Source organism: Pholis gunnellus, assembly GCF_910591455.1.
Source record: "Pholis gunnellus genome assembly, chromosome: 19".
Lineage (NCBI taxonomy): Eukaryota > Metazoa > Chordata > Actinopteri > Perciformes > Pholidae > Pholis > Pholis gunnellus.
The window spans coordinates 258,913-331,001 of NC_136546.1; the positions used below are offsets into that span (position 1 = coordinate 258,913).

The 72,089-nt window shown below is 40.3% G+C and overlaps 3 protein-coding genes across 4 annotated transcripts; all 3 read right to left on the bottom strand.

The window, feature by feature from the left end:
• Positions 1–9,755: 9,755 nt before the first annotated feature.
• On the bottom strand, positions 9,756–19,578 carry tbx18 (T-box transcription factor 18). The gene is made up of 8 exons (XM_079180464.1): positions 19,196–19,578; positions 17,591–17,753; positions 17,232–17,333; positions 15,607–15,778; positions 14,813–14,980; positions 13,965–14,029; positions 12,291–12,385; positions 9,756–11,369 (listed from the first exon to the last, which is right to left on the bottom strand). The coding sequence occupies exons 1-8, from the start codon at positions 19,428–19,430 to the stop codon at positions 10,828–10,830; spliced, it is 1,542 nt and encodes a 513-aa protein (XP_079036590.1). The 5' UTR covers positions 19,431–19,578; the 3' UTR covers positions 9,756–10,827.
• Positions 19,579–23,570: 3,992 nt separating this feature from the next.
• On the bottom strand, positions 23,571–26,384 carry LOC306711071 (uncharacterized protein). Of its 2 annotated transcripts, XM_079179848.1 has the most exons (9): positions 26,273–26,384; positions 25,276–25,317; positions 25,138–25,192; positions 24,799–24,888; positions 24,593–24,628; positions 24,344–24,516; positions 24,159–24,223; positions 23,904–24,004; positions 23,571–23,794 (listed from the first exon to the last, which is right to left on the bottom strand). In XM_079179848.1, exons 3-9 carry the CDS (start codon positions 25,142–25,144, stop codon positions 23,688–23,690), a joined length of 579 nt encoding a protein of 192 aa, XP_079035974.1. In that variant the 5' UTR covers positions 25,145–25,192; positions 25,276–25,317; positions 26,273–26,384; the 3' UTR covers positions 23,571–23,687. The 2 variants fall into 2 exon arrangements, with proteins under 2 accessions (XP_079035974.1, XP_079035973.1); XM_079179847.1 differs by having other exon boundaries at positions 24,799–25,192.
• A 32,687-nt stretch (positions 26,385–59,071) lies between these two features.
• LOC306711216 (uncharacterized protein) lies at positions 59,072–63,216 on the bottom strand. The gene is made up of 6 exons (XM_079180037.1): positions 63,138–63,216; positions 62,910–63,035; positions 61,829–62,494; positions 61,513–61,680; positions 61,190–61,285; positions 59,072–60,757 (listed from the first exon to the last, which is right to left on the bottom strand). Exons 3-6 carry the CDS (start codon positions 62,120–62,122, stop codon positions 60,431–60,433), a joined length of 885 nt encoding a protein of 294 aa, XP_079036163.1. The 5' UTR covers positions 62,123–62,494; positions 62,910–63,035; positions 63,138–63,216; the 3' UTR covers positions 59,072–60,430.
• Positions 63,217–72,089: the final 8,873 nt, after the last annotated feature.

Below are 72,089 nucleotides of genomic sequence, written 5' to 3' on the forward strand. Positions count from 1 at the left end.
CAATCAACAATATCGTCCCCATATACCTGAATCTGCAAAGGGTATCCAGCAGGCCTCGGGCCTCTCTTCTTACCTAGAGACACAGAGGTGAAATCTGATTGGATAAAAGCTCTACTTAAAACAAGCTGCGCTGGAAGCAGAGCACCTGAGGAAGACCGTAGCTGTGCAATGAGAAAATAAGATAATGGGGAAAAAAATTATAATACATATACAGGACTGTCTCAGAAAATTAGAATATTGTGATAATCCCCATACGTGTGATTTAGTTTACTGAACCAAGCTGAGTGTTTTTCAAGGCTCAGGAAACCCTTGCAGGTGTTTCGAGTTAATTAGACGATTCAAGTGATTAGTTGAATACCCTACTAGTATACTTTTTCATGATATTCTAATATTTAGAGATAGGATATTTGAGTTTTCTTAAGCTGTAAGCCATAATCAGCAATATTAAAAGAATAAAAGGCTTGCAATATTTCAGTTGATTTGTAATGAATCCAGAATGCATGACATTTTTGTTTTTTTAATTGCATTACACAAAATAAAGAACTGTATCACAATATTCAAATTTTCTGAGACAGTCCTGTAGTGTATTTATGAAAAATTATTAAATTATAAAATAGCTATAACTTTGTGATTCTGTTTAGGCCAGCAGAGAAGGCTTTGGTGGCCCGTATTGATGACGTGCTAGAATATGATAAAGTTAAAAGGGCTATTCTTCAAAAATACGACATAAATCCAGAAATCTACAGACAGACGTTTCGCAACTTTGAGGTTGAACCAGATGAGAATCCAAAAGAACTCTATGTCAGGTTAAAAGAGCTTTATGGGAAGTGGGGTCAGCCAAAAGCAAAGAATGTGAATTAAATTGGAGAAACTATCGTCCTGGAACAATATCTGAGAAAGCCTTCCCCTGAGCTATAGGTTTGGATTAGGGAGCACAACCCCAACAATGGCCACAGATGCAGCTGACCTAGCTGATGTGTTTGTCGCTGCCAGGCAGAAGAAGCAGCCATGGAGTTTCGCTGCCTGGAAGTCAACTAAAGACAACAAAGGGCTATGTTACTCTCGTTCAACACAAAGGGTGGACTCAACCGGGGGTAAGGCTCCTGTAAAGGAGGAACCTACAGAGGTGAAGAAATTCTCTAAATCTTCCAAGAGACTTATTTGTTATTTGTGGGGTGAAGAGAGACACACAAAACCGTTTTGTCCTGTATGTGCCCAGACATGACCGGAAGCCAAAAAGGGAGCTACAATAACTGCAGAGAGAGACCATGGTGGAAATGAACGACTGTGGGTTAAAGGCCCTCAGTGACACTGGCAGCGACCAGACCCTTGTTCAAAGACGGTTTATTCCTCCCTACAGTATGTGTATGACTGACATTGTGCCAGTTTGTTGTGTACATGGAGATGAAAGATCGTATCCCAGCAGATGTCTATATTAAAGTGTAAGGCCAGAGTTACCTCCTGACTGTTGGTGTTGTTGATCATCTACCCTTTCCGGTGGTACTAGGTCACGACCTGCCTGTTCTTCTTGATCTCTTGTATCCAAGTAATGTCTGTAATGCCGCACTCACACAGGCAAGCGCTAAAGAGACCAAACAGCCTAACCAACCTCTCAGTGTACTTTCCTTTCAACATGCTGAAATTGAAACTAAGCCTGGAAGAGATCATATCACAGGTAGCCAGAAAAGACTGGAAAAGTTCCAAAATACTAAAGTAAATCAGTCTTTTGAACCAAATCCACCACAGCCTTTGGGGTAGCGAATACAAACGTAAATACAGCCAATGCAACAAATTGACGGTAGTCTAAGTGCTCATCTACAGCGGGCTAGGCCATTGGAGGAAGGGAAGGACTTGAACTGATTAATTGAGATTGATATTTCACAGAAAATGGGATACTGTACCACAAGCAGTGGTCAGCAAAGTAGCTAATGGTACCTAAATCTGCTAGAAAAATTGTACTCAAGCTTGGTCACTCTAAAGCAGTGGCGGCTGGTGGAAAATGTTCTAGGTAGGGCCATCCAATCAATTTCAGCAAACATCCCAGTATGATTTATGCAAAAAAATTAAGGTGTCAAACACGCATTATTACTTTGCAGTCAAATATTTAACATTTATTCCAACATGAAAAAAAGCAGTAAATAACACTTTCATAAACACGTCAGCACATCTTATTTTAGTCACCCTCACAGGGAATTCAGTATAATATAATAATATATATATATATATATCATATAATAATATAATGATATATATATATATATATATCATGTAATAATATTCATTATAATATAAAACACACACACATACACATAATTATTTATGTATAACTATATATCCATTTCTCAGACAGGTGCTTCATGTCCCTCACTCCCTAACTGTCCGTGCTGGATCTGTCCCCGTTGTTTTAAAAAGCTAAATAAGTTATTAGCATGACTGCATCCAGCTAGCCAAACCTGTCTGGTGCAGCTACTAGAGAAGCTTCATGTACTGCTTCCTTTTCCCGCTAGTCTGCTGTCTGATTGTGAGGTCAGGTTGATCAGGGATCAGCTCTTTGGTCTGCAGAATCTCCGCCAAAGTTCTCCTCTCAAACGGGTCTTGGATAGCAGTGCTGGCGCTAGCGCCGGCGCTCGCGCTCGCCTGTAGAGACTTGTCCGGACGGGAACGCGCAGCTGAATCTATTTGAGAACGTTGATTGGCTAAATTGTGTGTCCTACATTTATAATTCTAATCAGCAATTGGCTAAAGTGCTTCATAGACCCGCCTCTTTTGGGCAGTTTCGCCAGCGCCCCAGCCAGCAGAGACATGCACACGCGGAGAGGACGTGCAGGAAAAGCATATATTTACCGCAGATATCATATTTTACACATATTACTGGGTGATTCCTTATTTCAAAAACACAACTATTGACAATTTGTATAGTTCATTATCTATTTTATTTTATTTGTTGCGGCTCAAGGTGGGGCGGTGCCCCCAGCCGCCACTGCTGTACATAATGTATATGCAGAGCTCTTCGGCTCTAGAAAAAATGTGGATTTGCTGGTATTTTGGTTGCATATACTCAACGATTTCCAGGAGACTGTGTTGCAGCAACTGTCAGCTCTTCTCCAGTAGACAGGAGGCAACTGCAGCAGTGCCTCCTCAACAGAAGTCCACCTAAAAACTAGCTGGAGAATATTACTTAAGCAGGTGACTATAGGCTAGTGAGTGCAGAGAGATGGCAACTGGCTCTTCAACCAACTGAGCCTGCTACTTTTCATTCAATATTAAACAGTAATGTTGCTTTGCAGTAGTTTAAAATACAGTTTAATACAGTCATTTAATGGTGTGTTAATTACATAACACACCATACTCACTAAAATAAGTGAGTACAACTTATGCCATCTTAAACAACATAATCATTTGGCAATAATCTTAAAACAGCATAAAACCTTTATGTTTATATTCTGCAACAACAATGTAACTTGTAACATTACACATTTCGTACCAAAGTGAGCATGGTGGCTAATTAGCAATTAGCATGCTAATAAACATTAATTTGATTGTCAAACATTACCATTAGGTAGCCAATGCATTGGCATAAAAACAATGTTACACATAATGTATTAAATATATGTTTGTATCCAAATAATATAATTACAGTACTATTACTTACCCAGTCTGTCTCCTCTCCTCCAACTTGTCTGTTTATCTTCTACCTCTGTAACTCTCTTGGTTGTCACGGTATATGGTGTGTTGTCCACATTTTCGGACTAGCCAAACTCTTTTCTTCCTCAGCACCCAATCACTTTTTTGACTTTTACATTTTGACAGACCTACAGTCAAAACAAGCCACTCTGGCATTCTGTACTGCCATCACCATTGTTTCCTGTGGTTGCATGTGTGCCTTTGTGTGATGAAGCAGCAGGACAATCTATACATTTTTAATGATATATTATATATTTTTATATTTAAGACTAGTACATCTAGTTTAAGCAATTAGGTTGTTTCTGTTGCAGGCCTGCTAGCACTAGCATGAGCGTAGCGGTAGTGAGGACATCAACTTCCATGAATATGTACAAATGCAATAAATTGCCATTCAAAACATAATATTAAGGTAATATTAAATTATTACATTTATGCAGTCCTCTCTCCTCCATAAATGTTTGGCTCCTTAATTTGAGAAACACAGAAATGTATTAAGCCTGATATTAATCCTATATTGTCCTCCGACATCTTTCAGTGAAAACAAACTGACTCATTGTGTTGTGTGTATGTGTATATATATATATATATATATATGTATATATATATATATGTGTATATAAACTAGAAAAGCACTTTACAGTACATGTCATCATTTACCAGTAAAGTCCATTTACCTTTTTTCTTCAAGAAACTTGCGGCATTTCTTATATTTTAAGATAAGTTGGTCTCAACCACCATTTGTAAATACTTTTTTTGCCACTGATGGTTGAGTTTCTGTGCCAAACCTTATTTTGTGCTCCAGGGAACTTTCTTGTCACGGCCCAACATGACCTCACCTGTGGACTCTACAGTTCATATGCATGGTCACGTACAGTAGGCCACAACTCGCCTCTGAGCACGCTCAACCACGTGTTTACCACATCGGCCTGAGTGTTATTGCTTCAATCGCACAGGATACTAAAACCACACAACTGGCCTCTATGCAAATGCTAACTTCTGTGTTGAGTGCTCGGGGTAGCCAATTCCCTGAGGGAAGAAAGGCAGCGAGTGTAGGGGAGAGATATGGTAATTAGGCTTATTCCACTTTCGCCAAGCACCACTGTTTGTGGATGCCAGAGAACATAATTCTCTACATGGGACACATTTTAAGGCAATGCCTTTCCTGTTTTGCCAACACTTTCTGTCCTTTCTGTCCAGCAGCAACTTCTTTCTTATGCCTTTTTGCCCATTGCTCATATTTAATGCAATAATATGCATGACATATCATACTCTTTTAACGCTCCATAAGGAAGGGTTGCGCTTGTCACATGCTAGCGGGGCTGAATTCGTTCTGTTCATCTGGTGTGCGTGGAGTAATTGAATGCCATTTTCCTGCATTGTTAAAGTTTCTACCTGTTCATACATGTTAAGCTCTACTGGACAGGTAGCCTGGATTTTTTTTTTCTTTACCGTAACAATGACATCTATGTAATGCCAGTTTGGATAAGTAACACTACTTCATGATCATCTTGTCCCTTTGCTGTAAATCAGGCAGATTTTATTTCTGAAGGTTGGATAACTTCCTGTTGGGATTTCCAAAAAAGTTACTGATAAGTAGACATGTTCTGCATTTATTGTTTTTGCAACCTTTAGTTTTAGATGAAACCCCAAAAAATACTTTCTGTATGATGAGAGCCTTGATGGCGGCATTCCCATGGAAACCACGCTTCTCTATTATGTCCATGTAAATTGAATATTATAAATATATACAGCTGTATCGCTATATTTTCCAAGCTACTGTAGCTGTCATAATTTGCAGGACCTCCTTTAGTGTGGTCGTGGTTTGTTTTTTTTATACTGTAATGAATTGCTGTAAATTCACGGTGGATTTACAACAGTATCTTACAGTATTTCATAATAACTGTAACATACAGTTAAATATTCATCCTTCCCATGTAAATTAACTGTTAATGCCGTCGGTTAACCATAGCGGCAGATGACTGTAATTTATCAGCATAATACAGTATTTTCTTTGAAGTGGTGGAAATGCCCCTATCTTTATAAGTTTAGTGAGTCACTATCTATCAACATCGTACTGATGATTATAGGGTAATGTTTCTGCTATATGCAGTAGCGGGCCGTACATTTTATACCTGGGCCTTCAGTGCTGTCCTACTACAGTTGAACCACCTCCTAATAATCTCATTATGACGCCACAGCTACGGTTATTAGGGGTGTAACAATACACGTATTCGTATTAAACCGTTCGATACGCTTTACGAACCGGACAATACGTATGAATAATACTATTGCATTTGGAAAATGCAGAAGCTTAAATTGTGGGGAAATATAATGTTCTCTCGGTGGAGCCACTGCGCTCAACCTGGCAACCCCCCTACGTAACAGACAACGTGCTGTCTGACACGCCCACCACGGAAGAACAACATTGCACTCTGGTGAGGCTCGTGTGTTCTGGGAGGTGCGCTACGCTAAACTAGCTTAGCAGGAAAACAACAGCAGCACACACGCTACAAACTCTAATGATTCAAACAGGGCTAAAGCAAAGCCACACAATCCCCATTTCTCCAGACCATAATTCTTGCTTTGTTAAAGAAAACAAAAGCCCAAACAGAGAACCAAATGTCCACGCACCCGCTAGTGCTCTGACAACAGACGGCCGAACCGTGTATTGTATTGAAGCGAACCAAGAATTTTGTGAACCGTTACACCCCTATTTGTTTTGTGTAAAAATAAAGCTCAACACCTACACATACACTAACTGCAGAGTGCAGATCCATGAATACATGCATGACGGGATGGTGCGTCATTAATTAACGGACAATGCATATAGTCAAAGTCAATCCAGCAAAACTGCAGTGCTAAAACACGTATTCCACCACCCACTGAAGAGCACGGGCCATTCAAATATTAATCACATCAGGGGGAACAATATGAACCATATCATAAAAACGTCATGATAGAATAATTAACACAGAAGTAAAGCTACTGCAGATATAAAACAAACACTTACCAGAGCTGCTGTTCACTTAAAGACAAAGTCCATCCTCCTTTCTTTGTTATTAAAGAGTTTAATCTCACGGTTGTTCAGTACATCCGAGCGTTTTAGTTCCAGTAAGAAGTCCTTCTCAATTCATGGATGCCAGTGACGACAGTCGAGCCTCCCCAGTTGTATTTCTTGAGTAGTTTTAATACGTTTGAGGGCTGAAAATGTCCGCTTGACAGAGGCAGCAGATATTGGGATTGTCACCACCCAACATGTCACGCTATCCCACTGACCAATCACGTACTTGTAGGCCAGCTAGCAGGCTCTGACATGTCAAAGAATACGCCCAACATGTCAAACTAAAAATCTGATTGGTTGAACACTATGACAATCAACAATATCGTCCCCATTCACTTAAACTGCACATGGATTCACTTGTGAGTCTGCAGGCCTGGGGCCTCTCTTCTTACCTAGAGACACAGAGGTGAAATCTGATTGGATAAAAGCTCTACTAAAAACAAGCTGCACTGGAAGCAGAGCAACTGAGGAAGACAGTAGCTGTGCAATGAGATAATAAGATAATGGGAAAAAATATTTCGAATACATATAGTGTATTTAAGAAAGATTATTAAATTATAAAATAGCTATAACTTTGTGATTGTGTCTAGGCCAGCAGAGAAGGCCTTGCTGGCCCTGATGGCCCACCACTGGCTATATGATAGATTTGTATCAATCAAACAGCTCATAGCCCACTAATCAATTTTGAGTGACAAGATGTTATCGGTTGTTTCTGAACTTGACTTTAGACAGCACAGCTTCAGTTCATCCATCTGAGCACAGCCATGTGGAGATCAAACGAGGAGCCGAGGTCAAGTGACGCTTATCAACGGAAACTGACAGTGTCCATCTCAGTGAACATCTCAGAACATTTTTCATTTGGTTTGCTTCATTACAAACATGCATTACCTCTTAAGTTTTGGAATACAAATGTTCATAATATGTTTTGTCTTACAAAGTCAGCTAATGATTGAGGACAAATATTAAACTTTGGCAATATTGTATTGTATATGAATTCTTGTATTTTCTACTTTGTTTGTTGTTGGAATTAAGTAAAGCAAAAGTAGCAGATGTTATTACCCTTTGTAACTTTACGTAACTTGCTGGCATACACTGTAAAATCACCGTAAAACCCAGTTATTCTCATATCCTATACTGTAATTCAATATACGGTAAGATACTATTAACATAAATTAATAGGTTGGAAAAACCATTGACATCAACAGGCTTGCTTTAACTTCATGCAAATCTTAGAAACACACTGCTCCTTCTCTCTGCTGAATCCCTTCTCTTCTCCCCTTCCCCTCCGGTCCTCCCCCTTCAGGCGGATAGAGTGACAGATCTGTCACGTCGGCACCTGGTCGTACACAAGTGTTAATGTCCCCACCTAAGCTGAGAATAAGTCTGTGTTTTATTTATTTATTCTGTTTGCATAGGGATAGAGAAAGAAAGTGTGCCTCAGAAATTCTGCAGATTTGTACAGATTTTATATATCGTCTTCAAATGATAACTCCTAGAAAAGCTAGGTTTTTAAAGGAATTGAAAGGGTGAAGGAGATTCAGCGAACATTGTGTGTATTCCTGTGTATGTGTGTGTGTGGTATGGATGTACCCTGTCCCCTGTCACTCAGAAACAACAAGCCAATCATTCCTTGGTTCTAAAATAAGCTCTCCTCCCCCCTTCCGTCCTCTCTCCCCCCTCACATGTGCTCCTCTCGTCAGCACCTCTCACCTTCAGAGTGACAGGAGATGACTGAGGTAGGGGCAGAAGAGCGGGGAATGGAAATGGTCTGCAACTTTTGGGATGAATACAGTGAAAAATCAGTTAAGACCTTTAAAACAGATCAACATTCAACAGAATGATACCTGAAGGGCAGATTTACGAACAGCTCTACAATGTTGGACTGCACACCAGGATGCATGTCGTACACTTGTCACCTTTCAGATGATAAAAAAAATCACCTGCATCTTAGAAACCCAAAATAAATGGGGACACACTTCATGATGGTCTCATATAATTGGATTCAGCAGACTACATTCTGGTATTCAAGATTGCATATCGTATACCATTGTTTTGAGCTCCTTTGTATCGAGATAACGGGATTTGTAGGCTGACACACAAAGTAAATGCTTGTATTCTGGATAGAGTCCCCTAACTACAGTACCTTGAGAGTGTTTTCAGGAGTTCTTAGACATCCTTAGAATTCCAGTTGTAGTTTTTCATCATCTTTCTATTGCACAGTCATGATATAAAGATACAACACTATAGTTTTGGGTAGCTGATAAAGTTTATTTCCTGTATTACATTATTATTTTACTGCTAAAGGCTCTTTAGTATGAGCTATTACAAGAGATGAGGTGCAGCTCTTGTTTTCTTTTCAGAATGTATTTAGGGTATGAGGTACAGAATAAATATGTCTCTGTTTTGTGTTGTGTTCTTAGAGTTTTTAGTTTGTGTGTAAAGCCTCAGTGACAGCAAACAGCTTTCCAAAAAAATGATCTGCATATTCTTTCCGCAGCATAGTATGACTTTGTTGTTGGGGTGGTGGTGGGGGTTCACACAGCTCAACCACCTGTTGTTACACAAATGTGCACACTCACACATGTCCGCACCATCGCAACCATAGCCATATTCACTCCACACCCTGCATTTTGAGGCTAGTCAATTCAGCAGAGTTTTAGGTATTAGTTTGCATGGCCATTTGCAACCCCAGTCTTTCACTGCTTTATCACACACAGACACATACACATTCTCAATACCACAAGCACATACGTGACTGTGAACACTTCAAAATACTGTCCTTCATTCTTTGTTTTACGAGGAAATATTAAGCATTGTACACTCACACACACCTTGATTAAAAAACAACTAATGAAATCGTTTAAATTAGTAAGATATTGATGACATATGAACATTTAACATGAATAGATATATTTTATTTGGCTCAAAAAGGTCACAGAACATGTTAATGTCCTCAGGCAAAGAGCGTGCTGATATAGCGCGTGCTTGCAAAGAAAAGCTTTTAGGTCAAGTTTAGGGTTGGCTGTTGCGTACCTGACCCAGTCAAAAGAGCAGAAGCAGGTGCTTTAGGGTTTTTAAGTGCGAAGGGTCACACAGCCCTGTATGTACACATGTCTCCTCCCGCCTGCCTTCCCCTCGTTATATACAGAGTCACCATGTACAGTTACGTCTGTGTCACACAAGGGAAGATGTACTTCAGCCTGACATCCAAACAGCTGCATCAAAAAAACGTCTGTCAAGCCTGACGTAGAAGATGTAGATTAGTCCATCATACATCATTCTCCCACAGCTTTAACCTTGCCGGTCCATAACTGTTACTGGGACGTCTCCCATGGTCTCTTATGGCCATGGTGTCACCATGTCAATATGTGACAGGCTCCTGGTGTTGTGTGTAATAATTTTTTTTTAAGCCTGAGTGGTGAAAGGGCCCTGTCTGTAGTGCAATTTACTAGATGGCTCACACGTTTGCTATTCCAATGACTGGATCGAGAACACCACCAGGCATGTAATGATAACAAATTTAACTGACAAAAGGAATTTAGTCAATCAAAATGTGTTCTATAAAATAAGTTCAAAAGTAGTGCTCAGTAACTCCATCCAAAGTAGGCAAGATCAAGGAGGCAACAAAGAATTCTGTGTGATAATAATAGTAACTGCTTCAGGGCGTCCTGCCAGGTGTTGAAGTGCTTGCTTGGGGTGCCTGGGCCAGCCCAGTTTCTTCCCAATCCATATTCAGTTCCAGTTCAGTCACTGGGTTACATCGTTTGAACCCCTTATCCAAAACTGCAGCAAGTCTCTCCTTTTAGTGGCCACTGCAGCTGCACATGCACATCGTAGAGAAGATACTTGAGAGATAAGAACTTGGTAAAAATATTCCCTTCAGTTAAAGGAGAAAACTATTTTGTCCACAGAGGCAATTGCATGATCTGTCTCTCCTCTTTGTTTGTCCACAATTCAGCCTGATGCTTGTTCAGCACATGGATGATTAATTCGTAGAACTTTCTGACCCAAAGGAAACTTACACCCATTCCAGGGTGTCATTTGGTTTTTCTTTTGACAACCCTAGATGTCTGGAGTCAAATTCAGCCCATGTGGGCAGTGACTTGTGAGGCACCACCTCCCAGCTGGCTACCTGCCAGTCCTAAAGTCCGGGAGTTAAACAAGAAGCCCTGCTGTCCTCCACTGAGCACACCCAGACTGTCCGTTAGAGTCCCACTGGGAGACGAGCCAAGGAAGGAACTCTGATGATTGGCAGCGGCAGCGGCGGCCAGTTTATCAGGGCTGGCTGCGAGGCGTGGTGAGGGAGGGAATGTGTAACCGCACAGGCTGTAAGGTGGTGTGTGAAGACGAAGCCCAGCGTAACCCTGCGGGGTGGGGTTGGATAGATAGCCAAGTTGAGAAGCAGGGAGAGGCAGAGCGCAGAACCCTTCTCCTTCGTAAGCTGATGGACCTCTGGGAGGGGGGAATGACTCCTGGGGGTTGCTATAGCGATGGAGAGGGTGTGTGGGTCGGCTGCAGGTGTAGTCAGGCGGGCTGAGAGGGCAAACCTGGAAAGATGAGGAGCACGGGGACGTGGAGAGCAGGTGAGAAGACGTTCCGATTGCACCATGAGCTCCAGGGATCCCTATAAAAACAGATTCAGAAAGATTGAAAAATGAAACCTATCTGCTTAAATTGTATTGTATGTTGGGATGTAAGGTAACATTACATCAAATGATTCTAATGAGTTTTACACAGTGAGGTGTGCGGGTATAAGATTTGTGCGACTGTCAGAAGTACATAAGAAACGTTTTAGCAAAACCTCTTTGGTAGGAGGTTGAGGGGGGAGGTAGGAAGACGTTGGCCCACCTAAAGCCTCAAACCCTGAACCCTCAAGGACTTACTGACGTCACCTGGTAAGTGGTTGAGTGTGAGAGACTGTGTGAGGGCCTTAAATATTGTAAATAGGAATGGGACAGCACTTTATCACGTTACCATGAAAACTACAAAAGATATGATGTATAATTGTGTGTTTTATTTTATACTTTACACTCCCTGATTTGAATGTCTTCCTGGCTCTTTCCTTACAAGATGAGAGGTAACTTCAGATAATATATTTACTTGTTTTTGTCTAATATTTGATGAATAAATAAATAAATATCCTCTGATTTCATGTTTTTTTATTTGTTCCATCTTTAACCCTTAATGTTTCTGTGTGCATTTAATATTCCAGGCTGAACACATGTGAGCCGTCCTCTTTGTTTACGTCTCCATGCGTCCACTGGTTACCCCGTGTTTAACGTACCATTGCAATGATTTGTGGGTAATTCCCTTCGGCAAAGTCAGCATCCTATGCTGATTTACGGTAAGGGTTCATAAAGGGCTCAAAATGTCTGCCAGAGAGCCTCAAACACTGGATGATTTGACAGTGGGACAGCCCTAAACCCTCACAGACTTCGCGGGAGCGCGCCTCAGAGATTGGGATTGGGCCAAAGACTGTGCCATTTAGGCTGGATGACTTGATTTATTCTCAAAATCCAGAAAACTCCTATTTAGTTAACTCTACCTTGCTTGGTAATGCCTGGGATGTCCTCAAATGTGAGTGTTCGCAGAGATGGACGCCAGAATGCATAAGACTCAACCAAAGCCTCCAGACCCATCCTGTAAAACACACATAACTGCACAAGTTAACACACATACATCAACATCACTGAACATCCTTGTCTTTCAATTTCTTTAAGACTGACCCACACTAAAAGATGTTTCAAATCCTAACAGATGTGAGGGACCCCACACATAGCAACATGTAATGAGAAGCTTAACTTGTTCCTATAGGGTGTGGAAAGCAATGATTTGATCTCTTTTGAAAATTGTGCGACCAGGATGTACTTTAGAGCAAATACTCTAAAAATACTCTATTCATACTTCACACCACAGAAAATCTGGCAAGATCATCTTTAGAGCCATCGAAATATGGTGGCTATGCTGACCGTTGTTGGATGGGGAGAATCTGGCCCTGAATCGGCTTGATTCTCTGCCAGCATGCCTCACATTACACCAACCACCTGGCGGCTATCTTAGTCGCCCGTGGGGCCTCTTTTGCCGTCTCCATGGAGACCGCAGGTAATGAGGGGCATAAACGCCACGTTGCGATTGGCTGCTGCAAGCCGGGTGCTCGGAGGTAATTGCTTTCACACGGCTTTTACGGGCGAATCAGGACGAAGGAGCAGGAAGCCGCAGCAAGGATTTACGAGGTGGGACTCCCCTTCCCCCCGATCTGCGTCTCCCTCCTCCTCTAGGTGGGGCAGAGGGTTTGCTGTGGCGGGGTAATGTGAATGCTCTGTTACCCCTTGTTAGCGTGAGGATAAAAGTCCGCCCCCCCGCGGGGTTGTAGCCACGGTGATAATTTAGACAAGCTGCCCTTAGTGGTTGCTCCAAAGCAGCCTATCAGAGCAGAAGTTTACTTAGCAAACTGCTTAACTCTGCCTGTAATATTTAAGGGGAGGTTATTTTTTGGCCTTCCTGAGTTTAACTTTTATAGGGTCAGCTGTCAAGGTTATCCAGTTTGTTGTTCTCTACCTTCATCCCTCTCAAATTTTCGGTCTCACACGTTCCTTTTCCTCCTCTTTTCCTTGCTCTCCCCCTTTCTCTCCCCTCTCTCTAATGATTTCTGTGAGGCCTCAGGGGAGTGGCTGTTTGCAGACCGTTGGTGTTTTACTGCTGTGTTGTTTTAATGCTGTGTTTATATATGTTTAGAAATGTGTTTATACAGATTTTCTTCAGGACACCCTTGACTTTTATTATTTTGCTGTTGATGTTTATGTTCTCGAGGCCGACTGGAATCTGACGCTCCATTTAGTTTGCAGCCGAGGTTAGATTTTTCCCTCTCAAAGCATGTGCCTAGAACTATGCAGTTGCTGGGATTAATTTGCCTTTAAAGTTAGCAAATTTAAATGAAAATGCATTGTTTAATAATCTGGAATCTAAATAATATCTGCCACATCTGTTGACTTTAGTCAATTTCTTTTCTGCCATTTAGGACAGATTTAATTGGAGGCTGTTACACATTTCCCATTAGAAAAAAATAAAAATAAATACAAAGCTTTGCTCCCCATAAAATCAGACTGAAATAGCTGTGACAAAAACCACAACCTAGCCAGAATATAACACAGTCATGCATCCCACATTACCCATAATGCACTAGATACTGTGAAGATCTCTGTGGTTGAATTGAACTCACCGGTTTCGGCCAGAGTCTCTGAAGCCTTTGGCAAAAGGGTTTCTGTCAATTTTCAGCCTTGTAATCTGAAAAGTAAATAAATAAGAATTTATAAATTGTTATTACAAAGTCTATGATAACATATACTGTGTAATGGAAGATTGTCTATGTCTATAATATTTTAATCAGATCTATTAATAAATGCATTAATGAGCATAGTTTGCTGCCAACTGTGCTGTTTGTATATGTTTAATATATGTGGGAATACATGGATGTACTTGTTTGTTTCCTTCTACATTTATGTGATGTTATATGTGTGCGCATGTTACTTAATGTCTGTGGGGCTGCCATGGGGCTGTGGGTGGTGTTTAAGGCCAAGCTCTGTGACTCACATCCAAGGTGACTTTTATAGGCATCACCACCTTGTTCTGACTTTAGCCATCATGGGTTGTGGGCCAGCTAACCCCAGCTAACAGTCCACTTTAATGCACACACTGACTGGTCCAGTATAAAAATCAAGAAAAGAACTGTTGCTTTTCTTCATTGAAGATGCACTGAAGCACAGATAGCACTGAAATTTGCTCTGCAACATTTAAAAAAAAATGAAATGCTCAAGCAATGTTGAAAAGCACATAAAAGATCAACTTAAGTGAGCAATGTCATTTTTTAACAATCGGCCCAATAAGTGTTTCCATGGTTGATCTAGTTAAACACCAGGGAAAACCACGGGACCTTTCTCTCCCCCTCTGTTTTGCAAAACACACACACACGCACGCACACTCATAGAATAAGTTGCCTTTAAAATGCACACCAGACCAAGGCGGCTTTGGTTTTAAGAGGAAATGCGGTTGTGTGGAGGTCAGCTGTACCTGTTGATTCTGATATGCTGTGACAGTGGTGAACACGGTCTCAGGGAAGGCAAAGGTACGGGTTCCATCCCCAGCAGGGATGGTTCTCACTGGGGATAACTCCTCTCCACACTCCTTGCGGATTACATGGACTCGCGGCTGGTACTTGTGCATTGAGTGCAGAATGATCTGAATAGGGAAGGAAAGATGACTCTTTCAGGCTTAAATTACATGACATGGCATGTTATTCACAGCTATAAAACATGATTGTTGGGTAATGAACATGCACACCTGGACACAGAAATAAATTGTGTGAGCGTGTGTGTCTTGTATGGTTGTCTGAAAGGTTATTTGAAATTACTCCACATTTGATATACTGTATATGTCTTTGATCAGGTATCTCACACACAGGTAAACTCAATGTTTACCTGTGTGTGAGATGCAATGAACAAGTACAAATCGATTGATTGATTGATTGATACGTGCACCTGCACACACCAATATTTTCAGAATTGTAATTTTATTTTTTTTTTGTCATATTTCTTGTAAATATTACAAAAGCCAACATAAATTTCAGTTGCAGGCCTTTATTGTATTCTAATGTTGGACTTTTAATGATATAATTTACAGTTTGAAAGGATTCTCAAAGAGTAGTAAATTATCACAACAAAAGTTTTAAATCTAAATATTAGATTATGGGGATAAAATACAATTTATTTAAAGAGGCCACAATGAGTATAGGTACTCATGACTATCACAGACATATAATAGTATCACAGAAATATTCGACTGGCAGTCTTCGGTATGGCACTTACATGTCCCTGGTCGTCCAGTTCATTGTTGGTCAGTTTAAGTTTGTCGAAGCTGACCACCTGACGCATCCACGTCTCTCCTGAGGCAGGGGAGTCCGGGTGGATGTACACTCTGGGTGGCACAGGAGAGTCCGCATTCCCCGCTACCATCCACTTGGAGCTGTGGTACACGTACCTTAAAATGTACGCACAGGGGGACGTGAATGAACAGAATGTCCCAACAGTTTGCAATGTTTAATCCTGCTATGCCCCATTTCACATGCATAACGGAAGAAAAGCCAGAAAAAAAGAGCAACGATCAGCAATAATCATATCGAGAACTTTTTTAAAGTCGAGAGAGAGGATTCAATGTCATGGGAATGTAACATAATAACTTTCAAAGTTGTAATTTTCATTGAACTCATAATTGTAATCTGATTGGACTGCTTTCAACTCACTGCATAATTCATATTTAGGCTACTTATATCCAAAAAGAAATATATACAGTATATATATATATATATATATATATATATATATATATATATATATATATATATAAACACTGTATACTGTATATACTGTATATATAGATATAATTTTTTTAGAAACAAACACCTCTGATCAAGCATATTTTTCTTGTGTGCTACATTTTATAGCTTATAAAGATGTTAAACGCCTGTCAAGTGAAATGTCCGCTTACATGTTGAAGCAGGCCTAAAGTTATTTTGTATACTATTTTCGGTATATGCAATTCAATCGATGTGCAACGATGTGAATACATAACGATGTGAATACATATCATAGGCTGTAAGTCAAACGGCCTTCAGCTAGAACCAAACCTAATTAGTTCCTCATCTGGTTGAAAGTGTGTTCATCACCTGCTGTTAAGCGTTTGGTGGGCAAAAAAAGCTGCAGACTCTCCTTCCTCATGGCGCGTTGTCGCCTGCAGCTCTGTTGCGCGTGCACGTGAGCACCACATTTCGGTAACGCACTGTAGCCTAGCTACTATATGTGGAATCTTGTTGGACTGACCGAAGAACATGTCCAGGATGTCTCTCATCACTCCAACACGCCGCTAAAATGTGTTTACATATAAACGGTTTTGAAAGTTTGATTAGACCTAAAGTGTGGCGTGCAAAGACTACAGTGTTGATGCCGCTGCAATAACGAGCTATTTGATTCTGCATTACAGCGGCTTTTGGTGGTTTAACCTTGTAGGGTGGAGAGGTTAGGCCTCCAAAAGGCCAGTTCCAAAAGGGACGGCAAAACCTCCGTGACAACCGTCCAATGCCAAGCGCCATTTGCGGAGACGGAACTCGCTTTGGACAATTTAGAAACGTAGGTTGTCCCAGGAACAATCTATATTAAGAATACATGCTAACGACAATGCTGTCACATTCCGGTTCTATAGGACAAACACTTGCCCAGTATATTTTTAGCTTTGTTTAATATAATTGTAATATAATTATACGATACTATATTTACAGTTACTGTATCACTTTGATATCCCTATCACATTTTGTAATTTAATTTTGACTTTTGTCAAATACCATTTTAATAAGCATTTCATGATCACAAGGTTTCTTGTATCACTGGCATGGAGTGTGCGTGTGCGTGTGTATGTGCGCGTGCTTTGTGCGTTTTACCTATAGCGCTTGTTGTCCACGGGGATTATATCCATGGCAATGTAATACTGCTGATGTGGGTCCAAGCCCGTAATCTTCACACGCATAGCGGGGAACATCCGCCTGACAGGAAAACCAAATAAATCATCTGCATTGGAGATTTCAGATCAGCTTTAGATCAGGATTTACAACACAGTAACTACTGCTTCCTAATAATAATAATAATAATAGCTAGTTTTCCATTATCATGACTATTATCTCATTAATAAATATGTTATCATAAATATTTGTATCATAGACACACTTGTTTTTTCCCAATGTAGTGTAATTCCTTACTTCAACAATCTCTGAGCACATCATGTTTCCCCTCCTGCTCTTACCGTCCAGCCTTGGTAATGATCATTTCCGTGCCAATCTCGTGGAACCGCTTCCACAGGTCTGATCCTTGCAGGTCCACGCGGGTGTCCTCCCCGCTGCCGGTTACCGGTGCCGTGCATAGTGCTGCGGGATGCGGGCTCTCCAGCAGTACGTCCTCGCTCTCTGCTGCACAGGAAAGAGACGAGATGAACACGTTGTTAAGAGTAATAAAGCTATCCAGGCCAAGCATTATCGCTTGCAGAGCTATTTATCTTGTGACTCATAGAAATGGTTTCATGCCGAATACAAGATATTTTAAAATCACACAAACATTACAGCACTAGCCTACTCCCGAATACACAGTCCTAATAATCGAGACAAAATGCACAATGCACGTTTTGCATTTGACATATAGCCCAAATATGACTTAAACTATTATATTATTAAGTAGCCTACATTATTATATCATTATATTACAAATAGACTACATCTTATACATTGCCCCATTAAAGTAAATAGCAATTATGAAAAACAATTCAGAAGCCCACGAAAGAGTCTTAGACACTACAAGTGATTAATTGCAGGGAGATAAAATGCTTATTCCGTTCATTAAACTCCCGCTTCAGTACTACACTGACAACTCATAATTGTATGTGCGTCTTTAATCACCCTACAGTTATTTCTATATAACATTATGATATAGAAGAAAATGTGTAAGTTAACTATAAACTCACAACTGAACTCAAATTGAAGTCCCGATAGGATCTTTATGGTGATTTTTATCGTGGAGTACTTGAGTTTAAATATGTTTTAAATCGAGGACATGTTTACAGGACACACATAGTAGTGTTTATGTGTCTCGCCGCAGTTGTTATTTGCGCTATTCAACACAGACCTCGTCCGTTAGAGATGTATGGACATTAGACATGGGCCTAACGAGCCGAGCTGACACAAAGACAAATCCCCAGCAAAGTGCATTTTAAAGGTGCAGCACATTTAAACCGTCATTTGTCAGATTGAATTTGTCCTTTCCGTGTAGCCTATACGGTGCTAATTAGCGTGTTTACGATTGCAACACAACCCATAAAGCGCCTCACATTAGTCACGCTCGCACCACTCACATTTTGCATTTACTAGACCGGGGCCACAATATGATATCATTTCTACTGTGAGGCACTGACCAGAGTATATCATTGTTTTGGTTTATAATCTGGATCTTTTGCGATGTATTACTGAATTATCAGCAATAAGCAGAAGAGAGCATCATGATCCTGATGAAAAACAAAATGCTGCTTCTTATCAAAAATGTCAGCGAGTATGTAAGAGCATAAATCAGTAATTTATTTTAAAAATAGTAGAGTAGGCTATCGAATGCGCAGGGCTTATTCAATACGGAGCTGTTTACCAGTAAAACAACAACAACAATGACAAAGTGTACGGCTCAATGCAACATGCAGGAACTTTAGTTTATTTTAGCCTTTAGTTTTGGATGCTAATAAGCTACTAATTTGGTAGACTGCTGTTGCCATTTCCAGGGCCTATTTTATGAACTTTGTTATTTATTATGTATTTTAGTAACTTATTATTATCATTATTATGACGGGCTTTTGTTGTTGTTATCTACTTACGGGATCCTTCACTTGTACAATCTGCCTCGCTGCCCCGGTCACTGGTGCACATTCTGTCGGCTCGCGGCCCCGGGCTCCCTGTTAGATCAGCGACATCAGTTCCGTCCTCGTAGCCGGGGGATTCGGCATCCTCTCCGGCTGTCCGGCGTCTCTTTTCTGCTCCGATCAGTGCCTCTACCGAGAATGCGTGTGCCTTGACACTCAGTGTGCACGGAGTTCGCCGCTTCTCTGCCATTTATCTCGGTCTCGGGAAAGAGGAACGAGAGGAAGGAGACGGTGTCACGAGTACGCAGGGAGCAAGAACAGTTCAAAAGACAAAACAAAGATTCCACGATGACGGTCCAGGGCTTCTGGTGCGACGATTTGTCCGTCCTCGAGCCGGACACCGGAGGAAACACACGGGGGCGGGACGAGTTGTAATAATGTCTCCGTTATCCTTGAGAGCTGTGCAGACTTTTGGAGAGTGTCAACAACCGGAGAAGGGGACCTGTCAATCACAACACTGAGCAACCAATCACGAGTAATCACAGCCCCCCGGAACTTTGTTCCTGGTCCCGCCCGCTGCTGAGGGGGCCGCTCATGCCGCCTTATGGGGTAAAAGTAGAGCTGGTGAATGAATCATGTCTTCTGGTGACGGAGAGCGAGGAGCGTCTCTTTCGGGCATTGAGCGCATTTTCACACACCGGCCCAACATGCTTTGCATGTCAGCTACACAAGTGGCACAAGGGCCATCCTGGAAATGAGCATTCCTTAAAGCATGCCACGGTTTCACATGTCTCACTACAGTTTGTGCATTCTATAATCATTACAAAATACGTTTGGTTAGCCCCATATGGTCACCGACCCATGGTATGTGTTCAAATATTGTTTATTGTTTTCCTTTTTGTGCCCTTCAAAAGACGCAAACAAATCTGAATTCTGAACTCGGTCTATGAAATGAGTGTGAGCCATTGAGCGACCCTGTTTCAAACAGAAACAGCCCCACACAACAAAAGCTCTGCTTTATGAAAATTGTATAACAAGCTTTATTAAATAAAAACACAAAACACAATATATGGGTTGGCAAAAGTGTAATGAAATATTGCAACATATACTTGACTTCAAAGTGCAAACAAATTCCAGTCCACTGAGCCACTTATGAAAATGTAAAGTAGGTTACCATCGCTGGAGAAGCTGCATGCACTAAAATACAACTATCAGAACTGTGTGACAATTAGTGAGACTATCATAGGTTTATAGTGCATGTTGTTTTATATTTTTTATTTTGAAAATGTAAATAAAAAATATTCCAACGTCCACTTGAATCAGTAAATGAAGTGAATGTATTATAGGCCGGATGATTAAGATATCATTACAGGATCAGAGAGGCGTAGACCTAAACAGCCAGCTGACGGGAGTGGAGAGATGAGTTGGAATCTCTCCGTATATGTTTGGATTTAATCTTCCACACTTTAAAAGCGGCGTAAATAAGCGCATGGTCACGCGGGGAATGCGAGCTCGTGCGGGTGCGTGCAGGCTGTAACATATGGAGGGGGAGAACCTGGCTATAAATAACCAAGGCAGTGAGGCTGTGCGCACGTGCGGGTTTCTATACTGATTTCTTGATTTCTTAAGAACCCGTATTCAAATAAAACAATAATATGTAACATGAATATGCCGGATTTAGCATAATAATGGACCAACCGATGCCTTAATTCATCTGCTAATTTCTTACTTAGCAACGTTTATGTAGATCCTTATTTAAATGTTGACAGAACAATTTCATTTGATTTGCGTGCTATTGGTGACATCAGGGTTTCACTATTATTCGAAGTTTCCTATTTACTTCAGCGCGTTTCTTCCGCTAAGATCACTGCAAAGCTCAAGGCCTCTCGTGGCTTGATGGTTAAATAAACAACACGTCGCCATCGTTTGTTGGCATAAATTCAATGAAAATGATTGGACGTCGTGGGGAAAGTCCCTACAAATATCCGCGTGGGTTATCAGATCAAAATCCTCGTGTTTCACTTCCCGTGGGCATTTAAGAATGTCAAATTCAATTGTTTAAACTCTGTTTGAAATTTCGATGAAACACAAGCTGTGTGACTTATCTTGCTATTGGTATAAATAGCCTCTAAACTTTCACAACTAAATGTTTGCTTTTTAACGTGCTATGACAATAAAAAAAGATTATTAAAAGGAGAACTTTTTATCGTACAAAGTGAATTATTATCAATTTCCTCTTCATTACATTTAAGTGAATCACGTTTTACAATTAGCCTATAAAGCAAAATCTTAACCCACTTTCAATCATATTTTAGCTAAATAACTTGTATTTCTTATAATGAAATATGACTAAATTGAGGTGTACGCAGGATTGTTAGCTTTATAACGGTCGTTAACAAAATGGAGATAAAATGAAGGGCATTCGTCATGTTCAAATTGTATCATAAGTATAACATTCTAATTTGGTGGAGCGGGAAAAGAATAAAGTTTTATCTGATATGTGTTGACATCTTGGAAATTACAGTAAAAAATAAGAAATAACAATAATAAAAAAAACAATAATTATTGCAATTATATTTCACAATGTATCATATATTTTGAATGAGATGCAATAATTAATCATATTTCATAGGCATTTACCTCTCGTGGCCTTTACCACTTTGGATAAATTGTTCGTTCAATACCAGAACTCTGGGTCTCATTAGGCCGACCACTTTAATCGTGTTGCTGTTTCATTATAATATGAACTGTTGCTTCCAATCAGTCCTCACTAAGAAACACATTTTGGTTGTAACGATGTCTGTAGCTTAGTTACACGCGTTTTGTAATAAAACCACATTGTTTTTGTAGCTAATTATTTTTTATGTTGATTCTTATTTTCTTTCGTTAGCAGGTGCACCGGTTCTTGCATCTTAGAGAACACTATGCCATCTGCTGTTGGCGTGATGTTTATTAGGCTTACGTTTATAATATTATAATAATGTCCAAGATTGATTATCGAAGGATCAGCCTGTGAAGTAACACACAACCGTTTAGGAATAAAGCAATAAAGAAACGTTGACTCACTAAAGCGTCCAAAACTTGTATTGTTTACAGGTATGACTCCACATAAAGTCATTTTTGACATCGTATACTCTAACATCTAAAACAATGTAAGGCTTAAAAATGGCGAAGATGACCGGATGGCAATGGATTGAGGAATAAGTTTATATCGGCCTATTGATATACACCAAGTCTCCTTCTCTGTGTCGCAGTGTTCCTCATTGGATCTAAAAGGCCACGGGACGCGCTCTCTAGGCTCAACGCAGTCTGGCCGCTCTGTGCATCGTCTGTGATGACCGTTACATCAGTAGCTGGAAAACAGCACCATGGGCCTTTATAGGTGGTATCTCTCAGGCTGTGTGTAAGACCCTATTATACTGCTGTGTCAGTATTCCGATTCTCAATACGTCAGCACCTGCACTTGATTGGATGAACTATTTGAAAAACGTAAATTAAGTATTAGCGCAGCTTTTAATCCGTATATGGACAATTTTAAATAGGTTCTTTTTTGTTAAAAAAATGTAAATGTACAGGAAACTGGGCGTAACGGGCTCGAGCTCCAATGTTGCTTTGATTTACAGCCTCAACACAGCGTTGTGTGCGCTATTAAACAATCAAGTCTGGACCACTAAGACATTGAATTCAATTAATATATAACGAATTCATTTTTAACAGATAACACTCCCCAGTGAGCATTTTTCCGTTGAAAAGACGTTCAAAAGACGTCTACGCCCACCGTTGAAAAGACGTTCAGAATTGGTTCAAAAGTGAAAGTTTTTTCGCCGACTATTCATAGACGGTGATTCAACGTTCACGCGTAGACCAGATTTCAACGGGATTTGCAATACTACAATTTTTCGTCCTCTACATTGTGCTAATAATAGTATATCCTCATTTTAGATGCTTACTAAGAAACCACATCCACATTTATCAGTTGAAAGCCAGTATCGCAAATCCCGTTGAAATCTGGTCTAAACCTGAACGTTTAAACAACGACTATATATAGTCGTCTAAAAAACGTTCACTTTTAACCGTGTTTTAAATGCCAAAATGCATACAGTAGGCTACTTCTGGGTATAGGATGACAACTAGACAACCCACAGCACATTAAAAGTTACATACTTATTCATAATACATTAACATTTTTCACTTAAAAGGACAACACAATGCTTTTGATGCATTTAGATTTATTAACAAACAATGCATGAACAATATAACACGAAGTATTTTTAAGCAAAATGAAATGGAACAATATAAAAATAACATGAATTACATTTATTAAATAAAAGCACAATAAAATGGAACAATAATATAACAAAAATAAAGCTAAATAATCATAATATATTAACATTTGGATCTATTAATGAACCATATAAAAATAACAAGAAAAGCACAATAACATATTAAAGCTGAACAACTATGGAAATAAAACTAGTGTGGGGTAAACATAACGTTTTTTTCCGCTTCAAAAGCCACCCCCACCGGACCTCCCAGGAGCCTGTTTGAGATGGTCTGCCATGGCTCTGTCAACTGCTGACTCTGTGGCACTTTGGTCGGACCGTATGACAGCCTCTATAAAATTAGGAGAATAGCATTATTGAATATAGTAGACCATGAAATGAGAGACTTTGACTGTACAACCATTCATTAAATGTATTTTGCATATTAGAACATATATTACCTTTAACAACGGCGTAGACTTCAGTTTCCCTGAAGGCCCTCTTTTTCTTATGACCACCTCCTTTCATATTGAAAGTGGCCATTAATCTGTTTGTGAAGAGTCTGTGAATAAGAAAACGCATAGTGTCACTTAAGCTGTTTCAACTGTTCAGTAATGCTCACCTGTTTAGAATGGCTCCATGATGTCCATGCCATATACATTTTATTTCCACTTCTTTAGTTGTCAGATATTACCGTGTTGGTATGACGTTCATACCTGTCCATGATTTTATTTGTGGCATCTTTGATATTCTTCCCCCCCACTTTGGCCAGCAGATGAACCTGTTTAAAAATAAAGGCGCACAATCTATTGCTCTGTGCTCTTAGAGACCGACTTCAGTTTTTTCATAAATGTTTAAAGCTTAAAAAGAAATTATCTTTAAAAATCTTTTCTTTTTTTACCAACAATGCCCGCTGCTCAGCATTTTGCAGCTTGCCCTCCAGCTCATCCAGCTCCTTGTTGTTTCTTAATGTTGGCACCTGTCTCTCAAGTCCTTCGTTCTCTACCCCTCTCCCAATTCTTTTCACTTCCTCAATGAGGTCCACCAATTTTCCCAGCACCACCCTCTGGAATTCTTTAAAAAAAAACATTAAATGGTCATTGATGTAGGTTTTATAGACAAATCCCTCAGTCTAAAAGCTATTACTTACTTGCTGTGGACATCGGAAACAGACTTTTCTTGTTGCCTGGCGAAATTGATGGACAGATGGAAAAGGAATGTTATGATACTGTGTTGAACATGTCAGTCAAGTATTTTGTTGAGTCATACGAAGTTGAAAGTCAAAGAAATTAGGAGATACTTTCAGGTCTTTATTACAGGGCAGAATGTAGTACTTTGTTAGTGGATAAGCCTCACCTCTTTGTGTTTGTGTCTGCGGACTTCTGTGCCCATGGTCTGACAGTTCTGGGCTGATGGTGCTGGCCTCTAGGTGAGTGCGTACAGAACCTAACAAGAGTAAAATCATGATACATTAGCATGAACAGTGTGGAATGTCAATGAAAAATGTTATTAACTTCAGAAAAAGACAGAGTGTGTAGAACACCCCTCGAGTGCAGACATGGACAAGTCCTCTCGTAGAGACGTGTTGGAACCCTCATTAACAGATGTGTCGGATTCCACGTGTGCAAAAGATCCCTCCTGTCCACCATCAGTTGTGTTGGAAGTAGCTAAAGCATCAATTTTGGCTTTTCGTACCCTCCATTCTTTCAAATAATTGTAATCCATTATTGTTTGAGCAGACGTTTAATTACTGTAATGTAAAATGTAGTTGTGTTAGATTCAGCTTGTGCGGAGAATTGACAAATTCAAGTACATTTCATGTAGACAACTTACGTTGTCCATGTTGTCCATGTGGGTGTTTGACAGGGAAGATGCCTGTAAATAAACATATTGTTACAATTAGTACATTGTTAGGTAGAATTGCATTATTATATTACCAAATAAATATAATTGGAATCAGTTACAGTTACCGAGAAAAATACATGCAATTAACTAACAGTTTCTTATCAAAATGTTGGTGATTACAAAGGGGTTACACCCAAATTGACTTTTGCTAAAAGGCTTAGGCTAGAATATATGTAGAAAAGATCAATCATTATAGTAGCCCTTTATAATTTTAAATCAAGTTATATTGAAGAACTTTAATACAAGTTGGATAGTATTAAATGTTGATCAGTATTGTGAGGTTTACACTGCCTATTTATGGTGAATAAAACTTTTCAGCATTATTGTCCAGTTAAAAAAAGTTGTACAAAAAATAATGAAAATGTACTCACATGTAATAAGTAACGTGTCATTAATAAAGTAAATACAGCTTACTTATTACACTATTAACAAGATAAATATTACTAGCTATTACATTTATAGAGTAACATTCTCAACATTGTGCATTACACTGTATTATACTGTACATTTTTTGCTGTTTAGCATGCAGCAACATACAATGTTTTGGCCGTATTGGTTGCAAAACAGGCCTTGTTTACTTCCTCCCCCATCCAATCTGTAATTAGCCCCTCTCGCGTTCTGCAGTGTATTTCCGATGCGAAATGGGTTTTAAAAGTACTTTATAGGTAACGACAGTCCACGAAGCCAAATGCATTAGTAACACCAAACATACACATACTGTACATTAAAGTCTGGGAGACTATTTAAGTTTACTTTTTACGTTTAATTTGTATCGTCGCAGCAGCACGTGCTAAGTTGGCATGCTAACGTTACAAGCTAGCACAAGCTAGCATGCCAGAACGAGCAGCCCATCCAGTATCGTGTGGGCAGCATAAAGTGAAAAAAATGGTTATAATTTAAGGTTTAAAATAGTCAATGTACTTACAAAGTATGTGGAGCGTTAAGCCTTGGGTTTAGTAGCCCGTTTCTCGATGCTCTGGAGCCGCAACGTGTCTGCTGCTGTTCGTCTCTGGCGGTGCAGTCGAAGCTCCAGACTGTGGCGTAGAGGACTTGCGCATGCGCGTTACAGCTGTAAGCAAACTGTCTGATTTAAAAGTAATGTATTTAACGGACCAGATGATGATGTCCTGGGAGGTTCTTGTTGACAGCACAGAGTCTATAGTTCCATATTTATGACGTTTTATATGAAACATTAAATGCGTTGAAATCGCGTCTTCCTATAGACCACATATCAACGGCCAGCGTAATATCATTTTGGAGAAATAAGTTTAAAGTAACCAAAATCGCGTCTCTTTCAACCTACAACTGAACACACCATCAATATTTTAAAAGAAATTGGTGTTTTGTGACACGTTGATATTGTAACCGTAATTTAGCCGGTTGAAATGAGGGTGAAAATAGGTCTAAGACGTTCAGACCCGATTTCACCGCGATTTAAACCAAATATCAACGTTGAAATCCGGGTTAGTGCTCACTGGGTCCAGTTGAATAACAGGCCTATGAATATTTATTGAGTCCTATGATTATATACAAGGCCCTACATTTTTATAATGCGATTTATACAGCCGAAATGAAACGATCACGTGCAGGTGCGCGTGTACCATTGCGTTGTTTTAACGACTTTGGACGTCTCAGATCAGAGCCCGGCCCATTTTTTCAAGTGTCATTTAAAAAATCCAATTTGTCACTCTGACGGGAGGCATGGCCCACCACGCACTGAATAGGCTGTTTATTAAAAATCGTTGACATAATTACCTGTGAGCTTTGAAGGGTAGGGTAAAAATACCATAGCAGGGGAGTCTGGGTAATACATTTTTAACAGTTATTTAGCGCGTGCTAATGGGCACGTGGATCACTGCCAGGGCTTTTATGGCGGAAGTGGCATGAGCGGCGGGGAAATGCGTGTGTGCGTGTGTGTGCGCGCGCGCGCGATAGAGAGAGAGGCAGAGAGAGACACCCACACAGTGGTAATGTAGGCTATACCGTTTTGTAATGTGTCATTTTGATCTTGCCCGAGGACAGGGTAGCGCTATTGATCTGTGGAGAGATGTAGTCAAACAACAGGAGTACGTAGTAAGATATACAGAGAGAAATGCAGCACCCAGCTTCAGCCATCTGCCTTCCTCCTCATTCAGGGGTCCCCCATCAACCTTGCAGCCAGTCCTGGGGGGCCGAATCCCAGACATGAACGGCCGGATCCCCGTATGGCTCCGCTGGGAAAGTCATAACTTGAACTCCATGTCTACGGCGGTTGTGCCAACACTGCAAAGCTCACAGCCGCCAGGGCCCCTAGGAGCATATCCTGCTTATGCTGGCCCAGAGTCACTCGTCATCCAAGTGAAGTGACCCATGCTCTCTTTCATAAAGTTAACCTTCCATTGAAAACGTGGTATTTACTGATGCGCTTGATAGGGATTGATGGATATATGACATTTATTGAATTTTTTTACGAGCCGGTTCTGGTCGTGACGCCGTTTATTCAGGCCTCTGTGCGCCTCGGATGTTATTCAAGTTGAACTCCTGCCCTGGCTGAAAATGCTTCTCTCTCTCACACACTCACACACACACGCACACAGAGAGAGAAAGAGAGAGACACAGAGATAGAAAGAGAGGGAAAGACTCCAGTTACAGCCTGAAGCTGCTGGACTTGTGTTGGATTCATTCAACGATCAAGAAATGCATTGCTGATCTAAGGCAGGTCTGTCACTATAAGCCTATCACATCGTTATTGTATGAGATCAAACTGAAATGCATTTAGGACAATTATTTCATGTCCATGTTTTATCAACATCTAAACTGAGGGTTTAACCAAATATCTGATTTCCAAATTCCAGCTAGCAAAAATGAATGTTTAGAACTTACAGGAAGCGGTAAGTAAAAACTGGAGCAATCGTGGGAAATAAAGAAATTACATTTTTGTGTAATTTGTCTGTATGCAGCATTTGTAATATTATTACCCATCACATGTTAAAGAATTTACACTCAAAATGTGTTTGGCATTTATCCTTCAAAACACCCATGTGCTAATGCAAACTCCTTATACAGCAGAAACAGACTATATGGTTTGAAAGACCGTAAGATACAGTCTGTCCAATATTGTCATTGTTTTGTCATTTTCGGAGACAATTTAAATATAATGAACTGTTTTATGGGGTGAGGCTTATCATGTGATCCATCTGATAGCCTATTTGTTGGCTCATATACCTGCAGTCTAGTGCTTGTTTAAAAGTTCCACATTTTACATTTTCTGGTACCCCAAAACACTGTGTTATGGAGTTATTAAGACAGACTGTGAAGCCCAATGTGATTTTTTTTCAGGGCAGTGCTAAGAAGAAGCAGCTTGAGGATACTTGGGTGTTGTTATAAATATATAGATTAGTTTGGTATTCTGGTAAAAACACAGGACTACTCAATAAAAAGATAATGGTGCTTCTGTTGGTGCTATATCAATCATATTCGTTGTTTCAAGCAAACTAATGTCTGGTTCCAAAGTGGGGTTGCCTGATGAACTACCCAGCTGCACTGCAATATTTCTGAATGTAAAACAACAACACTATCCAAGGATGTAGTTAAATGAAGGAAGTTAATGATGCAAGTTGTCCTTAACTGTAATTTGTAGACGGGTTTTGGAGCTGTGTATGTAATTGACTTTAAACTTCAATCAGGTCAAAAGAGTCAGTGGCTCTACAGGAGTGGCTCCAGTCTTATTTACCCAAACACATACATATTTATCTGGCTAATAATTACAAAGCTGAGTCATAATTTGCAGAAGTACACTATTTATTTGCTGGCATTGTACACTGTACACACTGTGAACTTGGCAGGTTTGACCCAAACTTGTATCCTCGAGCAACGTTCCAAACCCTGCCTGTTCATTTTAAGATCCTTTGAATGAGAGTGGGCTAAAAAGGAAATGTACACAGCAACAAAACATTTCATCTGATTACCTCTTTGTCTTGAAGACAGACAGACAGGAGGGGCGGCCAGGATGGGGAGAGAACAAGCGAGCAGGTGCTGTTTTTACGACTTTCTTCATCTAGCGAAGAAGTGGTGAAAACATTTTCTCCTCTCAAAACCTATGAAACCGCATGAAGATTTTATCTGAGTGGTGTGGTGTGTGTGTGTGTGTGTGTGCATGTAAACAGAGGTTTTGATTACCCACTATAACTGCCAGGGAATTCTTTAATTCATAGGTGTGTGTAGAGTGTGTGGGTAGTCTATCATTGTGTGTAATCACCTCTATAGTTTCCTGTGATCAGGCTGCATAATAGGCTGCTAAAAAGCTCAGATTAAAACTATGGTTAATTAAGCTCAAAGTACTACTCCAGGGGTTTTCTTTGGATGTTCTCTCTCATTCGCCAATCGCAAACACACACACGAGTGCAAAGCTCATCACGGAAACACCGCAATTTGAAAATAACAACAATCGTAAAAAAACATACAAACATCTGCAGCTCGTAATGGACGTCTCAGGCCAACCCCAGAACACGTGCCTCTTAAAACTGGAGAACAACGGTTATTTTCATCTCTTAGATGTTGGAGTTTTTATTTCTTTTCTCTTTCTCTGGCTCAACTGGAACCGTTTAGGAGTTTTTTAATCAAAGAACGAAGTCGTTAAAACTGAGAAATGGCGGAGAAGGCGTCCAGTAAGCCTTCCTCTGCTCCCTGCATGCATTCAACATCCAGCCCAGAGCTAACTAGCGTTTAGCGCAGATTTAAGGAATGCAGTTTTATTACTGTATTTAAGAAATGTCTGTGTCAAAGCGTGCTCAAGACATGCATATGTATACACAACATTTTATAACCATGGTACAAAAAAAGCATTTCAATGTTTTCTTGCCAGTGGTAGTTACTATTTTAAGATTTTCAGAGGATCTAATTGGTCGTAATGACATAGTTTGAACTGTGGAGAGCAAGAACAAACTCAAAGCTTTAAGGAAGCATAATGCACGCTGATTCACAATTACACACACGCTGCCGCTCACAGTCCTTCATTGTGAAACACCGCAGGTCATTTGTCAGTGGTCAGTTGTACGTTAGAAACCAACCCTGTCTCCTACAACATTACATGTCCATACAACTAAACTGCACTCTCAATTGCGTTTCAAGGGAAACACATTTCTCCTGGATTACGGTCGCAATTTGAAACAGTTTGAAGCACGTGGTTAAAATTCATTAATTGAAACAGAACAAATTAAATATCGCTGCAGGAGTACTTTGTTTTCTAAAAAACATCATGGTTTGGCCTAAAACAAAAGTACTTGGTTAGGTTTAAACAGCAACTATTACTTGGTTATGTTAAGGCAACTTAAGTACTTCATGGTTCGCAAGGGACACGAACATTAGTCTGCTATGCAGACTCATTTGAAACTTATTTGTGATAAGTCAAAAGCCAACAAAATATATTTTCTCTGCACTGGCTCCCTGTAAAATCTAGAATAGAATTTAAAATCTTTCTCCTAGCCTACAAAGCCCTAATTGGTCAGGCACCATCATATCTTAAAGATCTTATAGTACAATTGTATCCTACTAGAGAGCTGCGCTCCCTAAAGTGTCTTAAAAAGTAGGATGGGAGACAGAGCCTTCAATTATCAAGCTTCTCTTCTGTGGAACCAGCTTCCAGTTTCAGTCCGGGGGGCAGACACACTCACCACATTTAAGAGTAGGCTTAAGACTTTCCTTTATGACAACGCTTATGGTTATGGCTGGCTCAGGTTTATAGTTAGGGCTGGCTCAGGTTTATAGTTGGGGCTGACTCAGGTTTATAGTTAGGGCTGACTCAGGTTTATAGTTAGGGCTGGCTCATGTTTATAGTTAGGGCTGGCTCAGGTTTATAGTTGGGGCTGACTCAGGTTTATAGTTAGGGCTGACTCAGGTTTATAGTTAGGGCTGACTCAGGTTTATAGTTAGGGCTGGCTCATGTTTATAGTTAGGGCTGACTCAGGTTTATAGTTGGGGCTGACTCAGGTTTATAGTTAGGGCTGGCTCAGGTTTATAGTTAGGGCTGGCTCATGTTTATAGTTAGGGCTGGCTCAGGTTTATAGTTTGGGTTGGCTCAGGTTTATATGGCTGACTCAGGTTTATAGTTAGGGCTGACTCAGGTTTATAGTTGGGGCTGGCTCAGGTTTATATGGCTGACTCAGGTTTATAGTTAGGGCTGACTCAGGTTTATAGTTGGGGCTGGCTCAGGTTTATATGGCTGACTCAGGTTTATAGTTAGGGCTGACTCAGGTTTATATGGCTGACTCAGGTTTATAGTTAGGGCTGACTCAGGTTTATAGTTGGGGCTGGCTCAGGTTTATATTTATGGCTGGCTCAGGTTTATAGTTACGGCTGACTCAGGTTTATAGTTAGGGCTGACTTAGGTTTATAGTTGGGGCTGGCTCAGGTTTATAGTTTGGGCTGGCTCAGGTTTATATGGCTGACTCAGGTTTATAGTTAGGGCTGACTCAGGTTTATAGTTGGGGCTGGCTCAGGTTTATATGGCTGACTCAGGTTTATAGTTTTGGCTGACTCAGGTTTATATGGCTGACTCAGGTTTATAGTTAGGGCTGACTCAGGTTTATAGTTGGGGCTGGCTCAGGTTTATATGGCTGACTCAGGTTTATAGTTATGGCTGACTCAGGTTTATATGGCTGACTCAGGTTTATAGTTAGGGCTGACTCAGGTTTATATGGCTGACTCAGGTTTATAGTTAGGGCTGACTCAGGTTTATAGTTAGGGCTGGCTCATGTTTATAGTTAGGGCTGGCTCAGGTTTATAGTTGGGGCTGACTCAGGTTTATAGTTAGGGCTGACTCAGGTTTATAGTTAGGGCTGACTCAGGTTTATAGTTAGGGCTGGCTCATGTTTATAGTTAGGGCTGACTCAGGTTTATAGTTGGGGCTGACTCAGGTTTATAGTTAGGGCTGGCTCAGGTTTATAGTTAGGGCTGGCTCATGTTTATAGTTAGGGCTGGCTCAGGTTTATAGTTTGGGTTGGCTCAGGTTTATATGGCTGACTCAGGTTTATAGTTAGGGCTGACTCAGGTTTATAGTTGGGGCTGGCTCAGGTTTATATGGCTGACTTAGGTTTATAGTTAGGGCTGACTCAGGTTTATAGTTGGGGCTGGCTCAGGTTTATATGGCTGACTCAGGTTTATAGTTAGGGCTGACTCAGGTTTATATGGCTGACTCAGGTTTATAGTTAGGGCTGACTCAGGTTTATAGTTGGGGCTGGCTCAGGTTTATATTTATGGCTGGCTCAGGTTTATAGTTACGGCTGACTCAGGTTTATAGTTAGGGCTGACTTAGGTTTATAGTTGGGGCTGGCTCAGGTTTATAGTTTGGGCTGGCTCAGGTTTATATGGCTGACTCAGGTTTATAGTTAGGGCTGACTCAGGTTTATAGTTGGGGCTGGCTCAGGTTTATATGGCTGACTCAGGTTTATAGTTTTGGCTGACTCAGGTTTATATGGCTGACTCAGGTTTATAGTTAGGGCTGACTCAGGTTTATAGTTGGGGCTGGCTCAGGTTTATATGGCTGACTCAGGTTTATAGTTATGGCTGACTCAGGTTTATATGGCTGACTCAGGTTTATAGTTAGGGCTGACTCAGGTTTATATGGCTGACTCAGGTTTATAGTTAGGGCTGGCTCAGGTTTATATGGCTGACTCAGGTTTATAGTTAGGGCTGACTCAGGTTTATAGTTGGGGCTGGCTCAGGTTTATATGGCTGACTCAGGTTTATAGTTAGGGCTGACTCAGGTTTATAGTTAGGGCTGGCTCAGGTTTATAGTTGGGGCTGGCTCAGGTTTATAGTTTGGGCTGGCTCAGGTTTATATGGCTGACTCAGGTTTATAGTTAGGGCTGACTCAGGTTTATAGTTGGGGCTGGCTCAGGTTTATATGGCTGACTCAGGTTTATAGTTATGGCTGACTCAGGTTTATATGGCTGACTCAGGTTTATAGTTAGGGCTGACTCAGGTTTATAGTTGGGGCTGGCTCAGGTTTATATGGCTGACTCAGGTTTATAGTTATGGCTGACTCAGGTTTATATGGCTGACTCAGGTTTATAGTTAGGGCTGACTCAGGTTTATATGGCTGACTCAGGTTTATAGTTAGGGCTGGCTCAGGTTTATATGGCTGACTCAGGTTTATAGTTAGGGCTGACTCATGTTTATAGTTGGGGCTGGCTCAGGTTGATATGGCTGACTCAGGTTTATAGTTAGGGCTGACTCAGGTTTATATGGCTGACTCAGGTTTATAGTTGGGGCTGGCTCAGGTTGATATGGCTGACTCAGGTTTATAGTTAGGGCTGACTCAGGTTTATATGGCTGACTCAGGTTTATAGTTAGGGCTGACTCAGGTTTATAGTTGGGGCTGGCTCAGGTTTATATTTAGGGCTGGCTCAGGTTTATAGTTGGGGCTGGCTCAGGTTTATAGTTAGGGCTGGCTCAAGTTTATAGTTAGGGCTGGCTCAGGTTTATAGTTTGGGTTGGCTCAGGTTTATATGGCTGACTCAGGTTTATAGTTAGGGCTGACTCAGGTTTATAGTTAGGGCTGGCTCAGGTTTATAGTTAAGGCTGGCTCAGGTTTATAGTTAGGGCTGACTCATGTTTATAGTTAGGGCTGACTCATGTTTATAGTTGGGGCTGGCTCAGGTTTATAGTTGGGGCTGGCTCAGGTTTATATGGCTGACTCAGGTTTATAGTTAGGGCTGACTCAGGTTTATATGGCTGACTCAGGTTTATAGTTAGGGCTGACTCAGGTTTATATGGCTGACTCAGGTTTATAGTTAGGGCTGACTCAGGTTTATAGTTGGGGCTGGCTCAGGTTTATACTTAGGGCTGGCTCAGGTTTATAGTTGGGGCTGGCTCAGGTTTATAGTTAGGGTTGGCTCAAGTTTATATTTAGGGCTGGCTCATGTTTATAGTTTGGGTTGGCTCAGGTTTATATGGCTGACTCAGGTTTATAGTTAGGGCTGACTCAGGTTTATAGTTAGGGCTGGCTCAGGTTTATAGTTAGGGCTGGCTCAGGTTTATAGTTGGGGCTGGCTCAGGTTTATAGTTAGGGCTGGTTCAGGTTCATAGTTAGGGCTGGCTCAGGTTTATAGTTAGGGCTGACTCAGGTTTATAGTTAGGGCTGGCTCAGGTTTATAGTTATGGCTGGCTCAGGTTTATAGTTAGGGCTGACTCAGGTTTATATTTAGGGCTGGCTCAGGTTTATAGTTAGGGCTGGCTCAGGTTTATAGTTAGGGCTGGCTCAGGTTTGCCTTGGACCAGATATGCTACTATAGGCCAAGACTTCTGGGGGACTTCCAAGGATACACTGAGCTCCTCTCTCCTCTTCTTCATCTCCTTCTGTATAAATTCATGTCCCATTAATGCTCATTACTAACTTTGCTTCTTCCCCGGAGTCTTTGCGCTTTCTCGATTTGCATGGCTTCCATGGATCGTGGTTATATCTGGACCGTAGTCTTGGCTCCTGCCGTGGTCCTGCTTGACACCTACTGCTAATAGCATTATTAATAATAGTCTCATTGCTATTGCCGATTACATTACTGCTTTGTTATTCTACTATATCCATTTCTGCTGTTATTACTACGTATTTTTTCCATCATTATTCTGCTTACTACTCTCATTAATGAATAATTTCTGTCATATGCATTGAATGTGTTGTAACTCTGTAATGTTGTTCATTCTGTACACATGACATCTATCACACTTCTATCCATCCCGATAGAGGATCCTCCTCTGTTTTTCTCCCTAAGTGCTCTTCCTTTGTTTTCTCCCCATTAAAGGTTTTTTTTGACGAGTTTGTCCTGTTCCGATGTGAGGGTCCTGAGACAGAGAATGTTGTATGTGTACAGATTGTAAAGCCCTCTTAGGCTAATTTGTGATTTTGGGCTCTACAAAATAAATTGAATTGAAAAACATACAATAAGGATTTATTTAGCATTGACAACAGGGAAAGTGATTGCAAACTTCAATGTCAGCATTATTCTTAGTTTTCGCCCCCTGACAAATAAGAAAGAAAAGTTGCTCTTTCAAATGCAAACAGTAAACTAAAACCACCCTATTCTGGATCATACATAAAGCTTCAGATAATGTTGTTCTTCACTTCAAAGAAAACTACTCTTAACCAACCAGAGACCACTGACATTATCAGAGTTTTTATGTTGGGAAAAAATTTATTTTGCATTTATTGCTTTTATTTAGAAGTTTTTGAGTATAAGTATTTTCTTCTCTTTCACTTTCACCAGGATTTAACAATGGCCCTACTTCTTCATGGAGGCTACTGGTCAACCTTTAACTCTTAGAGCTTGATAAAGTCCATCAGTAGATGTTATACATACACGCAATCACATTCAAATATTTGCACATGTGCATGTCTGCATGTATACACAAATTAGTATGCACATGTATATATATATATATATATATATATATATATATATATATATATATATATATATATATATATGTGCACAACTCTTTATAGCTGCAGTGATACAGCCTTGGGGCAAAATGTGTTTTTGATATAGTCTTTTCCTCTCCCGGCATGCCTCTAATACTCTCCCTCTTCCCAGGATAACAGGGTCACAGCATGGAGACCTCAATGACTCCACACCTGGAATAACACCACCCAGAATATCCGCTCCACTCCGCTGGTGAGCTGGTGTATGTGTGTGTGTGTGTGGTGTGTGTAAAGGAGATAGGAAAAAGAAGAGAGAGACTTTATGAATGACAGGGAGAAGGAGGTTGTGTGGTGCAGTCAAGTCATCTGTCTTGCTAATTCCTTTTCCCCATTCTCTCTCTTTCTTTAACACATACTCAAGCACAACTGAGCACTCTGGTGTTTTTTGCGATGGCCTGTTTTGCAGCAGAGGAAATATGAAACACCCTAAGGCATATGTCAGCGGTCCGTTGCATGTTCTTGCTCTTTGCTTGTGTGTGTGTTCGCTATAGGCACGTTTTAAACTCACAAACCAGTGTGCGTCACTGTTACCCATGACACGCCTTTGAGGTCTGATTAATAAAAGATGAGTTTAGAGGAAGTATGAGTGTTTTGATTCCCCCCCCCCTCTCTCTCCACGGCAAAAAGAAAAGAAAAGACAGGATGAAAGACTCAGAGAGAATGAAAGTGGAGCGAGTGAGGGTAGTGTCCACTCTGATCACTCTAGAAGCACACTGAGAATGGGCTGTTCACCCAGAGAGAGAGGGAGACAGAGAGGGATGAAGTGAGGACAAACACAGGGAGAGAGAGAGAGAGAGAGAATTAATATATCCACCACTGTTTGAAGCCTGTGGTGTGTCTCTGTAACTATAGCCCCCTTTCTTTAGCTTGCTCTTGCTCTTACCCTCTCTCTTCCAGCCTCCCCCTCCCTCTCCGCTCCTCACTCCCCCTTTACCCCCCCAATCCCTCTTTTTTTATATCCCTTCCTTTGCCCTCTTCCTGCTGATCTGTGCCAACCACCATGAAACCACCGCCACATTAGAGCCTTTAACAGGCACTGACTGGCATCCTGCTCTGTCCAAACATATTATAGCCTAGTCGCACAGGCACATTCAAGTTTGTATATATGCGTTTTATACAGTGTCTGAATTCACAACTATAGGGTTTCACCATATATTATGGGCTGGGGATATTTTTTAGCTCAGAGAAACTGCCACGTGTCATTGTGACTCCAAATAAACTTCAAAGATGTTGACTCCAACAGATGGAGGGAGAAGGTGGCAAATCGTTCTCATATATGGACAGAAAAATGATATAAAAGCTGAAGAATTTACAAGGTATATGGTTTGGACTAATGTTCCGAGTGGAATATTATACCATTCTTATTCTATTCTGTACCACTGTACCAGTTTTATTTTGGCTTTAGTGCGTTTTTACCAATATTCCCATCCATGATTTCTTCATTTATAAATCTATCCCTTCATCACTTCTCTGTTTATTGGCCCATCTGTGCATTTATCATTCATATATTTTCGAAAATTCTGAATTGTTGACTTTCTTTTGTCTGCACACCAGCTGAGACACTGGCAGTCCTTCACTCAAATCCTCTAATTACTCCAGAAAACTGCACTTTTTGTACACATCGTTGCACATAGTTGTAAGTGTGTATGTGTGTGTAACTAGTCACAGCTCATCAGCTGGCCAAGTCTTTCATCTTTCACATGGACTGACTATCTGAACATTGTCTCACACCCACACAAATGCCCATGTGAACATTTTATGATTTGTTAATGAGGCAGATGGATGGCACTGACCACATCTGCTGACATCACATCAACACACTGAAGGGATGCTTGTTTGTTTGCATGTTGTCTAGTTGCGTCGAGATGAGATCATATTTTTAGAAGACGATTTTTACCACATGGAAGCAGAGTATAAAAAAGAAACTGTCCTTCAGCCCACCTAATCCTCCTAAACCCTCCCAGCTCCAGGAGCACTGACCTGTACCTGATACTGGCCTTTGACCTCCTATGTGTAAAACGATTATGTTAAAGAGGTGGCTTGTAATGATGTACCCACATATCACACACCTGCAGTAACTCTCAGCTCTAACAAGGGTTTTCAAGCAGGTTATTTGGGTTTTTCAGCCAACAAACTATGCTTATATGAACCCCATACCCAGCCACAGCAGCAAAGTAGTAAAGAATAAATGTGGAAGATTATGCAGAAAATGTTTATACATCGATTGTTCTTCTCATACTGTATATAGTGCAAATACAGGATAACGTTATGTATAAATGTCAGAATATGAAAACTCATAAGCATTTATGTACTCTCAGATGAATTGCAATTTCCGATAAATTCCAAATATATACAAATTTATTATATGAAATGTGTATGAAATCACAGTGTGATTTTATATAATATATTCCATAATATATGCACAATACCATGTCATTTCAGCCCATTACAGATGGATCTTAAAAATGCTGGATGCATAATATCTTGCTCTGTGTGATCTTCATATTGTTCCCAAAACACATTTTTCTTGAAGTGATGAAGCTTCTGTTGGGACTTCACCATGTGGCTGATACAAAAGAAGAGGCCCGCGTGGCTTTTCAAAAGCCTAAAGTGGTTTAACTGCACCGACGCCAACTGCAAAATGAGTTTGCCGCGCAGCTCGCCAAACCAGTGAAGCTCCAGTCCCCGAATAGAGAAAGAACACACTAACTGCTACGAAACGACCTCAAGTAAGAGGCTTTGTCTGGGCAGAGAAAGGTAGTGTGTTTGTAACCTTGTTTTGTTTAAGTTTAACTGTACCATTCCATGCTATTGTGTATTTTACGGGCCACTGAGTCCCGTTCAGTGTTGTTCCGCGCTGCTGTGCTATTTTGTGTTTAAATCTGCCACCGTGAATAAAGTGGGTAAACTGTACTTCATTAGTTAAAGGTCCAGTATCACGGCTGCCGAACCTGAGTTGGGCTTCTGTGTGATAAAGATACAGTTGCTGTACTTTACTGCTGCGGTGAGGATCTGGCTTGTATTGAAGGCCTCCTACTTCTTCTACTTTTACTTTCTTTTCAACTAACCCACACACGTAGACACTCACACACACACATACACCTTTATGCTTATTACATACACACGTAGTGTTTAACCGCGATCTGTATTGTGTTTTATTCCCCGTTAGATAATCCCGGCGTTGCCGCCATTGTGGAGTATTTCATGGCGTGATTACGTATCTGAACACGTCCTCCTTCATGCTTCCCCCTCTCTTTTTCCTTGATGCTCTGCCCCAACACCCCGCCTTATTAATTCGTAGTCGTATTGATCAAAATTAGGTGTATAAAACCGAGAGATTGATAGAATATGGAGGTTGAGCAGTGCTTGTGTGACAAGGGTACACGCATACACACACCGCACCATTTACAATTGAAACATTACATAAAGCCACAGCATTAAGGCTCTACATGAGACGTTCCTGGCTACATCTGTCCTGACTGTGTGGTGCTATGAAACCCCAGTTTCAGAGGTTCCTAGCATTACTGAGCCAAGAAAAAGTCCTATGGTTAGACGTACACAGATCAGCAGAAGACTTCCCTGTCAGGGAGTATCAGTGTCTGTGTCCTTTGACTCTATGGCTACGTAAACAAAATTTCTAGGTTTTTTAAAAACACTGGCGTATTATTAGGGTTGTAGGAACAGTTGATGGCTTATGTGACAGTTTGTTTCCCTTTCATAATGGGCTCAGAGCAGAGCATGTAATTACAATAGACAGTCTCTTGGGCAGCACAAGGATGGATAACAACAATATAAGCATTGGAGCCTTAAAGTATCTGTGGCATTAGGTACAAACATGCCAAGCGTAAATGTTAACATCCTAATGAATTTCTTACCTAACTTTTAATACTGTCCTCCTCACTATCTTGTTATGTCTCTCCCCTCTATCTCCATCTCTCTCCTTCTCTTTCGTCCTTTCTCCCTCTACCTCTTCCCCTCTCCTTCTTCAGGGACAGCTTCATCAATTTACGCCAGTGTGCTGCCTATATTTCAAACTGTGTGGACAGAGATGCAGCGAGGGAACAAGATACTGTAATTATTTCATAATTCAAGAGTATAGAGGACTGTTGAGGAGTCCTGTAACTACTGCACATACTGCACATACATATATATATATATATGTGTTGTGTAATAGATTATATTCTTTTGAAACTGGGGCCATGGTCATACCTAAGATTTATAGCTTGGATTCTTAACTGCAGTTTACAATCTTAACTGGGTCACGCTCCTTTCCTGCTGAGTTTTAAGCCTTCAGCCTCGGCCCAGCGGCATGAAACACATTTTTCTTTTATATCAGTCCTGATTTAAAAATGTTTTTGAACGTTTTGAACGTTGTCTTGAAGAAGCACTGAAGTCACGATGTTTCCCCCCGTGAGTCAGTCATCAACATAATAACATTCCAGTCATGGAGCTAAGATAAGCTAACTGGCTAGTGGCCAGTAACTTCACATTTACCATACAGAAATGAGAGTGGTAAATCTTCTTTCAGCAAGAAAAAATATAAATAATGTTACATTTTTTTATTCAAAGTCATCAAAGGTTTTGCAGAATTATCCAAAATGAACTTTCTGTCTGGCTTGCATGTCTCTTATTTATTTTATTTTGCTTTTCAAGGACAAACACACATGACACATAGCCTTAAATGATCAATAACAGTACAAAGTCAACGAGACAACAAACAAACAAACAACTCCAAATTGAATTAAAATAAACAACAATGACAATAAAATGATATAACCAAACAAACATTGAGAGACGGTAGCATCTCGTACCAAGGATCAGGTAATCAAGCACAACCTCAATACTAGATTAAATAGAGATGAAACAATCCAAAAAGGGTTGCCATATCTTGTAAAACGTTATATTCTTATTCCTCAACCAATAAGCTTTTTTCTCTAAAAGTATACAAATCTTAATTTCCGAGAGCCAAATTCCAATTAAGAGAAAGACATCTGATTTCCATTTTATCGTAATCCTTTTTTCAGCAATGGCCAGCAAGATGTCTGTGAGCCTTATCACATGGCTATTTTTAAGGTTGGATTTAGTAAAGTTACCCAATAAACAAATCTCCGGGTCCAATAAATAGTCAACAGGAATACTAGATAGGGCGTCACATACGCCCTTCCAAAGCCTTTGAGGTTTAGTGCGCTGCCAAATGGAGAGTAAAAATGTAAAGCCACATGTAAATCAAAAGGGCGAGATATTGGAGTTGTATTTGTGCAATATGTATGGAGTGATATAGAGCTGATGAAGAAAGTTAAATTGTGTAAATCTATATCTAGAGTTTAAAATGGAGATGGCACCATTTCTGTGCAATTCTCCCCAAAGTTCCCCATCCAGATTTATTCTCAGGTCATTCTCCCATCTAATGTTGGATATGCAAATCAGGTATTACTGAACTCGACATAAGAGCTTCATACACACTAAAAAAACGTTTTAAACATGAGGCAGTTAAAGGATCAAATCCAGTGAGTGAAATCAGGGTGAAAGGGTTTGCAATACGAAAGAGAGAAACACCTCTGTGGACACAACTCATTTACTAATGGACTATGACAAGGATGAGCAGTTTGGTTTTGACTATGTGAGTCTGACTATCCAGACAAAGAGAGAATTGCCTATGTGTGTGTGTGCGTGTGCGAGAGAGATTTTTCAGCAGCTCCTCTCTCCCTCTGTCCTTTTCTCTCATGATATGAGGGGATTTTTCAAAAAGCTTCACGTAAGTGGAATTTCAGTTGTTAGTCGTTTAGAGGGTATGATTTACATTTTATTTCATATTTATTCTACTTTTACTCATTGTTTGTGAACAGATTTTGTAATACCTTGTCATCATCATTTCCACTGATAATTGTAAAAGGAAATGTTATTTCTTTCTTTCTTTGTCTGTTCAGCATCAGCCTTGCCTCCCAGCGTTGCACTCCTCTGGCCTTTCTCCTGTCTTTCTTTCACTCAGCCTTTTTTTGTCAACCGCCCACTAAAAGATTAGAGTAATAAAGCATACAGATTTTAATCAGGCTTTTAAACAGTCCTCTCTCATATTTACCTTCCAAGAAAGGTTTTTTTACTCCCTCCCCCTCGACCTTTCCTCCTTTCCTCCTTTCCAACCCTCGTTCTGCCCTCGGCCCTACACCTCCCTTTGCTTGTTGAATGTGCTCATGCATGATGGTCTGAACTTGATAGACATTCAGAGGGCATCGGCAAGAGAGCTGTTAGCTGTGTGAATGATGGATAAAGTATGTGTGGTCTCCCTGATTAGGTTTCATATGTGTTTTCAGTCTCCTTTTTTTGGCATATTTGTGTTTCTACACATATATATATATATATCAATCTAGCTCTCAGATCTTGCTCACTTTCATCTCTAGCCCTCATTTTATTCTCATCTACGGCAAGGAATGTGTTAGTTTTATGTGAAGTCAGCACACATGCCAACAGGCCTGTGATGTGGATGCCAAAGTATGACAACACTATTCGGGCTAACTGTCAAACATTTAGCTCGAGATGGATTTGAGTGAGTATTTAGAAGGAAGTAAATAGCTGCACGAGTGTGTCAGCAGGACAGCGACAGAAGAGTGTAGGACATTTGTGTTGTCTGAGCCTGTCATTGCCCATGAAAAGTTTGCATGGTTTATCCTGAGAAAGGGGAATGGAATAAGGAGAGACAGGGAAGGGAGGGGCTGAGTGTGGTGTGTGTAATTTCGGCAGAGGGGTTTTTAATGAGGGGAAATCTCTGCAGGTAACTTCCTCTTCTTCCCTCTCCCCCCTCTCCCCCCTGTGAGGGGAGAAGCCCATCTGGTTGGACTAAACAGCAGATTAGCACATTAGCACTGGAAGAAGGGCAGGCAGTCAGCACAGGAAAGACCCAAGCTAACATATAATACTGCCGCACATGGTGTACGACTCATTAAAAGCAGAAATAAAAGTTGCACTAAATTAAAGGCAAACTCCATCCGCCTTCATTAACAGATGGTAAAAGTTTGACTCATGATTGCAGCTTTTTAACTTGGCACATAAGCTATATGAAGAACACATCTAAAAGGTTGCTTTCGTTTTGATGAAGAAAAACTACGATCCCGAAACTATCAACCCTGGATTATGTTAAATATCAAGATTCTTTGAATTCTGTCTTCTGTATAATATCTGTGCATGACAATACAGGAGCGTAAAGGTTAGGGAAAGACTGTGGTTGAGACAAATTCAGTGTGGGTAAAGCTAGGCTACGAAAACACACACAACATTTGGAAAGATTGTGGTAGAAAGTGATAACAAAAAACCTGAACATTCACAGTCTTTCCAGATAGTGACAGGATATGATTGCTAGTCTCCTGACATGCTGAATGTTATCCATCACCCCAACCCTCTGCAGTCCTACTTACCTTGTTACATAAAGTGCTGCATTGGCACTGAGTATTGGCATTGGACGCAAATAGCGAGGATCAGAATAGTCCAAAATGCACATACAGTAATTCGTAGGGATGCTGGATATATCCTCATCATTCTTTCTTTCCCTTTTCCCTTTGTTTTTCTGTGTCTTAATTTGCCTGCATAATGAGCTGCTGAAGAGCACACCAATTAGAGCTTATAAACTAAAAGTATTTGAGACTTTCCACCTCCCTCTATGTTTAAAGAGCGGGGAATGATTGAAGCATGTCACAGGTATCCAGGTTAGATTCTTTTGGCCTTGTTTTTTTATGATTCCAGGGAACCGAGCTGTGAGAAACTACAAAGTTGCCATGCATGATTGGGAGGGGTGCTGGTGCACAGTTGTGTGTGTGTGTGTTGTAATAAAGTGTATCCCGTTGTGAGGTGTGGAGGAGGAGCTGCTAAAACAGCCACATCTAAGATTGCAGCTGTGTGAACACATCATCATCTGTGCTCCTGGGCAGGATCGGGGAAACTAGTCCCACCCTCCACATGCTTCTTCAGACTACATGTTTAGTGAGCATCAGATATAGTGATAGATATTGTGATACATTTGTGTGCTATAATAACAATTCATATATTGTGTAATGTGTAATAAGGGGCTGCTTGTAGTGATGAATCCATAGATTATCACCCATCACTGAATTTCTCCTCAGTTTTCTGAGTGTTTTAGCAACATTCAGCTCTTTTGCCCATCCGTTCACACTCCCAACTCTTCAAATACCTATGTTTGGTCAGTGGCCCTCGGCGTCTGATACTGAAGCACCAAGGCACCCTCTAGTGTCTGACTCACCGGCTTTCAGTTAACCGCAATCTAAACCCATCTGTTTTAGTATTAAACCATTAGCCCAACTGATGTAGTATAATGTCTACCAAAGGAGGAAGACGGCTGTGTCAAATAAACACGCACTTTCACCCAGGAGGCTGCTTGTTTGTGTCCCATGTGAAACCAAGTCAATGATGACCAATTTTACCTATAGTTTTGTTACGTTACTAATGTACTTAACTAATGCCTCGTGCGTAATGTGTGATATACTAAGCACGTAACAAGCGGAAACCAACAAGTCGAAAGTCAAAGATGCTGCAGGGGTACTTACAGGGTCCGTTTGAAGCACAGAGCCACTGACCAATCAGCTGTATTAGACGTGTTGGGAGTGAGAATGTGTTGCATTTGGTTTTACCAACTTTAATCTGTTGGTTCACTTATGTTCAGACACAACAGTCAGCTGTTTTCAGTGAAAAATCTCTTAAACCCCCCTGTACAACTGTCCAAATCCAAACGTCAGACAACGTCAGATGGTGAATATAATGGAGCATTGGGAGCTTCTCTCAAGAGATGACACCAAAACGAAGCTAAAAGAAGAGTGAATATTAAAGTGACCCATAAATAAATTGTAATGTACCTCTGTATCTGCTGGAAATGTAAACAGATAATTGTTTGCAAACACATTTTTCCATATGATGATTCTGTAAATCAGTGTTTGTTGTGTTTACAGCGTGTTACACTGCCCCCAGGTGGCCAGCAAAAATATATTATTGCAGTTTAACCAAGACTTAACCATAACCAGTATGTACTCAAGTACTGTGCTTGAGTACAATTTTGATGTACATTACCTATATAACGAGTATTTCCAGTTTACATAACTTTATACTTTTAGTCCATTACATTTCAGAGGGAAATGTGCTTTTTACTCCACTACATGTATTAGACAGTTTAAGTTTATTTGCTGATTCATATTATTTATACAAAATATAATTAACTAATTATGATGTATTATTATAGATTTAACTACCCAGCAGTATATAAAGTAATTAAAATGATTTCCAGCTTTATTAGCTACAATATACATGATGCTTATATATTCATTTATCACTAATTATTATCCAATGATATAATATATATGATTCTGAAATGGGCCATTCTGCACGACGGGTAGCCAAGGCTACTTTTACTTTTGGTACTTTAATTATATTTTGATGCTAATGCTTTTGTGCATAACAGAGTATTTCTGCACTGTGGCATTACTACTTTGACTAAAAGGAGCTGTATTTAACATTCTGAACATTAATATAGCCGACAACAAACATTTAAAGGTATAGAGGAGTGATGTCTATCCGAGCAGAGAATAAAGTCACTCTCCCTCTGTGATTGTTGTTATCCGAGCCTCTCTTTGGTTTGTTGCCATGTTAGTGCATGTGAGCGTGCTCATAGCCGCTGCTCTGCACTGCTCTCATACGGCGGTTACAGCTGATGAGACCGTCCTGACTGGCATCATCATAGAAGCGTAGCACCCACCCTCCAGTTCCCATATTTCGCCCTTTCAGCACTTTTGCTGTAGTTTGTATTGTTAGCGCTGTCGGCGACATGTTGAGAGCTGTTGAGAGGCAATCCAAATGCTCCCAATCTTAAATCTTGCACCTTGAATTTAAAGATCTGAGTACTTCTTCCACCTCTGACTATAATCAATGGGCTGGAGTCAAAGAGGAGAGCAAACAGAGGATTCTTCTTAAACAGAGTTGTCAATGCATCATGCAGCATCTCACATGCTGCAACACAGCTGTGTGAAGGTGAAGCAACACACACACACACACACTCGCACAGATTGCTCTTACAATTACAAATATAGACCAGTCTTTGTTAAGTCAGAGTACACAAGCATAGTTGTACACCACTTTAACGACCTAATTTTGCCTGGCCAACGAGGTGTGCTATTAACAACATAACACATGCTTAATGAACACACACTCACACAAACACATGCAGGCACTCAACTGCATGCCGTCTCAACATACACAATATTACCTTGTAAACACAGCCACAGTTAAACTCAGCTACACTTAAACACACAAACTAATTTTGCCTGGCCATTTTGACACACACTAATGAAAGGGAACAGACTTTATTAGCTCTCTTAAATGGCCAACACCCACATACCTGATCAGGTTCACACAGACGCACAGAAACACACGCGTGTTTTGCCAAGGGACTTTTAACTGTCAAATATAGTCTTGATTTCGCACTGATGCCTCTATATGACCTATATAACTGAACAGATTCATCAATGACACTACTGGCTATTTCTATATCGTCATTCTTAATGCTTGTCAACGGTGACATAAGGTCGGAATCCATGCAAAATCAGACAAAATCATGCACATTCACCAAAAACTCCTCCAGCTCCAGCGGGGCCTCAGCAGCCTGCTCACTGCTTTGCTGCTTCCTTCGACCGGCAGCCAGAGCTCCGGCTGGAGGAGGAGAGCTCCCCGCCCGGCAACAATGGCTTCTACTCTGCCGGTCCCTGCTGGGAGTCAACACCGACACCACGCTGCTGGAGGCCTATAGGCCGTATTGTCGCTGGAGGGAAGGGAGGCACGGAAGAACGGAAGAACCATGTAGGCAGACTGCAGATGACAATAAGCTTGCTCATCTTTTATAAATTCAATAAATATAATAAGTTGATTCAACAAATCTTCATAACTTATATTCTAATTGTATTGCAATTTTTGCTTATTGGTATTAATTTCTTTCTCTGAAGCAACTGTACTGTTTCCCTTCAGTAATTGTTTTAGTTCGATCCAATCCTGTTTGAGCTTATCTGATCCTCAGGCAGTGTCAGACGGGACAGCGGAGGGCCTGGAAGAAAGAAGCAACAAAAGGTTCTGATTGAATTCAAGCCCTCACAGAAAAAAGGTCATTTTAACATATGACTCAAATGACCAACACAAATAAAAAAGCCCCATTGTGTTTCCAAATTTCAGGTTGAAAACTCAGGATCTGAAATCAGAATTTGATAAAAAAATGACATTGTATAACCTGGCACCTTTCATTTAGCTTGTAACAGAAACATAATTGTATCTTTGAATCCATTCTTTCTTTTGAATAATATAAAGTATTGTATTTAGTCAAATGTTGTGCAATTTGGACACACAACACTTTCAGCATTGACTGCAGTTCATGTCCTGCTCATGCTACATGTACCCTGGATAACTTCCCTGGAGTCAGCGAGCTGGAGCGGATAGCATTAGTGCTATACTTTGGCCATTGCAACTCATATTGGAATTCTAATTATCTACCAACATTTATATTGTCGCCAAGTAAATGATGACCGTCCCAACTGTAAAATGACAATGACATCAAATTATCTCCATAATTAAAAGTGATGTGTTGCATAAATTAAACACCAAATCAAATCGTAAATCAGCTCACATTTAAAAATCAACAAACATTTGTTTCATAGACAAATTCATTATTTGTTCATACATCAAATATTCGATTCATAAATCTACCGTTTTTTAACCTAATACCTGTAAACATTGTTTTGAATTTATTTTGTAAACACTGTGGGTGTGTGTGTGTGTGTGAGAGAGAGAGAGAGAGAGAAAGAGAGAGAGAGAGAGAGAGAGAGAGATATTGTGTAAATGTGTTGATATTCATATGCTTTGAAACTTTGATGCAAATATAGTCACATTGAAATAAATTGAATTGAATTGAGATAGATAGCGTGGTTAGAGGTTGTCCCTCTTTGTCTCTATAGTGGTACGTTTTGGCCCTTTGGCTGTTAGTGCCACCACAAAGGGTACAATTTCACCATGTAACTTTAAAATATCTAGAAAAAAATGGAATCTTGAATTTTAAAAAGTCTGTCTCAAGTCTAACTTATGAAACTAATAACCTCATCGTCAGCAAAATACCTCCGCCAATTAAATACAAGCTCTACTTGTTAACCGTGGTGGTTATGTAAATGCTAAATTCTTGTCACTTAAAGGAGAACAGCTGGTCCACCTTAAAGGTCAGCCCACTTTAAGAGAGCCTGAGCCGTCGTCGTCCCTGCTTCGGGGCTAACCCGCTTCACTTTAATCGGCAGGTGGCAAGCAAGACACGGGGAGCTTGAGCCTCTATTCACAGACAAATAAACTGTACACTGAACTGCTGTAATGGTAGTGCTATCTTCCCTCACTAATGTTACAGCTGGCTTGCAATACACTGGAGGAGACTGTGACAGACAGCCAGGCAGACACAAAGCTGAACTATTTGATCTGGTGGAGACTTACTGGGAAAGTGGCAGCATGTGTCCACAGACATACGTGGTATCAGGTATGAGTACGAGTACAGGAGCAAAGCAACGGTATCGATACCCTAATAGTAACAAGTAACAGTAGTAATTCAATACTTTTCATATCTAAACATCATAATAAACCTACAGCTCTTTGTGGCCCATGCCTAACGGTAAAGTCTTTCCCCGGTGTGTTTTCCTATGAGCCAGACTGTAGTTCTATTTCACTTGTATTTCTGATGGTAAGTAGCTGCAACTTGGGTGTGTCTACATCACGGCAGGTGTATTCCTGACGACCCAAGGACGCACAGTGTCAAGATGTTTGTGTGGTTCTTGAGAAAGCTGCAAGCAGCAACGACACAGGCCAAGCATTCGTACTGGAACTCTGAGAAGTTACTGGTCAAAACTATTAACTAGAGATTGTGCATTTGCTGCCTCTGTGAATTATTGAAAACTATTTTTAAATGTTCCATTCTGTATTAAGTAGTCCTTCTTTGCCCTGTCTTTATTTTAAACTTTCAATTATTAGCTATTTCATTAATTTTGTTATTATTACTTTTCATTTACTAAATCTTGATGGAACCAACCTCGTCTTTTTTTTCTATACAGATTAAGTTCCATATAATGATATTATCCTTTAACAAATAAAAACAATTCTGAACTTTTCTTTAGATCGCTACACATTTTAAGATTTGTAGCTAGTTGTTATGCGCATTATTTTTTGATTGTTTTATTGTCTGTTCTTCTGGTACCAGTGTACTTGCATTTTCAAAAGCTAGTTCAAGTAATTGTCTCCACATTATGTACACCCTTTAAACAAACTCATGACACATCACTATTTTGGAGATCAAATTATGTGCCTGGCTTTTATGGACACAATACATAAAAAGAAATGTGTGTGTGAGTACTGGGTTTGTGTGCATGGGAATGGAGCACACATTGCTAAGTGGTCACAGCATCACGGCGGGTAGAGCCAAATGAAAACAGCAGAAATCACCACATCAATTGAGAACAGATTTTCACTGAGGTATCTTAATGATATCGTCAACTCTAAAGACACACAAAAGCACATGCTCACACACACATACCAAAATGCAACACACTCACAAACACTAATGATCAACTAGCTTAAAGCTTCAGGGCTATCTCATCAGTGAACAGGTTGTAATTCATAACATATTTACTCTGGGGTTTTCTAAGTGTGTGTGTGTTTACGTATCTATATGTGGCGTGTGTGTGTGTAGAGTACGCATCAGAAAACACATACCCGCTGTTCCAGTCTGTTTCCTCCCAATAAAAAGCAACACTTAGCACTTCATTCTCAAGCAGTTCTAACAACATTATACAGGTTAGTTTAAGAGAAGAGAGGAAAAGACAAAGCCAGAAAGAGGCAATAGCGAGAAAGAATGAGGAAGGAAAATAAAACGGAAGCCTGGTCACTCAGCTGGGAATATTCAGAGAATTGTCTTTAACAAGTTAAATAAATTCCCCTAGAAAAGAGGTGATTGAAAGAGAGAGGGGCAGGCCGAGGTGGAGAGAGCTAAGAGAGAGAAAGACGGAGGTGAAGTTGAAATGAGTGTTTGGCGTGGTGTTGGGAATATTTTACTAGCTGCATTAATGACGTTCTTAAAACACTGCCATTAAGAAATGGCCATAATGTTGTGTATCATGGGCGATTATGTTCACACACAGGCCTACACAGCTAAACACTCTCATTACACACTCACACATACATACACAAGCCAAAGCAATTAAATGTGTGCTGGTCCAACACCTTTTGTGTGAATAGCAGCTTCCTCCTGCACAAACAATCTACATCTCTTCTTCTCCAACGTACACAATGTGGCCATTCACTCTGTCCTGCTGCAGCTGATTGTGGAACCATTTCTGGGTTAGAAAATATTACATTCACAAGCAGCAGCTGATGACACAAGCCAACCCAAGTTGTGTTGGTCCTGTTGTGGTTGAGTTTCAGCACACATGGCTGTATTCTGGCACCAAAACACAAAATGTGAGCTAGTTGTGGCTAATATATGGCTGCCGGTATCGACTAGCCTTTGGGACTGTGGACTGCCTATTTGGTCTGGGAATTTAGCTCCAGTTAGCCGTAAACATTTGGGCCAGCATAAGCACCTGGAATTGGAACTACACATTTAGGCAATTTTTGGCGAAGAGATAATGGATGCCTGGGTAATTTTGAGTATGTTTTATTCCCTATTGAATTAGAATTTTAGATTATTTAAAACAGTGGTTCAACATTTTACGGTAAGATATTTGCTTTCGTTCTGTGAATTATGCCGTGTTTAGACAGACAGTAGCTCTGCATGAAAAAGCAGGCTTCTCATTCATTGGTAAAATGGACTGTACTTGTATAGCACTTTAACACTACATGTCATCATTCATTCATACACTGATGACAGGGGCTACCATGCAAGGTGCCACCTGCCCATCAGGACTATCTAATCATTCATACACCACAGGAACAGCTTGTGGGAGCAATTTGGGGTTAAGTGTCTTGCCCAAGGACACATGGACATGGAAGCGGAACCGGGGATCGAACCGCTGACACATTCTCAGTCCCAACTCTTCAAATACCTACGCCCCATGCTTCAAAATAAGATGCACTAGGTACCCCCTATGGCTCAGTTTTGGACATGTCAGTTTCCTTTTGTTATATGCATAGCATGTCTTTTCAAAATAAACTTCCGTCTTCACAGGAAGTTAGGTTCAGGCACAAATAATTTAGTTAGGTTTAAGAAAAGAGTTGTTAAATTTTTTTGGACTGACTAATGTGACTAGAGACTCATGTGGGGAGTCGTTGGTATTGTTAGTCACGTGAGTCATTAGACAGTCAATTTAACATCAGCCACCTAAATATTTTCCTAAATAGTGTGAAAATAAGGATTCACGTGACTAACATTTACGTTTACTTTTAGTTTCGCAGACTTGCATTTGTATAGCACCTTTCTAGTCTTCTGACCAATTGCTGTCAGGGGCACTGACCGACCGTCGCTATTTGACAATTGGGAAATGTTTCTAAACTCCCACTAGTAAGAAAGGCCAATTTGTGCATAAATAAACCATTTTTACTGCTACCTCCAAAGCATCTCATATTTTATAGAATAGCTGATGTTTGATAGATCACAAACTCATTTCATGCATGTGTTAATAAAAACAAATTCACATGTTAAATACTTTATAAATGAGCCCAAAAGATGCATTTAGGTAGAATTAACAGGGTCTTGTTTTTACCTCATCAGTTAAACAAATGCAAGAAGAATGTACGAGAGCCTTTCATGACAACATGTAAGCTCTCGCATGTGGCCCAAAGGTGTACTGCAGATATAAATGTAACCAGGCTCAACTTTTGCTGCCGGGAAGTTACAGAGTTGGCCAGTCAAATACGCACATCAAGCGCACATTCCTGGTCGAATACTTTGTAATGTGTGTAATTCTACTGGTAAACGTGTGATGACCGCAACAAAAAGATAAAATAGTTGCTGCAGTGCTTTCTGTAAGCATTACAGGCCACTGTACAGTTGGCGTCGGATAAGCCTTTGAACACATTTATCTGTTACTCAAACTGAGTCAAACTGGACTTCCTGGATTGTATTTCATTGTGTCACCGGTGTCTTAACATCATACCCCCAACAACACAGCCCCCAACACAGTTTCAAGGGCCTTTTTCAGTCTAAATCCCTGCTTAGTCATGAAGATCCATACCATACTCATGTCTATGTGTTAAGTGGACCTGGATTCAGGAGGAGATTAGCTTTATTTAACACAACAACCAGAAGCAAGGGGAAGCAGCTTGCCCCACTCTTAAAAATCCCTCTAAAGCTAATTTATTAAGGCGACATATCCCGCACAACAACTAATCTGTCCGCCTAGCACTTAGCTACGTTGCCTGGCTTCAGACAGGACTCCAGTAAGTCACTGCTCCCAGATGTTGTTTGCCAAGAAATGTTTACAGTATGTTACTAAACCTAAAAGCACACATTTTAGTTTTTACATTTCTGTTTAGATTAAACAACAGAAATGCAATGTATTGTGAGCTTTAGCATCTTTAAATTTGGATTTCCCCCTGCTTCAAGTCTTATGCTAAGCTAGGCTAATGGGAGTCGTGGGAGTGGTATAGATCTTCTCATCTAACATCTACAAAGTGAATAACGCATCTTCCAAAATATTGAACTGTTCCTTTAAATAAGCATCCATTCATCAGCTGATTAAATAACATACATTAAGATTGTATTTGCCTACTTTTATGATGCTTATAGTCGAAGATGATCCTTTAAGAACATACGTTTGATTAATCCCTGCTCTCTGTGGAATGTCTTAAATCATATATACTAGCTGTCCATCACATGGTTGTTTGTGTATGCAGTTATAAAAAGATAGAATTAAAACAAAACAATAACAGCAACAAATACGTGTGTGTATGTCATCTCCTTAGAGATAAAGTTTCTTTATGCATTTACAACTTGAAATTCAGTTTTCAATATTGTCTCATAACACTCACTTTTCACCAAGTAAATGTGCTGTACCCACAATGACTTTAGCAGAACCTGCATCACCACTGCATTATTTCCTCCTACAGGTCCTTCACAACAAAGTTGATTTAACTGCAGAAGGATCAGTGGAAAAGGATCTGATGGTATTTCTAAGTTATAATCCACGAATCATGCGTATATGAGAACAGAGGGGTTGGAAATATTAAGACATCAGACAGTATGGAGCTGAATATTTTCTTTGTTATTCTAGGCGCCAGGGCTTGCTCCTGGAGGAAGTGGCGGGCATTGTGGTCAGAAGCTGAGTACAGTATGGAATAGACCTTGTGTGTGTGTGTGTGTGTGTGGGAGAGAGTGTTTGAGTGCGTGTGTGTGTGTGTGTGTGCGTGTGTGTAGTGAGTGGTGATCGGAGGTGTGGCCATAAGTCTGTCAGGCTTCTTTCTCTCTCCTGTCTCGATCCTCTTCTCTCTCCTTCCTTCACTTTCTGCAACGCTGCAGTCTGAAAATCTCCAATTAAAGTAATAAACCACACATCCCATCCAGCACCAAAACACACACACAAACATCATATACATTTGTGCTCACCAAAAAGAAACACACACTCTCAGTTCCACCCGCCCTCTTCCCGCCTCCTCTGGTTAAATATCCTGGTTATTAAACAGAAATGTGCTGCAGCTTTCTGAGGCTCTGTGTGCGACACATCTGGCCTGGGCCTTCAGGAAACGACTGGTTCACTTCACTCTTGTCATCACCTTCCAACACATTTCTTTCACATTTCAATTTGGGAGCAGCGCAGCGGGCTGCTCCAGCACACACAAACAAACGCACATCTGCACGTACACATGCATAGACTCACATGCACGTGCACAACCACACATGGTCACACAGCTGAGTTACTGACACACACGGTCCACATTAGCGGCAGTGGGAGTGCACTTTTTGGTGTTACAATGCTCTGTTTTCAGCCTCTCAGCTTAAAGGGGTGGGCTCTTTTCATCCATTTCTTTCTGTATTTTTCTCAAACCTCTCTCTCTCTCTTTGTCTCTCTCTGTCTGTCTGTCTCTCTCTCTCACCAGTGTTTTGTTGACAGTAGAAAACCTCTAAACCACCCGTGACACAAACTCCCATTTCAGGCTTGGTCAGGATTGTGTGGGATTAGCAGAGTGTGATGGACTGAAGCTCTGGGAAAGACATTTTTATGGACATGTTATTGTATGTATGTGTGTGTGTGTGTGTGTGTTTGTATTTGATCCACAATATTCTGCACACAGTGAACTTTCATGCAGCACAAAATGACTTTACAGACAGTACAATTTATACAAAAGTCATTTTTTTTACACAAACTCAACTCTAAAAGACCGAGTGAGATAAAATGGACAGATTTAGTCATTACATTTAGGTCATTTGTGTTGATGTGGGGCTTTAAAAATGTTTACCATTTGAGAAGGAGAACAGTTTATAGGCAAAAAATACATTTGAATTCAGGAATTTAGTATTTTACTCTAACAAATTATATTACTGACAGTGTGGAGAATGCTTTGAATAAGCATGTAGACCATTGTGTAGGTAGACAAAATGTACCCAAACTATAACTGAACAGTTAAATGAACAAATATAGCAATTTTAGTGTTTTGCCGTCTAGTCACACATTTCTTAACCAAGTGGGGTGATAATGTGGGGTGACTTAGAGCCTTCAGTTCAGTGTTTGAGAGATGTCAGTTGTTTGGATCTACTTTTCTAGAACTATGTTTTCTCAACAGCTCTTTTGTGTTTGAAATGTTAGAAAAGTGATGCCGAGTTTAATTGATAGGTCAACACTTAAACATCTCCACACTAGACTTGAGTGAAGAATTCATGTCATAAACCAAAGCATGCTACTAGTTACCCTTTCTTTATTTCACTTTTCCCTGGCACATGATGTTTCCACAAAATACACTTCCCCTAACAGTTTAGAGAGGTTATTCAGCACCATTTCTAGTGAATTCAGCGCTGAAGCAACTTGCTCTCATTGAACTGTTTCTGCGGGCAGCAATGGTTTGGTCTGTATTCTGCTCTCACATTATATGATGTGGAAGACATGCAGCTTAAAGTCTTAGAGTGCAGTGCGTTGTTTGTCTGTTTAGAAACCATAGAGAATCCTTTCCAATCAGCATCAGTGAAGCAGAAACCACAGAACATGAAAGGTTTAAGCCACAGCAACATGCAGGCGCTGACTGATGACACGCTAAGCATGCCGCGCCTCACTGACTGGTGATGACACGGTGAAGTGATGGCGGGTGTCACTGACGTCAAGGAGGTTGCGGCCACGGATGAAGTCATCAGGGATTGACAGCCAGCTACCCTCCTTTGTAATGAAAAAACTAGATGAGTGATGATGCAGGAGGCATGAGCAGAAAGTGACATAATCACAAGGTCAAATCCTGGAAAGAAAATATCAGTTAATTCAAAGCGGCCGTCCAGATGGGGGGCACCTTATATAAATGCCCCTCAACTTTGGCGTTTTCATGAAGAAAAAGCATATATCGCCGCATTTTTTCGCCGGTAAAAGTTCAACGGACTTCCTGTCTAACATATTCGTCATTCTTTTTCCTTGGGAGGGGTATTTTGAGCGAGGGAGATGGGAGGAACCTTCTCCCTGCTTTCGGAGCATCACGTCACAATTTACGGAGATTTGCTGATTTTGACTGGCTAACAGTACTGTCAGTCATTTTCAACAGGATTACTCAATTCTATTGGCTCTAACAATTCAAGGGAGGTGTGTACCATGGAGCTCGACCAATGGGTTCGGGAGATATTGCCACGCGTAAATATAAAATAGCCAGCAAGACGAGAATCGCGATTACGCACGCTACCACAGGTACGCACAGCACCTTGCCTCCCTTTGTCTCACAGCACCTGCACGTTGTTGACTCGCCGCTTCCGCCTGTTTTTGCCTCGCAGCGAGCTTTTTTTAGCCTCGTTTTTACGGTTTGTTTGAAGACGTTGGCATTACATTTTACGAAGATGTCGAAACGAGGAAGCAAGACACGTTTCACCGCGGAGGAAGTCCTGGATTTGCTCCACGAAGACCCCAGTAGTCAGTTTATTCCGGCTGATTCCTCGTCGGACGACGAAGACCTTGTGTTTTCGGCCAACACACAGGACTCCTCGAGTGACTCGGATTACCGTCTTCCGTCATCTGAAAGGTATGGATTGTCTTATAAATGTTATATTGATCGATTTATTGTTGTGGAGTTTGCGATCTTTTTAGTGTTCTCAGGCCAAAATCCTGGCATAATCATGGTCTGCTTGTAGTTTGTAGTGTTGGGGGTGGTGTGTGTGTGTGTGTGTGTGTGTGTGTGTGTGTGTTCTTTTTTTTGGGCATAATGGACAATTGTGTAAATAATGTAAATAGTTTTTTGGTTTTGTGTGGTTTTTACAGTTTGTATTGTTACAAATGTTTACAGTGAAAATAAATCTGTTCCATTTGGATTCAATATTCAGTTGATTTGTGTGTTATTTTGAATGGGAAAAGATGGATGTGTGGTTGAATTTACCCCCAAAAAAGCCCAAAACTGCTGTATTGGGATGTATTGAACACCATTAGTAATATACAAGTGAAATATGTAGTTTGGTACATGAGAAAAGTCAAATGGCACACATGGTGCCCGAATGTGCCCGAATGCACATTTTGGAAACCTCGCCTAAACTCTCTGTACTAAAATCTCTCTCATGATGTTCTGCTTCACTTTATCAAAGTCAAATTTTGCAGAGAGACTGCTAACATGTTGTGCTATGATTTGTGAGTTTTTAGGCTAGCCAGGGCCTCATTTCAAGAAAATAATGACAATAAAAGTGCTTTTTTTTTCAGGCGAACCTGAAACTTTTCATTTTGAGCTGTGTGCCATCTTAATTTACTCTTAACCAGTAACATATACACTGATATTTAAACAGCTGATCAAATCTCACAAGTGTTACCTTTTATCATAACATCAAAATTATTAAAATAGACCCTGTAGTTACATAATTATAGTCTTTTCTGTATGGGTATGCAAAGGTCTAAAAACAGGGCAGCTTTTAATCGGTTCTAATAGGTTAACTGAGCACTAGGACTTATTTTTCTCATCTCTGACCTTTGTCAGCGTTCCTTCTCATTATCAGCTGTTTTACCAGGTTTGTAGTTCTCCTAAATGTCCATGCATGCATCCTCTCATGTCGTTACACAACATCAATCTCTGCAGGAGTTATTTTGTGATGACTCACACTGCATCGTTGACTTCAGTTCATTATTTACTACATTCAAGCAAATCCTTTTAACAACAACAACCCTTACACAACGAGTGTTAACGTGTTACACTCAGCTGTGGGTTTTGTATGCAGGTGGTGAGAGTGAAGCCTTGCATAGCAAGAGAGCTACACTTGACAGTTTGTAAAGCAGTGTGTTCTCGTCTATTGTGTGATTTTTCTGAAGTTAAGCAGTCTGGAAGGAAGCCTTTATGATGTGAGACTGATACAAATCTCAATCTGCTGCCATCACAGTTCATTGGTGTTTTAGGTGAAGAACTAGAGAAACTTGTGTTCTTCAAAGAAATGTAGAAAGAGAGAGACAATTCATCTGCTGACTTCCTGTAGTTGAGCTGTTGGATTTAGGAGCAGATTCCTTGTATCAGTCTGTTATGTCCACTGGAGGGCAGACAGGGACAGCAGCTGTGATGAGGTGGACACAAGAGAGAAATAGTGACACGGATGGGCTGCATCATATCATGTTGCAATGGATATACTGTAAATGCATGCAAACATGCATGAGCTTTCAAATAGGTTTCCATGTTGGCCAATGGTTCATTACCATCAAGAAGTATGATCATTAGTTATGTTGCAGCAGGATAAATCAGTGTAGTCACAGGGATCATGTTTCGCAATACATGTTTAGCTACTTTGACTCAAAGAAATATAAATATAAATCAGGTCAAAATTTTGATTGGATAAATTGTCTAGAATTGTCCAGTTGATATTCTTGGCTTCTCACTGTAAACCCGAATAAGTTACCGGAACTCAAAGGAATTGAGGCAATCGATTGCCTCAATTTTTTTAAGTTGATTAACTTAAAAGTCAAAACTTCCCAGAACTTAAAAGGTTGGATGACTTCTACTTGTACCTTTTGATAACAGTTAAATTAAAGTGCTCATTTAGTTCAACTCAAATATTTTCAGTTAATATGACTTACAGTTTTCTGTTAAGGGAACTCAATTATTTTCAGTTATTATGACTTAGAATTTCAAGTTTTCAAACCATTGGAATAAGTTCACAGAACTCAAAAAAATAAGTACACAACCACACCATTTTATGTTAACCAAACTCAATGTTTATTAGTTTGTGTTGTCATTGTTTTAAGTACACATTGGTCAAATATGTTACGTTTGTTTACTTAAAAAGATGTGACTCGAAACTTAACATTTTTGAGGCAATTGATTGCCTCAAATACATTGAGTTTAACTAACTCAATATCTAAAAGTCATGAACATCATTTATTGAACAGTATTTTCTTGCCCGCTCACTTTTAGCACACTGCAATATTAAAGAAATATATAAAGAAAAATAAATAATAATAAACATTTATAAATTAAAATAAATGGAACACAAAATAATTTTAAAATATACTTAAATAAATTGTAATCAAAAATAATAATTAATAATACCAAAATGAAATTATTTTTCGTTATAGCTATAAAAGAAAAAACACTGTGCTTTTGGCTTCCTTGCCAATTCCTGAGTAAGACAACAGGGCAGAAATTTGGAGAGACAGCGAGTGCGCTTTCATGGCACTGGCAGGTTCCTGACGGTCAGTCGGTCGTCAGACTTCTCCGACGAGTGTGTATCATCTCTGGCGTGTTCGTGACTAGTCACTGGCGGTCATCAGTCGGTCGTCAGTCAGGCGTAACGTTAAGTACAGCGGCACGTCTGTGACATGTTTTAAATATCTTTTGCTGTCACTTATTGACACTATGAAATTGTACACGTGCAATTTTTGATTTGAGAATAAACATTTTCTGGCAACACCCATTGTTGTTACTACAGGTCAGCTGCCGTAAATCATATTTATGCCTTTAGTTAACTGAGCCCCCGTTCTCTGTATACGTCCCTCGAGCAACCTCATATTTTTTTTGTTCATCATTCATTTTATTTATGTATGATTTCACTGGTTTTGAAACAAAAAGGAACAAAGTGAAATCATACATAAATGAAATGAATGATAAACAAAAAAATACAACGCGGTTGCTCGAAGGACGTATACAGAGAACGAGGGCTCAAATATGATATAATATAAAGGCATAAATATGATTTACGGCAGCTGACCTGTCGTAACAACAATAGGTGTTGCCAGGAAATGTTTATTCTTTAATCAACAATTGCACATGTAATTTCATAAAGTGTCAATCAGTGACGGCAAAATACATTTAGACTAACATGTCACAGACAGGTACTGTCTGACGACCGACTGACTGTTAGGAACTTGCCAGTGCCATGAAAGCGCACTCGCTGTCTCTCCAAATTTTGATGAAATTACAAAAAATCTATAGACTGTTTAAAAACATTTTCACTTAAAACTTTGAACTAGCCTTTTATAATGCTTTACCCTGCAGCCTTCTTTCAGATGAGTTTCTACATCATCAAGTCATTCTTGACAGTCTGCAACGTGGGTGACAGTTTACCACCTTCTAGACCAGGGGTGGGCAATTAATTTTTACCGGGGGCCGCATGAGCAACCCGAGCACTGCTGGAGGGCCACATCGACAATATTTCAATTAAATTTTGCTCAATATTATTTTTGATATACCGTAAGATAAATAATAATAATTTCATTTAACCTAACTTGACTTTATACAAAAGCAGATTGCTTTTGATGGTTTTATTTAAACTCTTAATCCTTAAATATTTATATTAGGCTATGTGAAATTGAAATAAGAAAACAAAAACAATCATTGAATCACTGCAATTTATATTTATTTTTTTATTAATTTATTTTTAATATTATTTTATCTCTGGGGGTGTGAAGTATGGTAAAAAGTCCTTGTTGGGTTTGCAGTTTTACCATCAACGCATCAGCCTCCCTTGCGTGCTCTTCATCAGACAGATTCCGGTATTTATCCTCGTGCTTCGTCGTGTAGTGGCGATTCAAATTATAATCTTTAAACACAGCAACCTGTGTACCACAAATTAAGCACACGGCTTTACCTTTAATTTCTGTAAAGAAATACTTGGCAGTCCATGTCTTGTTGAAAACACGGCATTCGTCATCAACTTTTCTTTTTTTAGCGTGAGCGGACATCTCGGGGGTAACCGGGCATCACTTGTCGCTGTGCACCTTCACTCACAGGTTACGCACGGACATATGTCCATAAATAACACTTTTCAAAATAAAAGCAGCACAATTGTATTGCACGCACGACATAGATGTTTTTTTAAATTTATTTTGTAATTTGTGATTGCCGCTGTTCACCTTCACTCGCAATCACGCACGCGCATACGTCCACACGGAAGTAATACAAATAACGCTTTTCAAAACAAAAGCAGCACCGTTGTATTGCACACTCGACATAGATATTTTTTTAATTTATTGTAATTTATGATTGGCCTCACGCGGGCCGGACAGGGACGCACAAAGGGCCAGATGTGGCCCGCGGGCCGTAAGATGCCCAGGTCTGTTCTAGACCAAGTAAAATCTTTTGAGTGAATTCAAAAGTGTTGGTCAGTGCTTTGGGGTAGCTGAGGTGTAGTGCATAAATCAGCCCAAATATTACCAGGAAGGCATCGCCAAGTCTGGGGAGGCTGACCATGGCATCACTTTCAATGACGACAGAGATTCTCACAGGGTGGTAGTGAACTGGACTTGTGTCATGGTCACTGATGACAGTAAGGAGGCCCACTGAAACACCATCAAGCTCTGGCTCATCAGACTCATCCTGAATGAATGAAAAAGAGATACTAATCACAAACTAACACATGGAACAGAACAGATGACACATAATTTATCTTTCTTTAACCAAGTCCCATTGAAAACCAATACCTCTTTTACAAGGGAGACCTGGGTCTCATTGTAAGAGGTGAAAAACATAAGATCCATGTTCTGCACACACGAATCAGTCAAATTACCAGAGAATCTATGTGGTGTGAGAGACTGAAACCAAGCTAAAGGACATTTACAGGAACATGTTTTACTGAACATCTTATCACTTGCCAATACAGTTCCTTTGTAGTGAGGAGAAAGAAAACAGACCATACACGAAAACTGTATGGGTAGACTAAACAAAGGTAAGTCCTAAAAGATATTAGTATTTTGATGAACTGTCTACATAATACACAGTATAATCTGTTAGTGACTTAAGGAGACTCACGGTGCAGGTTCGGAAAAATCCAGAAACATCCTCGCGCAGATACACAGGAAGGGCGTGAAGAACAGTAGTGCGCTTGCTGTGGATGTCATGCATTTCCTATTCAGATAAAAACAGAATTGTACATACTGAAGAGTTTACTGAACAAAGCTGATTTTAAACAGTCCAATCAGAACATATGTCCACAAATAACCTGTTCACATCTTTAATGCAATCAGACAAATGGCAAACACAAAGTGGACTAATTGCAAAATTCACAAAGCTCAATTTGAACCTGTTCGAAGTTCCACCGGTTCAACCTATGAAGTGTGTAATAATCTATTTACCTGTTCATCGTGGATTTTTAAAATGTCAGCCAGAGCATCTGCTGTCTTCCCAGTTTTTGATGCCTTCTGTCTGAATAAGGTCATCAGTCGAGGAAGATGGCGGTCAAGCTCAGCATAGAATCTGTTGGACAGGTTCTGATTCGTAATCCGCTGGAAATCTGCATACAACTACATTGAAATAACAGGAGAATACAGCAACACTTAAAAAAACAGTTCAATTTGAAAAATCTAGGCCACATTTATAAAGCATAAAATAGCGGCCAAATGAGTAAGAATCACAATTTTCACTTAAAAAGAGAGAGCTGATCCATATTACCTCAGACTCTATTTTGAGAGCAGGCCAGAGGTCCATGAGCTCGTTCACTGGTGGGCAGGACATCACTATGGTCTGTCGGCGTAGGGGAAATGTGGTCTCCATCATCTTTCTAATGAGGGGCAGATTCTTCTCAGTCTTCTTGACTTCTTCAACAATTGTCTGCCTTAACTGGCTTGAAGGATCCTTTCCTTGGGGAAAGTTGGGTAGGAAGTTGACTTCTGCTCGCTTGGGTCTTTTTAATGTTGGAATGTGAAGATTCATTTTCAGGATTACTTCTACTTCTTTTTCCAGCATTAACAGTAACCTCCTGAGATCCAGCCCGTCTCATCTTGTTCCTGAAATTGCCCATCTTAAACTTGATGCTGTTTTTCCATCCATTCCAGCCAGTCTCAGATCCTGCTTCCTTCAAGCAGGGATGTTTGGCTACAAGAGCCTCAGCAGCCTTTGTGATCTCTTTATCACTTGGGTAAGCCTTAAAACCATATAGAGTAGATGCAAGCTTTTCTAAAATGTTGTGCTTTAGGTCTCTTGTCAACTTAAGGTGTGTGTTGTTCTTCTCATATTCCGCATTTCCATCTCTAAGTTTCAGTTCAACATCAAATGCAAATGTGGGAACAGGAAAAGGACCTGGAGGCCACCTGCTGAGACGCTCTGGAGTTGACACATCTGAAAGTATAACAGTAGATGCAATAGAGCTGGAGTCTTGTGAAAGTGAGATGTGCACAACAGCTTTTTGTGGCAATTCCTCAATGTCTGCAAGGGAAGTAAGTTTCCCTTCAAAGTCTGGATCTTCGTAAAGTAAAACGAAGTCAAGGTTGATTTCCAGCTGCTCTTTTATAATGTTGATCAGTGCATCAACCGAGGCTGGTCGTGAGCTGAGTTTTAATTTTCTAGCCTGGTCTGGCTCAACAACACGAAGAATCATTAGTTGTGGGGATGCAGCTGCCATTGTGCTAATGAAAAGACAAAATCAGGTTGATAAGGAGTACCGCTTATAGTATATACAGCTTATAAATTGCTTAATTCCACAGAGTGAATAAAGACACAATAACTGATAAATAAAAGAACCATTCATTATTACCTGAACTCAGTTCTGTCTCACTTGAACTCGCTTGGGGGTCAGCAGCAGCGAGCCGTCAATCTTGTATGCTGAGAGAGGGACTGTATCATTCAGACCAGACTGCAGGTGGATCACAGGTGGACCACACTAAAAGAGAGAGAAATACAAATGTTTTAAGTTATTGGTATTTAGAGGGGGGGGGGGGGGAAGAGGGGTGGTTGATAGAAGAATTCACATTCATTGGATTACCTGGTATCTTTATCACATCTTCAGTTATCTTCCTTAACTCTGTCTTAACTTCTTAAAACTGCAAAGGCATACACTGATCTGAAACTGAACAATTAAAAGCATTCAAAGAGTGTCAAATTATAAATTTCCCAGTTAATGATCTTTTCATTTGATCCCCTAAGCATACCTGCAAACTCATAGGGGGTGAAAAAGGTGACAGCAACTTGGATGAAAAGTTGGGAGGGAAATGAAGACACTGTAGACATCTTAACGCTGATTGGCCAAGACCCGACACGTCACATCAAAGATGTTTTATTGCGAAGATTACGACTCCTCGTCTCGCTCCAATCTCAGAAACGCCGGCCGGCCCGCCGAACGGCCGGCCAGTTGACCCCCCCCCTCCCAGAAACAAAAACTCTTCGGATCTCCACGATTCACGTGGATGACCGATTTAGATTTCAAAATGGCGAATTTCGCCGAAAAGCGACAAGTTTGCAGGTATGGCCTAAGTGTCAAGCTACTAAAGTTATCAAGCAAAATTAACATTAGCCTACTGTAAAGAAAAGCAGCAGCACTTGAACTTTACTGCATGGTTAATCAACAATAATGCCATTTCTTTTAAAACTGACGCAGCACAAGTGGGCGGGCAGTTGACTCGTGTTCAACAGCAAAGCAATGTCCTCGTCTCAGTGCTGCTCACTGCTCAGAATGGCTGCGGTAACAATAACACATTTGGAGCCATACGCAGAAAGCGGCCAACGCACCTTTATCAACGAGATTTCACTTTAGTTTTTGTTCCCCCTAATATTACCGCACTGATACGTTTAAGTTAGAAATATACTTAAAGTCGGTCCGCAACGTTAAGCCTTTCTACAAGCCGAGGAAGCCGGGATGGTCAAGCTACAAGCTATTAACGTTAGCTAAATTACATTAACATTAGTTAACTTAGCTAACAGCTATCCAGTCAATTTACATTGGTTAAAGATAGATCAACCTTTAGTGGCCACAAACTCATGAGCAAGTAAAACTAGAAAAACATTTGATGCATAACGCATTTATCTTGATAGCAGCATCCAGTTAGATAATTATTTTCACTTAAATGATTCTACTAGTGTTAGCCTTAAAGCTATGGTGTAGGCAACATTAAGCTAACATTAGCAGCTATAGGCCTCAGTTAACATTAGCTAAGACACAGCAGACAGCCTTAACGTTAGTTAACTACTTTTCTTGGTGGCAACTAAATCCTGTTAAAGTAAACGGTATACAATACAGCAATGAATTTAAAATGTTTACTTACTGAAAACGGAGAGCCTTGGATACCCTTAGACAGCCAGGAGATACAGCAAATGAGTGAAACAAATCCACGGGCTTGTGGACGCACATGCGCAGATGTGGAAATTGAATGTGGAAATTAAAATGTATATTTCTTTCCTGTTACCTTTAAATGAATGAAATTAACTTTTCTTAAACCACGTAAGTATGTGTTAAGATTAATTAAAAAAGATAAGAAGGATTCCATAACACATTCAAATCAATAAAATAACCTTGATTAAATCAAGTAATATATAGGCTACATTAAAGTGATGACAATAAAAATACAAAAAATGAATAAAATAAATACATTTAGTCTTCCACTAATGTCTAATGCATTTTCAGACCATTTGCCCCTCAAATTGTTACTGTTTTAATAGGCTATGATTGCAATGTATTTGTTATGATCGATGTTACTTATTTGGTGAAGCACTTTGAGTTTTTATTGTATTTTAGCATGTGCTATATAAATTAGGTTGATTTTTAAATCATCCCTATTTGAAACAATAGAAATAACAGGACTTTATAATTCTTAGCATGCTTTATCATTCTTAGCATTATTTCATTCTATTAAGTTATACTTAAGTTATGTTTTTAAGTTATGCTTACTTATACACAAAATAGTTCCATTTAATCAAAAATGATTAGTTAAAATTACTGAAAAGGAAGAACATGTTACACCAACTTGACATTAAGTTAGTAGAACTTTTTCTAAAACCTTGAGTATACACTACTTAATCTATTTAATTACTTTGGACGTTCGGGTTTACTGGACTTATAAAGAGATCAGTTTGTATGCAGCGATATTCATATACAATACAGAATATCTTCTATGTAACCACCTTTTCTTCTTATAACATGAGGCATCATTTATTTTAAAAACGTTCAGGTTGTACACATATCATTTTAACTGTGTATGTATATAGTATGTATATGCTTAATACCCAGAATCTTTCATTTGTGTGTCTGGCTGTTACCTCTTGGACCCTCAGCCTTTTTTTAGGCCTCTTCTCGAAAATTGTAACCCATACAAAAGAGACTACCATTCTGTAACTACAAGGTCTATTTTAAAAATGTTGATGCTTGAATAACACTAGGGATTGTGAGATTTGATGAGATGAGTAAATATTGTGTATGTGTATATGTTACTGGTTAATAGTAGCTGAAGACTGAACACAGCAAACGGGAAATTCCCAGGTTCGTCTGAAGAAAAAGCACTAATTTATTAAATGAGGCCCTGGCTAGCGTAAAAACATTCCCAATTCATAGCACAAAGGGTGCAGGTGCCTCACAAAAAGATTTGGTGCAAATAAAGTGAAGCAAACCCCAGTTATAGGTGTTTATCTAAGAAAAAACATGCCAAATTCTCATTTTCGAACCAGAATTTGCAGCTGTTCCATTGTACTTTTATATACTTTATAATTATATATTTCACTTTGTTTATCACTCATATTGTACAATAAATCATAACAGAGCTGTTTGGCATCATTTTGGCATCATTCTGACCCATTTTGACCTCTCATATCTCTCCTAGATGCATTTTCCTCGTCTGTCTGTTTGTCTGGAGCCCTTGCTCAGGCTCTGCCGGGCAGACCTTGTCATGTGAACACTCGTTACAACCGGGTGCTTATTTGGAACACACTCGTGTGTTCCATTAAGTGATTGACAGAATTTTCAGCCAATAAAACTCCAAAACCGTGCGCGGTCAGCCCCCAAGCCCCCTGTATGATTCGCCGCCGGCATTCTGACCACCATTTTGGCTCAGATGAACGGAGAAACGCCATTTTAAGTTCCAGATGTACACACTTAGCAGACGAACAGATTACTAATAAGGGATAATTGCGGATTTCACCGTTTTGGCCCTCAAAACCGACTCAAGGTATGATACAGTTCTAATATTTCGCAGTGTAGGAGTTGTGCTTTCCGTGGCTTGTTGGCTGTAACTCCTGAACGCTTTGACGGAGAGTAATTTGGACGATACCGTTGAACTCTGTGTGAAGCGCTAATGTTGTTAGCTGTGTACTATGCCGGGTGAGACGCTATGGCCGCGATTTACGAAGCATTCTCTGAGTTGTTGTCTTGCTGTTTCTGGCGTAAAATGCATGATATTGTGGCAAATCTTCTTAGTTAGTTAGTAGAATAGATTATAATGGTGTTTGCAGTGTGTAAAATGGTTTAGATGATTAAATTAAGGAGACTTTTTCCGAAAAAAAAAAAAAAAGTTATTTCTGTTATTTATTTCTTTATGAAAAATCCATTCTGCGACATTCGGAACCGAACCTCGGAACCGAACGGAGACCTTTTGGGCAACGTCGGGTCCAAGAGATTTTAAATGCAGTATGTGGGAAAGCCAGTTAACTTCCTGGTCAGTGTGTCCTATAAACAGAATGCAACAGGTTTATTTGTTTTCTCATAGTGATAGTCAGTCCATTTAAAGCTAGGGTTGGTAATCTTGAAAAAATAGCAAGAGTACGCTAGATTTTAGAATCTTTCCATCCGAAAACCCCAGAAAACCCAGCCCAGGGTTTCCAACTATATTTTTAAATGGAAGCAGCTAGCAGCTAATGCTGCAAACACTTCCACCACCAAAGGTTGCTAAATATAGCAAGAAAGTCGCTGGTAGCCCGTCCAATACTGACAGCCCGTCCCTTCAACCCCCACCACGTTATCATTATGAACATAAACATATAATGAATGTAAACAACAATGGCTACTGTATGTATGTTGTATGGTAGCCCGTCCAATAAAGTCATGTGGGCCAAATCAAATGATTTGACGGGCTTATGACAGGCCTGTGACAGCCACAGAGGCCATATTTCTTTCCTTTTTTTGTCAGAGCATTTGATTGCTGTCGTGATGTTATGGGAACAAATACAACAAAAATGTTTTTGAAGAAGATTAGCAATCCTACCTTTGAAGTTATTGTTCCCAAACCACATGGCCACTTCCTGACATATGGGGCACAGAATATTTGCTACCGAACCCCAAGAAAACTACTTAAGGCTTAGCTTACTTACTTACAGTAAGCTTAGCTTATTTTAGCAGGAATTCAACCTTGGTTTTTCTGCATTTTTCCTCATTACTTCCTGTCATGTCCCCATTTTTAACTGAAGTTGCTCATCAGTACTATAGTGGTAAGGTCATGTGAGGCTACTGAGGTCCATCCATATTGTATTCAGTATGTAACCACCATGCAACACTAAACAAATGGTTCATGGTCCACAGAGAAGGGGAAAGAAAATAAATCAGTGCTGCTCATTCACTGAGACTGTGAAGAGTTAGAACTCTCAATAAACACTCTAACAGGCTATAAAGTACAACTGTGAAGTACATCATACTGTGGCACCCAAAATATCTGATTTCAACATTTAGCTTGCTCTATATTTGTTATAAACGCAAAATGGAATATAAAGAAATGAAAGAAACAGAGTAGAAGACAGATCGAGTGAGAGAGATAGTAATAGGGTGGGGGTCGGCTGTATCTGTTCTGGTGTGGTTTTGGGGAGTTATTTGGTGTTAAAATATGCCTTAATGGTTGCTGGGATCCATTTATTACAGGCAGGAAGCAGAAGGGGGTTTCTCTTCTTATTTAATGTGACCGCTGAGAAGGTTGCCAAGTCTTATGAGCAAGCCAACATTCCTCCACCCCAAAGCGACACACACACGACTATGTATACATGCATAATTATACTGCAACATATGTAAATGATGCTGATATATTCATGTGTGTCGGTGCATAAACATAATCTCAAAAACATCACACAGTGCTTTTAGAAACAGCATACAAATATATGTCTGTGTGTTTATTTATGCACAGTGTGGTGTTTGGCAGTGAGAAAGACATTTTCTGAACCACACACACACACATACACACACACACACACCTCTGCAAAGCATTTAAGCATGATGAGGTTGTATAAAAATGTCTTGAGGTCTTATTACAGTTTTTGCCTATTGCTTACACACGTTTTGCTAAATTTGGCTCATTGTGTCAAAACTCTACACACAAGCAAATAAGACTCAACACTGGGAAATAAACCATTCGCATCTATGTCAAATTGAAACTGCTATCAAAACCTAACAATCCTTTGTCAAAATGTCACTCTGATGACAAAATGATACCCACTTGCATCATATGAACACACTTTCAGATCAGCAGCAACACACTAGTCTACTTTATATAAAAAACTGCAGTCTTTTGTTTTCAATGTTTTTATTCAGTTCCATAGAGGGCATGTTTTCACAACAACCAAAAAAATGAAATACTGAATTCAAAATCATTACATTAGTATATTTTACAGTACAGTAAATTCAGTTAAATCAAAAATAAAACAAACAATACACTACTGTAAACACAGAAAAACACAATTGTGCGCAAGTGGGCTTATGGATCCTGCCGTCTGTTGGGGTCTGGCCACAGGATCTCATCAACATCACAAGCAATGTCTTCTCTCGCTAAGCATCGGGGAAAATATCCCCTTGTGTGGCGAATCCATCCCTTGAATGACCTCACCTCGATGTCTCCACAGGCCTGTTCCATTGCCTGCAGAAGAGGCATACGGGCATGTGGTTGGCGGTCATATACGCGCCATCTCCAAGCGGAAAAGAATTCCTCTATAGGATTTAGAAATGGCGAGTAAGGGGGCAAGTACAGAACTTCAAATTGATCATGGTTGGTGAACCAGTTCTGGACCAGAGCAGCCCGATGGAAACTAACATTATCCCAGACAACAACAAACCTGGGCTGCTCTGGTCCATCCTGTACAACTGCATCATGAAGTGCATCTAGAAATGTGATCGTGTGTTGCGCATTATAGGGACCCAGTTTGGCATGATGGTGCAGTAGCCCTCGAAGACTTATGGCAGCACACAATGTGATGTTTCCCCCGCACTGCCCCGGGACGTGCAAAATTGCCCTTTGGCCAATTATATTACGTCCCCGTCGTCTGTTTTTGCTAAGGTTGAATCCAGCCTCGTCAATGTAAATACATTCATGCGGCTGGGCAGCTCCATCCATGTCCAAGATTCTCTGTAACAAAAAACACATATTGTGGATGGCTTTACTCAAAGCACACACTTACACTACTACATATACAGAACCGACCCACCCCACCACACCTGAATGTATCTATGTGGTACTAATCCAGTGGTACATATTCATCTGTTACTGGACTGCACCCATTCATTATTGTATATGTAAAGGACTGAAACACTTACCTGTACATATTCATGTCGACGTTCTTTGACCCCGACACCGTTCCTCTCAAATGGGACCCTGTACAGTTGCTTCATGGTCATGTTGTGCTTTACCAAGATCCGTCTGATAGTTGTAATGCTTAATCGATTTATGTTGTTGAATACTTGCCCATCTGCAAGTATTCGTTGCTGTAGCTGGTGGAGACGGATTGCATTGTTTGCTCTGACTAGGTTCACTATAGCAAGTTCCTGCTGTTGGGTGAACAGGCGTTGGCGTCCACCCCCAGTAGGTCTTCTAGCCATTCTGTAGAAAAATGCAACCACAAATTGTTCTCGTTTGTTTCTTTTTTACAGTACTGTGTATACTGAACTTTACTGTATTTACCATACACAGTACTGAAACATCTCAACACGTTATCACGGTATGTTTCACAAAACTACCACTTTTGTTGAAAAAGGAGCATTAGCCACCCTGGAATACAATACATGTGATACAGTAACGTGATATGGTACAGTACTGTAAATACTCTAGATACAGTCTGAGTAGAGTAGAGAGTTGAAGACATACCTGTTTTCCAGTCGGAATGTCCTTAGTATGGATGAAACTGTGAAGCGGCTTAGATTAGGATGGACTCTCTGCCCAGCTTCCCTCATAGTCAGGCCATGGTCCACCAAAGTTGCTCTTATGTCATCCGAAATAATGGTCCTTGCGTGGCCTCTTTGACCACGTCGTCCTCTCTCTCTCTCTCTGTCCTCCTCTTCCTCTTCCTCTTCCTCTGCCTCTAGCTCTCCCTGCCTCCATGCTTGCAAAGTTGTCAAAATGGCTTAACTGAGGCCTTTTTGTAGCTGGCTGATTGGTGTTCAGTTTTGTAAGTAAGTGTTTTCAGGTGTGTGTCTATGTCTTTTCAATTAACCAATGTGTGTTGTATTTTGAATAGATGTGTTTTCCCAATGGTACCCTGAGATTTCATTTTTGAACTGAGTGTCTTATGTATGAAATAGTGTGTAGTGTTTAGGAGCAAGTGTGTTGCAGAAAGGAGCAAGTGTGTTACAGAATTGCAACTAAAGTGCAAAGCAGCGCTTTTGTTTAAGGTATGGTTACACTTTGTTTAAGGTATAGTAACAACAACTTCAAGTTATGTTACTTTGGTTTAAGCATGTGTCTATAGTGTTGAAGCAACGGACAAAAACTGTAATTCAAATTTGTCTTTTAGTCGTGAAGCTCAGTTTCTGTCTTTCTCACTCATGCCTCTCTAGTTAGTCACTTACTTCCTGTCCCTCATCCATCACTTTGTCTGGCATGGAACCAATTCTTCTGTCTGTCTCACTTTATACTTTTTTTTTCTCCCTTTCTTTCGTCCTCCGTCCGATAGAGAGCAAAGCTGTGTTCACACCAAAAGCGTTTCACGCGTTTGACGCGGCGCGATTACATACAAAGTCTATGTACAGACGCGTTTGGGGCGTTTGGCGCGTTTGGGGCGTCGCGTTTGGCGCGTTTGGGGCGTCGCGTTTGGCGCGTCGAAACGCCGAAACGCCCCAAACGCTGAAGTTGAAATATTTGAACTTCTGCGAAAAAATCGCGTGACGCTCCAGCGCGATAGCCAATCAGCGTTGAGTTGCTCTCTCCGTCATCAGTGAAGTCCTGCCATTGCTAAATCAGAAAATAAATGCTGTAGCCGCTATGTTCACCCAGAGCTCTACGATACCTCATATCAGTAGAGACCGGACCAAACTATGTGTAGACATGTGTGTGTGTAAACCATATGGTACAAACAATGAATAGACGCTGCCGTATTTACGTCTATATGACGTTATCGTAATGTTAGCATAGCCTAGCACCGATCGATCCGAGCTTCATTGATAAAACAAGAACAAATCGGCATCATTACGTAGTTATTTCGGAGTCCCTTTTTGTCGGTTTATTGCCGTTAAATCACAGCCAAGTCAGTTTATAGTGTGTTCATACAGCTGTAGTAAACAGCCGACGTGTGGCTCGCTAGACACAGTGAGCTCGATGAAATCCACGGAGCTCCTCCGGACTATGTTATGAACCAGACATGACGGCGTTTAGTTCCCCGTGATATCTGGGACTTCCACAACACGTACTGAGCAGAAATAGAGGCTATTTTTCTACGGTTGATGGCGGACAGTTGAACAGCTTTCAGGCCGATAAGCCACGCCCCCTTTTTGGCGCGTCCAGCGCGTTGGACGCGATGGACGCGAATGAACACAAATAGTCCCCGGCGATGCCGGCGTTGCGTTTGGCGCGTTTGGCGCGATTCGCGACGCGTGAAACGCTTTTGGTGTGAACGCACCTCAAGAAATACAGCTTGACACCCTTCCCCTGCATTAGGGAGGGTGTGTCAACACCTCCCACACACAGGCTAGGGCCTTAAGACACGTTTATGAAGTGGAGGACTCCTAGCCTATGAGGAGGAAGAAAACCATTTGAGGAGGAATATTACT

Coding starts and splice junctions, on each gene's coding strand:
- tbx18 (XM_079180464.1), bottom strand. CDS start 19,430: ATGGCAGAGAAGCGGCGAACTCCGTGCACACTGAGTGTCAAGGCACAC. Junction 14,981..15,606: donor AACTGGACGACCAGGGACAT/GTAAGTGCCATA, acceptor TTCCCTATTCAG/ATCATTCTGCACTCAATGCA. Junction 12,386..13,964: donor AGAGACTCTGGCCGAAACCG/GTGAGTTCAATT, acceptor TGTGTTTTACAG/GATGGGTCTGGAGGCTTTGG.
- LOC306711071 (XM_079179847.1), bottom strand. CDS start 24,907: ATGATTTTACTCTTGTTAGGTTCTGTACGCACTCACCTAGAGGCCAGC. Junction 24,224..24,343: donor CTGAGCAGCGGGCATTGTTG/GTAAAAAAAGAA, acceptor ATTTTTAAACAG/GTTCATCTGCTGGCCAAAGT. Junction 23,795..23,903: donor AGTCTACGCCGTTGTTAAAG/GTAATATATGTT, acceptor CTAATTTTATAG/AGGCTGTCATACGGTCCGAC.
- LOC306711216 (XM_079180037.1), bottom strand. CDS start 62,122: ATGCTGGAAAAAGAAGTAGAAGTAATCCTGAAAATGAATCTTCACATT. Junction 61,681..61,828: donor CTCTCAAAATAGAGTCTGAG/GTAATATGGATC, acceptor ATTTCAATGTAG/TTGTATGCAGATTTCCAGCG. Junction 60,758..61,189: donor GATTTTTCCGAACCTGCACC/GTGAGTCTCCTT, acceptor TCATTCATTCAG/GATGAGTCTGATGAGCCAGA.